This window comes from Ascaphus truei, chromosome 7, assembly GCF_040206685.1.
Source record: "Ascaphus truei isolate aAscTru1 chromosome 7, aAscTru1.hap1, whole genome shotgun sequence".
In the NCBI taxonomy this organism is placed as follows: Eukaryota; Metazoa; Chordata; class Amphibia; order Anura; family Ascaphidae; genus Ascaphus; species Ascaphus truei.
In genome coordinates this window covers 15,004,896-15,066,449 of record NC_134489.1, presented here as the reverse complement: position 1 = coordinate 15,066,449, position 61,554 = coordinate 15,004,896, and the positions used below count along the sequence as shown (strand labels likewise).

Below are 61,554 nucleotides of genomic sequence, written 5' to 3'. Positions count from 1 at the left end.
GTACTCACCATAGACTTTGCCAATTGGTTGGCGCCGAGCCCCTGCCACCAGTCCCGTATTCTTGATTATACACATAGTTGACATGTGACAGCGGACCTGCTACACCTGTAGTTGACAGCTGATGAAGCTGGAAATCTTTTTGGTACATGCAAGCTTGCTGGTATCTGTACGTTAAATCCTGCTCAGGCTGCAGGTATCCAGGCGGGGACAGATAGCAAGGGTTGCCGGTCACCAGGTTTTCACTGATGGTCGGAACGTTATTGTAAGCAGGTGCTGGCACTGGCGCCTGCGCTTGCGCTGTTCCATTGCTGGCCTGAGACAGACGATTCTTAGTTGGTTTTACCATGACCTTCCACCTTTTGAAGTCTCCATGATCAAAGATTCGGGAAAAATCTTGCGCATCACACCAATACCCTCCTCTAACTCCAGGTGCAGGATCAATACGAAAAAAACACGGATCGATACATAACTTTTTCCTTATTGCACGCTTCCACACACGAGCATCTGGTGAAAATTTTAAAAAGTCATAATTTTCGATAAAAAATTGATAAATTTGACCAACTGTGGCCATCTTGTCATCTGCTGCATTAATTGCAGACTGTCACGGTTGTGCTCGCCACAAACCTGGGTCGGACCGCGTGGCTGAGGTGGGGTTGTATAAGCACCGAGCTTAGACCGTGCAGGCTGATCCAGATTGCGCAGTTCGTAGTCGTACATAGCAGGGTTGGGACTGGAAAAGGCAGCATCATCAGTGGACAAGCCAGGGTCAGGATTGGAGACTTCAGGGTAAACGTTATCCAAGCGGAGTTTCGGCAACAGGGAGTCAACTAGGTCCCGCTTCAGCGTAATAGCTGCAGGGCGGGAGCGGGTTCTGCGCGTGCGGTGACCACGGCCCATGGTACTGGTCACAGGAAGAGATAGGCAGACCGAAGTGGGCACACCGCCTGGCAGCACTGGTAAAACAGTGCTTAAGCACAAGAGTCCAGAGCGGGTCTGTGCAAGGAGAGAGAGAGCTACATACCTCAGGACTCATAGACCGGCCTCTGCTAAGGGAAGGGCAGCAGGCCTCAGGACACAGGGAGCTGAAGTATACACTGGAGGTGCTCCGCTTCAGCACAGGAACCAGGACACGGCCTCTGCAATGGAGAGAGAGCAGCAGGTCCCAGGAACCGGTATACAGGCCTCTGCTATGGAAGGACAGCAGGCCTCAGGAAACAGGGAGCTGAAGTACACACTGGAGAGTCCTCCGCTTCAGCACAGGATCAGGAACAGGCCTCTGTATGAAACTAGCAGCAGGCCTCAGGAAAGCAGGCCTCTACGTAGAGAGTAATAGCTGGCCTAAAGATACTCAGGAAACACAGGCCCCTGTATGAACACTAGCAGCAGGCCTCAGGGACTAAGGAATAGAACTAGAGAGGTTAATACACAACGGAGCCAAGCCTAGGGCTTGTGGCAGAACACGTGTGACATGCAGGAAGGATTATGCTCGGCAGGGAAGCATTGTGGGAAGGCTGTATTTAAAGGTCAGTGAACCAATAGCATAAGGGGCGTGTGACAGAATTGCTTTAGTGAGTGAATCCCGGCTGCAGTAAATATCAGGGGAAGTGTTCCAGGACTGCACAGGTCTGTAAGGCAAGGTAAGCAGTAAACTAAGGTGCGGATCCGTTACACGGACCATGTTAAATAAGCGTACGTTATGTCGAGCTTTTTTAACACGTACTGTGGCGGTGTACTCTGAACTCTCTGAACAATACTGTAGAACACCAGACACTGTGCATTGTTTTTAATATGAAACGCCTAAATTGATACAGTATTGTAACTTCTTCAGTACCAAGGTCAATTCACAATGGACCACTGTGGTATTTTTTAAACACCTGCAAGTCGACACATTACTGTAGCACATGTACAGTACTGTAGTGTACACATTAGAATCCATTACAATTCATGAATATCTGCCACCTGGCAGATACGCGAAGAATTGCACCCAATTAAATCCGAACCATTATCATTAAACAGATCAACCGCGAGTGACGGCCGGCATGAATGCAGCCTGAATATGGCATGAATGTGGCATGAACGCAGTGAAGCGTGTGAAATTCTGAAAATGCAACCGCAAAATAACCGAGAAGTGTTAAAATAAAAGCTGACACGGCTGTATAATGACCCCTAACCCCTTAATCACCTTAGCAGTTAGTTACTGCTATAGTAATTAAGGGGTTAATCTACCATCCCCTGCTACCCACCTACCCATTGATTGGCACAATAATATATAATATGGGCATATTTTGCCACTATAGCAATAAATGGGGAAGCAAAAAAAAAAAAGGCTCAAAATGAAACACATTATATAGAAAAATAAACACATTACAAATGCCAATAACACAATTGATTGGCACAGTGGAACAACATGGCCATATAATATGGGCATGATTTAACACTATGGCAGTCAATGGTCAACCTAAAAAATAAACAACCACTAACAATATCCAATTGAATCAAAACAATTACCAAATAAACAAAAATAAACAAGTAAACACAACAAAATTACCAGCAATCAATAAAGCAAATACCAAATAAACACTAAAATAAAAAAAATAAAATAACAATAATTAAAAGAAAACTCCAAATTAACACCATTACTAACTCCCATGGGTCCCCCGGGCACCTGTGGGGACCACCTATGGACCCCCGGACACCCACGGGGACAACCTGGAGGCTCCCTGACACTCGCAGGGACCACGTGGAGACCCCTGCAGGCCTCAGGATGATGAGTGCTGAAAAAAAATACATGATTTTATGTATGTCTCAATATTTTTTTGCGCCAGCCTTTAGGTGCGCTTTTAGGGGCCATTAAACTTATTACAGCTTTGGGAATAGCTGTTACTGGCAAAAAATGGCGGTTTTGCCATTTTTTACCCTATCGGACGACTTTTTTTGTCTCTGACTGTATAGGGGTATAAAAAAGCCATTATAGCACGATACTGCACTGTTATCACTGCTTTGTGAATAGCAGATTAGGCAGTATCGCGCTATAAAGGCATTAATCGCCCATTAAACCACTTATCACTGCTATGTTAATAGGCCCCATTGTATCTGTTGAATGCCAGCTGTACCCATTGCAAATATTTGGATCAGCGCGCCCAGGGAAGACTTCAACTAAACTTTGTGGTCACTTTGGGTGTGTTTTTGGTCTTTTCGTATGTTCTCTCACCACAGGCCAAAACGGCTTGACTGATTCTGTTGAAAGTTTGAGGATACCTTTCTGCCTTCCTAACTTAGATCTCCCAGAAGTTTCAACCAAATCGGTAAAGCCGCCATATTGGATTAATTTGTAATATTTTTGAAGAGATAAAAAAAAATGAACTGCTACACGTGACCATGACTTTTAAACGCATAGGAGATACCGGCATCCCATACTGGGGCCTGTATCTCGGGAAGCAGGGGGTCCCCTGACCTGAAATCAACTCGGTTCTTCTCCGAAGACTCCCTGCTCCCACATACTGGTATTCAAATTTAAATAAAACCACTGCGAGAGCTGTGCAGGCAAAGGTGGCTCTCCCTGTTCAACTCAGATTGCAATAAAATCACAGGTGGGAGAACTTAGAAAAAAATATCTAATGAATTTGCTGCTACACCAAACTGTTTTTGGCATTTTCCTATTGCACAGCTTGAGAGTGGTTAAGATTCTTCCTGAATACCATGTTAACTCAAATTTCAAATCGTTCAGCAGGAACATGCCAAACCTTGCGAGACAGCAGCAAACTCATCGAAGCTACTAGAATGAAGCCCTATGAGATGCTCATACTAAAAATCACAAATCACAAATAAGTGTGAGTTCCATGATCAGCTAGCATATGTGAGTTAGAGGGAGTCTTATTGCTACATCTGTACCAGTACACAAACATAGAAAAAAGAGAGAGACCTGTCACTCAGTAGAATCCCCATACTCACGGTCGATTTAAAGTCAGGTGGTATAAACAATCATCTGATTGACTGATTCAATCATCACTTGTTCTCTGCCAGTGTCCTTCACACTACCATCTTCCAACTTAAACTCTAATATTCTCATGGTACTGTATATTCAGGGCTGCCGACAGATTTGCCGGGGCTCCGGACAAGAGTTACAACCGGGGCCCACACCCACCCCTTGTCAGTGTTCTTGCACCTTCTCTATTGTCCCTTCTTCCCAAGTATTTCTCTCCCCTTGTCTCACTCTTAACCCCACTCTTCCTCACTCCTCCCTCACTCCCCCTCTTACTCCCCCTCTCTCTTCTCACTCTCCCACCCTCCATCAATAACCCTTCTCTCACTCAATCCTGCTTCCTCAATCCCCCTTCTCACATGCATTCCCTCAAACCCTCCCCTGGCCACACACGCGCAATCCCAGTCATAATAATTACCCCACCCAAATACATACAAAATGCCCACCACCACTCCAAATACATACAAACCATACAATACAATAAATACAATCCCCCCCCCAAATATATGCAACCCACTCCCCCAAAATATATAGAAACCACCCACCAACCACATACATACAACTTCTCAAATACATATATTAAAAAAAAATAATACCAAACACCACACTCCCCAAATACATACAATCCCACCCCCAAAATACATACAAAATAAAACACCACCCAAATACATATGACCCCCCCCCCAATTACATAAAAAAACACCCCCAAATACATACACAAAAAGACCTATAGACTTACATCCCTTGGTGATGTTCTCAGCTCTCTAGCTGTGTGGGCCTCATAAAGAGGCCCTGCATGGGACAGTGAGGGAACCTCGCAGCTGGGAAGAGCGGGAGCCAGACAAAGCAGTTGGTCCCAACCTATAGCCGGGCTCAACTTCTTTGCCCGGCTACTGGTCCTCTCATTGCCATTGGGCCCCATATCACCCCCAGCTATGGGCCTTCCTCACTGATACTAACACTGTCCCACATGGAGCCCCTGATGCTGGTGCGCACCGGTCCTCTCTCTCGTGCCAGTGTTCGCCAGAAGCTGGGCCTGGCACATGTCGATGTCAGAGAGACCTGCCATGCGTTGACATTGGAGGCTCGGCGTGGGACTGTTTTAGTGTCAGTGAGGGAGGCTCGCATCTGGGGAGAGCTTGGGCCTGGCAGCAACAAGAACACCGGCAACCAGGCAATGAAGTTACAGCCACCCGGGCCTGGAACACTTGTCCGGCTCTCCCCTCCTGTTGGCGGCTCTGGGTGTATTATAGAGGTGTGCTAATTCTGTGCAGTAGTTCACGAATCAGTTTAAAGTTCGCAGATACAGTATCTAGGTGTATGATGCCATTTTACCAAAATTCTCTTCTAAATTAGTTTGTAAACATTGTGATCTGAGACATAGGAGAGGTTTCATTTTCTTTTGTTACTGCCATTTTACATAGGTAAAGTCCCCCTTTTTCCCTCCCCCCTCTCTTTATTGTCTCTCTAGTACTGTACTGTAGCTACAGAGTGAGATAAGGGTTAACTGGATTTACAATCACTCCCCAATTCTAATGCCCTTTAGAAGTACAATTTCTAATGGATTGGCAAAAGAAACCAAGGCAGCCAAACTTTTGCCTTGAACATGGTAAGATTAGTTTAAGGTTATTTTTTGACCAGCTAAGTGGGATTGCATCTTTAATTTAGGTGAGCTTTAGCCTGGTGACCTTAATGACCCCAGGATTTCTGTAAATGCTTACCCAATTGCAGTGATGCAATGCCCAGGTTTTATGAGTGTCACAGAGTTTCCTGGAAGCAGGGTACATAACCATAAAACCCACAGCTCTTCCAGCACTCAGGCTGTCTCCTGCTCCATCCCTGGTCACCATGGATCTCAGCAGTACCCTTTGCCTCCTCCTGATCTTTCTCATCACCTACATGCTGGTCCTGTCTAGGTGGAGAAGTAGGGGCAAAAATCTGCCCCCGGGACCCACCCCATTACCCTTCATCGGTAACATGCACCAGGTCAATATCAATGACCTTATCAAGTCCCTGGTTGGGGTAAGTCTTGGACGGAACATCTCACTCAATTTTGGCTGTACAACTACTGAGCACCAACCTCAGTCCAAGCCCTTAAAAATAAACATGCTGCAGTGTGCAATGATGTTGAATATCGACATTTATTCTCAGACCCTTGAAAATGTATAGGCTGCTGTGCACGATAATACTGAGTTTATTTATAGAGTACCACCCTTTAAAAAGAAATATGCTGCATAATGCTGAGAAATATCTATGCACTGTTCTACTATAATTCTGTTCAAATTAATATGCGGCCGAATGTTATACTATTGCATTTCTCTATGCAATGCTGTGCATGGTAGTGTACAGCATGTGTGTGTGGGGGTGTGGGGAGGCTGGCACTGGCACTACCCACACTATCTTCTCAGCAATGGGGAGCGCAGAATCAATGGATATGTGAAAAATTTAAATAACCTACATAGTGCAATAATGCAGATATAGCAGAAATAGGTGATGTTTGGAAAGCATGGGGTACTAAAACTCACATGGTGTGAGATTTAAACAGGCATGTGTATTACACTCAGGATCTATTAAAGATGGCAGGTCTCTCCTAGTGTGAAAGATAAGACACAGGAACAGGAACAGTAGTACTAAAAGAACAATTTTATAATAGCATGAAAAGTGCAATATCAAGACTTACAATTAAAATAGTAAGAACCAGCAAGGAGTCAAAAGGGGGCTCCCGCCTCGAATGCCGCCACTTTCCTCTGAGAATATCAGTTGTGCGATGCCGTCTTTTACTTGGCTCACTGTCGCAGCGCACTGGTAAGGCGTCAGACGTCTTACCTGTGAGCTGCGAGAGTATGTTCTTTTTATTTTTTCACAAATCCACTGCACTCCCCATTGCCGAGAAGACATACTTTGCAAGAACCATGAGGATGTTCTTTTTTGTTTTTTTTGACCAGCGTATTTCTGGTTTTGATACACCTGTATTCACTTTCTATGCATTAGTCATCGTAATCTCATCTTATCAATGTGCATTTTTGATATTTTTCAAGAGCGCCCGGTTTGTTCACGTTTTCACTTCACTACCCACATTGTACCTTTGTTGTATACAGTATACATGCCATGATGTCGAGTGTGTATGAAGGGGAGGAGGTGGCTCTGCTACCATCCACACAGTACTGGTACTATGTATACATGTCATGATGTAGTAGTGTGTGTGAAGGGGAGACTGGCACTGATGCTGCCCCTAAATGTAACAGAACAAGAACACAAAAATGAAAGATGTACAGCAGCTTTCATATCCTGACTGCTCATTACTTTTACCAGTTCAGTGAGAAGTATGGCCCCATATACACCTTCTATCTGGGTTCCCGCCCCACTGTGGTACTGTGCGGGTTCCAGATCCTGAAGGAGGCATTGATTGACCACGCCGAAGAGTTCAGTGGAAGGGGAGAATTCCCAGCCGTCCAGATGTACAGCAAAGGGAATGGTGAGAGCTTCAAATACGACTAAGAACCAGCAGAATTACAGTATCAAACTGAGATCCTACACACAATTCTAGTTATGTTACTGTATAATAGTGAGATCCATCAAACTTAACCAGGATTCACCTGTGTTATTGTATCATACAAACAAAAAGAATTTGATGGCAGAAAAGGACCATTTGTCCAACCTACCATGACCATTTTCCTCTCTATTGTAGATACCTCAGACTCTATTTGATCCTTGGCAATTTTTCATATTTAGGATAGCCTTATGTCTATACCAAGCAATTTTGGATTACCTTACTGTATTGGCCTCTACATCTACTGTATATTGTGAGGCTATCCACATCTTTGACTCTGGCCTTGCTTGAAAAGTGGCAGCAGGCATATATTTAAATGGATAAGGTGGATAAGAAGCATAAGGGATGCACTGTTAGTGCTAATTTGCATGTTAATACCCAGTATACCTAGCTGCATTGGAAGCACTGTATGCTGTGGTGTTATGAGGTAGGGCAGGTTTAGGGACCTGTCTGAGACATGTGAATGTGCTGTACTTTGTGTAATCACTAATGTATTTATGTCCTTCTGGAGACAGTCTCCACACATAAATACTTGCTGTGTTAGTGTACATAACCAGGATATAGGTGTGTTACTGTATCATAGGGAGACCCAACACACATAGCTAGGATATACTGTAGCTGTGTTACTGTATCATATTGAGACCTATCACACATAACCACAAGTCAATGTACTAGAACATTGGACTCTTCTATTTATTGCACAGGCTCAGTGGGCCATAAGACACTTTTATCTGTGTCACAATCACATTGCAATCAACCAAACTCTGACAGAGCAAATACGTGGGACCTAGCAGTCCCTGCTCTCTTTCTGTCACTTTGTCAAACCCAAGAAATTATGGGATCCTTCTGTCTGTGTCACCCTATGGTTGAAGACTGGTCTTATGAGACAAAGAGTAGTTGTGTTACTTTTACAACAAGGGAAACTTAAACTCAGATGTCATTAAATCCTCCTGGGGAAAAATTATACAGATTATACAATTCTCACATTACACCACAGTGACAGTGTGAGAAGCCGGACTATTCATATACAGCAGAGAAGAAAAGCATTAGAACAGCACCTGCATTTCGTGACTCCCAATATATCGTGTGTTGGTTAATGTTATCTGATATCTTATTACCCACTGTACATAGGTATTGTATATGGCACGGGAGAAAGATGGAGACAGCTCCGGCGCTTCGCCATCACCACGTTGAAGAATTTTGGCATGGGGAAAAGAAGCCTTGAGGAGAGAGTGAAGGAAGAAGCTCAGTACTTGATAGCAGAGTTCAGAAAAACTGAAGGTATCTATTGCCTGGTGGAATCAGTATCTATAGACTGGGAGGCTCAACTCCAGTGCTGACGCTCTCCACCCCAACAGGTCAGGTTTGCAGGATATCCCTGCCTCAGCACAGGTGGCTCAATCAGTCCCTACTTCAGCACAGGTGACTCAATCTTCGACTGAACCTCTGATTAAGCTACCTGTGCTGAAGCTATATCCTGAAATCCTGGGATATCCTGAAAACCTGGCCTGTTGGGGGATCTTGAGAATTGGAGTTGAGCTCCCCTGCAATAGCTGCTAAAAAAATAAGTCTATCTGCAGTGCAATATATATATATATATCACTGCAGATTTATTTATTTTTGTATTATATATATATATATATATATATATATATATATATATATATATATATATATATATATATATATATATATATATATATATATATATGGGACCATATAAATGAATATATACTGTAATAGGAAATATTCAAATTGAAAATCTATAACCTTTGACTTTAATCGTATAGTGACCTTGAATTTGCTCTCAACACCCCCTGGTTTCCCTCTGTCCAATGATAATGAGGCTCAGAAAGGGGTTAGTTAAAGAGTTTGGATAGAATAGTTAGTTAGATAGAAAGCCCAACTAAATATTCCATTTACATCTACAAGGGAAGCTTAGATAGAATTAAACTGTCTATAACAGGGATACTAAAATGAAGGGCTATGTACTGGGCAGAGTTAAAAGTTTAATGGTATTAGGGACTATGGTGTATTATTACTTTTATTATTTACAAGTCCAGTGTACAGTTACTTTTTATTTAAAAACCCAGAGTACTACTATTTTTTATGCATAGATTTTTAGTTCGACTTTATTTTTAAAGTTAAACAAGATTTGTTTTAGATGATCTCTTTCCTCCTTTTATACTGTAGCAAGTACTGTATAATGTTTGCTGCAATGAGATCCAGAGTGGGCTTTTTTTATGACCATTGCTTAACAGATTTAGCGCTATCTTTCTATTTTAGGCACAGTATAACTGCTTTACAGAGTGACTGGATGCAGACCTCAAGTATACATTGGCTGGATCACAACGGAGACAGCCCTAGAGGGAGAAGGGAGGGAAGGGGATAGAGACCATAAAGTCACAGATTAAGACCCGTCTCTTGGCAGGATCCCCCTTTGATCCAACTTTCGGGTTCAGCTCAGCCGGCTCTAACATAATCTGCTCGCTCGTATTTGGGGATCGCTTTGACTACAGAGATAAGGAATTCCTCACCTTGCTCCACCTGATCAATGATAGCTGGCACCTGATGAGCTCAACCTGGGGCCAGGTGAGAAGACACCAATTCTTCTACCTATGGCCCTAAATCTGACACACTCATTAAACAATGTACAATGCTTCACAACTTGTACCAGCTTCCGACATACAGTAATATCAGCATATAACCAAGACAGTGGGAGTGCATTTGTTAGAGTGCGTATAAGAGCATTCTGCAGTTTAGTGAGTAGGGGTCACCCATGACTAATTAAATGCTTAATTTAAAAAGGTGAGTTTTTAAATGGGTTTTGAATTTGGAGAGAGAAGGATATTGAGAGGTGAGAGAGTTTTAGAGGTAGGGTGCAACATGTGAGAAGGGTTATTGGCATGAGAGAGTTGTAGTGAGTTGTAGATAGACAGAACAGTAAAGCCAAGCCTGAGCAGAGTGTCGAGAATACAGTAAATAAGAATATAGCGAGAGATTAAAGTTGAGAAGAGGGGCAGAGAAGTGGAGAGCGTTCAAAGAGAGAAGAAGCACTTTGTATTTGGGGCCTATGCAGAGAGCAGCGCTAAAGTAAATCTCGCCATTTTTTTGAGAAATTCGCGCAGAAAACAGCAGAAAATGGCGTGTTACGGAAAACGCGCCATTTTTTTTTTCTATTTGAAAATCTCGCCGCGCGGCTGGCGAGAACATACATCTCGCCAGTTTTAAAAATATCCTAATTCAGAAAGGCGCGAACGTCATCTAGCGGCTGTTCGCGCCAATAAAATGGCACGATTTTCTACAATTTGCTCCGCCAAGAAAAGTTGGCAAGAAGCTGGAGCTCGCCGGCCATAGGAAAGGAAAAAAAAAATGCGCGATTTTTTTTTTAACACATTTCAGCAGCGCGCATCTCTCCATTTTAAACTCGCCACACGCATTCATGCTATAAATTGCAGATTTCGCACATTTCTGCATATGGAGAATAAAACTCACCAAAAAAGCTACTTATTATTACCCTCGCCAATTTTTAAATTCGCTGCTCTCTGCATAGGCCCCTTAGTTTTTTTTAAAATACTCTTTGAGTGGGATTAAAGGGTGCTAGAAGAGCCTCACGTGTCTCTCTGCAGCTGCTGTTCGTATTCCCGAAGATCATGCAGTATATACCTGGGCCACACAAACAGATATACAGGAATTACGTCAAACTGGGAGCTTTCGTGGCAAAGAGGCTAAGGATGAACAAAGAAACGCTAGACCCTAACAACCCCCGAGATTTCATTGACTGCTTCCTAATCAAAATTGAACAGGTACAGCACAGACATATCTAGAGCATTTTCAAGGGTAGCAGTACCATGCTTGATTTTAATAAGTCCTAAATGCTGTGGAAGAATTTGGTCTGGATGTAGTTTTTAGATATGTTTATACAATATGTCTGGTCTATGGGACAAAGCTTTTCCCTTTAAAAAAAGAAGGTGGAACTATAGGTTTATAAATAAAAAGTAGTGGGACTCCTATTTTGTAAATAAAAGGACAGTGGTACTCTGTGTTAAAAATATAGAAAAGTTGTGGTACTCTGAGTTGCCAATAGTGCATCCCACTTTGACCAACCAAAACAACAGGTTATTAATCCCGTCAGTGCCAAAGCAGCAAATAACTCTGCAGGAAAAGCCTAAAATGCTCACTATGTAAAGTAGCTACCGTATATTACAATCAAACCAGTACCTTTTCAAATTGATTAGGGAGACGACCTATTGCCCAACTGATAACTGTACAACATTTCCACTTTCTCCCTGACGAAATTTTCCACGCCCCAATGGAAGTCCATATAATATGCAGAAATAGTTTTTCTCTAGTAATACCCTACCTTGTAATTTCAAGGAAAGGAAAAATCCAGACACTCACTTTAACTACGAGACGATGCTCAAGACGACAGTCAATATTTTTTTTGCTGGCACAGAGACGGTGGGGTCTACGCTGAGATACGGGTTCCGAATCCTCTTGAGGCACCCAGAAGTGGAAGGTAATGTAATTTGATGGAGATATAACGTAGAAACAGTGCCCAACGAGAAGTAGTTCAATGCCATATATCAGATTTGTAAGAAGAGGACAATCACTTCCTTAAAGTATTTAAAACCCTGTCTGTCAGTATAATATATAATAAACATATTATATATATATATATATATATATATATTAAACATATTTTGCATATATTAAACATATATATATTGTCTTTCCTGGTTGTCTTAGTGTAGACCAGTGGTGAGCAAAGATTTTCCCCTGCACCCCACTGCCGGCTCTCCCCCTCCCTGCTCGTGCCCCCTCCCCCTCTTACCTTGTCTGGCATTTCTAAGATCACGATGCTGCGTTGCCATGGTGATGCATCGCCTGAAGCCGTCGGAGATACAGTAAGGGAACTTACCGCTTTGCCGTTCCCCCGGCATTTAATTTAAATGCCTTCAGGAAGAGCACGGGGCCTCTGTAAGCACTGCGTCCCTAGCAGAAAATATTGTGCCCCCCAGTTTGTGCACCCCTGATGTAGACCATGCACCATTTTTCTAGACCTCCTCTGAAAAATCTTTAAAGTTTGTCCTTCTTGACATATTGCCTCCAGAACTGCACACGTTACTCTAGGTGAGGGCTTAACCAATGGCTTATACAGTGACATCATTCAGCAGTACACATGTTAACACTAAGGCTTTATTTCCATTAGAGAGAGTACATGAGGAGATAGACCAAGTGATTGGGCGTGACAGAAGTGCGTGTATGGACGATCGAAGCAAGATGCCATACACTGAGGCAGTCATCTACGAGATCCAAAGGTTTGCAGACATTGTGCCCATGAGCGTACCCCATACTGTGACCAGGGACATCAAGTTCAGAGGATATGACCTCCCAGAGGTAACATTTTAAGGACGTGGAGAAAGAATATTGTACAAAATGTTCTGCAATGTTCAAAAAACATTTCTCTAATGTTTTATCATTTGAGAAACGTTGTAACTTTCAGAATATCTTGACATGAAGTGCAACTACTTTATTATTTTAATATTGTTTCTATGTAAATGTCACAGGCCATGTAAGTGCTACATATGCTTGTTATATAAATGAATACAAGACAACAGATTTTACACCGCTCACAAATAATTAACAATTGGAGCATGTCAATGCCATATTACTCAGAGTGGCAATGGGTGCAACCTCTGTATTTAAGTAATAAAACCTGAAGAACAGGGCCTTACTGGCCAATAATGCCCTGGCTGGAAGAGTTGAAGGCCGGAGTCGAAGCCAACAGACTTTAACCCAGTACCCAATACCTGAAATGTATCCAAGTCTGTAATACACACACAGAGCCTAAAGAAGGAATGAACCCCTCCACGGCCTGCTCCTAACAGGACTGACACCGGAAGGACTCAGGAAAAAGAAGTAGCGGCCGGGAGGCTATGCTATATTTACAAAATAGAGGGTTAGCTGATATTATAGCAGCAAGTCCTCTAGAGAAAGTACATTACCATGGTGCACTCCAGGCTAAATTTGTTATATATTTTTAAATACATATGTGATAATATGAAGTGAAAAAGTCATAAGTGAAATAAAAAGGTCATTATTAAAAATAACACGTGGTGCTGCTGGCTCTTTCGTAGCTTGCTATAAGAGATATATGCTTCTATTATAGTAAGAAGATGGTGGATTCCATACAACCTTTAATAAGGTATAGTGATAATTACAATACCATCTAATCTATATAACATAGATTCACAACTATCATATAAATGTTCCATATATAACCTTCAATTAGTTCAATCTTAATTATAACTAGAGTCTGCTATGAACTCATTAGGTCATGCAATGATCCAGTATCACACATATTTATCAAATTAGATGAGCCACATGATATTGTTTGTATTACATATCAGTAGGTCAAACTGATAAAACATGTGCATATTATCACATATGCATGTAAAATTATATAACACATTTAGCCTGGTGTGCACCATAGCAATGTACTTTCTGTAGGGGACTTGCTGCTTTAATTTCAGCTAACCCTCTAATTTGTAAACGTTATATAAATTAATGGCATAACAGGGTAGCTTGTTCTAGATGTAACAATGACACACCCACACTGGTATTATATTGGGCCACAATGGGAGAGTTCCCCTCATAACACACCTCTAATCACCTATTATCTTTGATTGATAATATAAAGCACTCAGCACGTAGCTAAAATAAGAGCAATCAATTATTTGTTTGGTAAAGTACTAAGCTGGGAAAGATGTACTTCATAGTACATTATTCATTTATATTACAATGTACCAATCCATCTCCCCTGTCCCTCTATTTTAGTAGGGAATACTGGTACTGTGTGCTCATTTGCATGTCATTTCCCAGAATCCCTAGCTACAGTGGAGCATTGTATTTGTAAGTTAGGAGATAATGGTGAAAAGCAGGGTAGTAGACCTGTTTGAGTGTCACGGGAGACCATGCTATTTACACCTTTTTACCGGGATCATTTATTGAGCAAAACAAATATATGGTGTGAAGAATGGTGCTCAAAATGATATGTGGTTCTGTACATGAATATTTTTCCTTTTTTAAAACAATATGTATCCGGGCACTGTTTGGATTGACCAATATTTAATATGTAGTACTGTAACTCAGCCAGAGAGGGATATGTGTCTAGCGGTGTCCACCTGAGCACCACAGCATAAGACACACTCACATCTGCCCAAACTGGTATAGCAAGATCCAGTTCAATACATAGCAAGGTACTGTAATATAAAGGACTCATAGCCCATAACCTTATAGCCGCAGAGACAGTCCAGAACATCCAGAGCGTGCAGGCCGTAGTAGAAGACGATTCGAAGGTGTAGATGAAAACGGAGCACTGCCAAAATTTTAGCCAACACTGGGCCAAAAAAGATGAAAAATCCAGGGCAACTCAGATATAAAGACCACTTTTATTGCATGCTCAGCAATAGATGGTTAGAAACGCACCTACGCGTTTCGTGCCTGAGCACTTTATCAATTGCTGAGCTTGCAATAAAATTGATCTTTATATCTGAGATGCCCTGCATTTTTCTTTTTTTTTGGCCCAGTTTTGCTATAATTTTGGCAGTGCTCCATTATCTACACCATTGAGCAAAACAAGGTAGTGAAATAAATTGTAATTTATCCGGCATACATTCGCTTACACACAATGAAACACAAAATACCGATGAAGACACACTTACTTTGGGATTGGGATTGAAAATTAGACTTTCCTAGGTGCAGGGAACTATTTGGGAGAGTTTTTTACCCTGACCGGGACTTAGCCAAGAATCACATAGAACCCAAATCGTCATAAAATTCCATACGCAACACAGCTACGCTCTCTTCTGAGGACTTGGTCCCTCCTGACCGCGAGTCAGCAGCCCAAATCTCCTGGAACTCAAATCGGCATAAAATCCCATCCGCGTAAGCTACGTTTGTTTCTGAGAACTTGGGCGCAAAACGGGGCTTAGTCTCTGGTGGGCAGGCATTTCAGGCTTGAAATCGATGCCGGTTGCTTTGCGATTACAAACAAAGCATCTTTGAAAAGCCCGCCCACGCTCTTTCAGCTCAGACTCATGGGGAACAAACCATCTGATGGCTCAGGGCTTCTTATAGTATTCTCTGCTTCATAAAATAGAGCAGAGCGGACAGCCAATCAATGTGTGGGAACTTTCTCAAGCAGCCAATCAGAGCCAAGCCGGGTAGAAAAGCCGGGTCAGCAGAAAATTTTAAATAGCCAAGAGAGATGCGCAAGTCTGCCACATCTACCCTCAGCTATCCCAATGCCACCCACTGGCAGAACATGTGGCATCCTGGAGGACTGCCATTGATCTCCGGAATTAGTACTCCACCTTTCCCCGCTGACCAAATGCTGTTCACACCTCTGGGAATCCTCTGGCTGCTTTGAACTCCGATGTCCAGCAGACGTACCAGCGCCTATGTGTTTGCACGGGCTGCCTGTTTGGACATCGGTTCCGAATGTTTAAACATATTAAAACTATATTTTAATACACACTGAGTCTAGGGGAACCCCATCAGCTATGTGGGACATTAGGGGAAGGTCTTGGGGATACAGGGAACAGAAAAGGAAACATTTTGTTGTTTTATTTCTGCCTGCCTTATTCCCCACACACTTTCACTCTGACTCAGTTTGGACTCTGTCTCCCCAGTCTTATATACAGTTGATCACCCACAAACCCTATATTGGTTGTGGGTCACCTTGGCACTTGCTAGGGTACCCCTTGAACCTAGGGATTCCCTCAGCTACAGGAATACATATATATCCCCGTGCCGCATTCTCCTTTCTGTGTTGTGCTGAAGCAGGGAACCCTAGTGGTGAGTTGTGCTTACGTTTTCAAGGGGATGTATTGCTGGGACAATGTGCCTACATGTATCCAAGAATCAGGCATGATTCCAGTATACCTTTATCGGGGATCCGGTAACTCTGGACCCCAACCTCCTAGGTACATTCTGTCAACGGTTCCTCTGCAAACCTCCCCCCCTTCCCCCCCACCTTGAAACGCATACACCAGCAATCCCTGCCTAATGGCATGCCCGGAAAGGGAAAAGCACAAAAAAAACGGTTTTATTACACAAAGAACAATGTGATCATACAATGTTACTGGATCCAAGAGATAACTCTCTGGGACCCTTATTCACGGAGCAGGGGTAACCAAACAAGCTTGATCTTTATTATAAAACCTGGTTACCCCCTTCCGTCATACTCAGACATGTGATTTTGAATACCAGTGAAATATTTATTTCCAGTACAGAATGTGGAATACTGTATATCTACAGTATCTTTTAATTATTACTTTCATGCATATCAGCTCCTCCTGTTTATCTGTTTGACTAACGATGGCCTCATACATATTTAGTAAACAAAGAACAGAGCAAATTGAACGATTTACCTGCAACTTAAAGAATTACAGTCTTAAAGCCTAAAGACATTAGATACATTTTTGTAAATCCCTCCAACCTTGTTAACTATGATTCAGAATGATTATATAGTTACAGTATCTGATTTTTTTGAGATTTTTTCTTTTAACCTATTAAACATTAACGTATCACTGTCCTTAGATCATTTTGGTCCAAGGAGGGACTGGCCCTTTCAAGAGCCTAAATTCTGATGATTGGCCATTTCCATACAGAGGAAACTATGTTAAAAGTCATAATATACTACATTGCAAATTAGATCCATATTTTAATTGATCTATTCTGACAATATATGTTGATAGACAAGTAAAACACAAGAAATACCCTTTTTGCCAGAGGCCAGCAACACATTGTGTGTTACAGTATATATTGTTTTGCGATGCATTGCGGGTCCCTCTGGCAGTGCAGGAGTTAAAGGTTAGGTGTACGTGAACTTTACTGGGTGTAGCAGAAAGAGCTTTTAATGGTTGTCATCCTGTACAAAAAAAAACTTCGCACTGGCATCAGACACCCTGTAACAAGTTATAAAATGGAAATATTTAACTTGCACAATAAGACCAATAAAATACAAACAAGAACAGAGAATTCAAAATTCTCTTTATGGCAGAATATTTAGTGTATTGCCAGCTGGGACAAAAATGAATACACAACCAGGGCTATATTCTGGAAGCCAGGGATCCTGTGTAAGGTGATTTAGCTCAGATAGTGTCAACTCGGCCCTCTTTTCCAAGCACGACAAGGTCTGTTTCTTTTCTTTACTTTATTTGGGGAAAGTAGCATAAAAGACAGTCACTTGTGAAGAGATGTTGATGTATGAATAGTGTCTCTCTGGGTGTGCCTGGTAGTTAAGAGCAGGTGAGAAGATAATCCTACCATACAGGGGTTACAGCAGTGCTCACTCATCCAAGGTAATGGTGGAAAAGGAAGTGAGGGTCAAGGGTCACACTAAAATGGAGTGAGACTGCACTAACTGTCAGCAAAAGACAGGGGGGGAAATGGGAAGGTCCATAACTGGTGGACTGGAAGTGTTGCCAGAGCAACCAGGGGTGTGACAGCTTGGAAGGAAAGACGCTACTTAATGTATCCATTCCATCTGCACTGGGAGTAAGCTGCAGGGAAAGTAAATCCATGTGCAGCTAGCTAGCAGAACTGCCAAGGGAGAGGGGGGCTGAACAGAAAAGGCAGACAGGGGTATTCCTGTTCCATGACACTCCCCGTCTGGTATCTGTAGATACCACTATATAACAAGTTATGTGGAACATATGTGCAATGCATACAACATAACAACATAATGCAAAGGTCCATATTTCCATAGCAAGGTGATACCGGCCGGTACCACTGGCGTCAAAGTCCTTTGGCCAAACCTTTCAGTAAGGGAAGCCAGGTGGATGCACAGCTCTTGTTTAGCTTGATGCACCACAATGTCTCTTAAAAGTCCACGGAACTGGTAATCAGTTTTTCCCTATCATAGTCCGATTTGGGCAATAGGAGGATAGTCTCTGTAATAGGTCTTAAAAAGGTTTTAACGATCCCATTCTGGGTCACTCGTACTTCCACTTTGCGAACCCTTTCGTCTTCGCTTGGGATAGTTCTGATTATAAGTCCCATGGGCCATTCGTTTCTTGCCACCTGTTTATCCTTCAACAGAACCACATCTCCCACTTGGATATCTGGATTTACCGTTTGCCATTTATGGCGTTCTTGGAGTGTCACCAGATACTCGCGTCTCCAGCGATCCCAAAATGTGTTGGCCAAGCGCTGCACCTGTCTCCACTGTCGTTTGTACATATCCTTAGAATGGAAGCCTTGGACTGGGGTGGGGATGTTCCCTACTTTCTGGGTTAGTAGCATTGCTGGTGTCAAAATACTTGGCGATTCTGGATCTGTTGACACTGGAATCAAGGGCCTAGCATTGATTATCGCTGATATTTCGGCCATGAATGTGGTTAACACTTCGTGAGTGAGTCGAGTCAGGTCGGTTTTTAGCATCATAGAGTCCAAGATACGCCGGACCACCCCGATCATGCGTTCCCATGCTCCGCCCATGTGAGAGGAGTGAGGAGGGTTGAATGTCCACGTGCACTCTTGGTTGCGCAAGTATCTTTGGATACTATTGTCTCTATTATCTTTAGTGTCCATTTGTAATTCCTTACATGCTCCAATGAAATTGGTGCCACAATCGGAGCGTATTTGTTTAACTGGTCCTCTGACTGCAAAGAATCTTCTGAGGGCATTTATGAAGCTTGAAGCATCCATAGATTCTATGATCTCGATGTGTATGGCTCGCGTACTCATGCAGGTGAAGAGTACCGCCCATCGTTTGCTGTTTGCTAGTCCGCCTCTAGTTCTACGTGAGATGACCATCCAGGGCCCAAATACATCGAGCCCTACATAGGTAAAGGGGGGTTCTGTATTGAGTCTGTTGATAGGTAGATCTGCCATCCTTTGGTCTTGGCTTTTGCCTCTCAGCATTCGGCACCTAACACATATGTGGAGATTACTGGCCACGCACCTTTTCATGTCAACGACCCAAATGCCCGCCGCCCTAATAGCGCCTTCGGTGAAGTGTCGTCCCTGATGCATGACTTGTTCGTGGTAGTAGCGCACCAACAAAGTAGCGATGTGATGCCGGCCAGGGATGATAAGAGGGTTGCTTTCCTCCCTGCTCAGTTGGGACTTATTGAGGTGGCCTCCTACTCTTATGAGGCCGTCGTTGTCGATGAAGGGATTCAACTTCCAAAGTGGGCTGTTTTTGGGAACACTCTTCCCTCCGCGAATGCACTTGATCTCTTCCGCATACGTTTCTCTCTGAACATGACTGAGAACAGCTTCCTTAGCCCTTGTGATTTCCTCTACGGTGCGCAGCTCTTTGCAGATGTGCCAGCCGTGGCAGCCGGTAGTTTTACCATCTGGTGTCTGGCGGAAGGAGGAGGCTATATGCCTGAGATGGGCTACTGCTCGCAGAAGGACTGTCCACCTTGAGAAGCGATGGAATCGATGTGATCCGAATGCGTTTTTGTGCGATACATTGGTGAGTACCACGGATACTTGTGGGGGCCTTATCTCCGTGTCCTTCTCGGGATCCACGAGTTCAAAGTCGCTAACTGGGGTTGGTGGCGTTTCCGCGGGCTGCGCAAGAAACGTTGGTCCTGTAAGCCACGACGTGTTCTGCAGTTGAGATGCGGGTACTGATCTGGTGGCGTGATCTGCGGGATTTTGATCTGTGGGCACATGGTGCCATTGTTCTGGTTGAGTTGTACGCCCTAGGTCATCAGAGTATTCTTCTGTCACAAGCGCGTCTTCATAGTTCCTTTTGGTCTCGAGCTTCTCGTGGACCTGGAAGTGGTTCGGACTGGGTTTGGAGTGGGATGCACAACCGTTCTCCAACAAGTTCGTTCGTAGGGCGTCTACGTTGTCAGGTCCTCGTATCCTGTCTATGCATACTTCTCCCACTACCACCCATCCTAGATCGAGTCTTTGAGCGGTTGGGCCGTTGTGGTCCCCGTTTCGCTGTTCGCGGATCTTGTGTGCTCTCGTGATGTCCCTGCCAAGTAGCAGCATGATCTGGGTGCCTTCGTCTAGTGGTGGGATACGATCGGCAATAGCTTTTAGATGGGGATGGTGTCGTGCCACGTCTGGTGTGGGGATCTCACTCCTATCTTCTGCCATGTGATTGCACTCGATGAGTGTGGGAAGAGGCATGTTCACTTTGCCGTCTATTGAGCATATGGTGTAGCCATTCACTCTTCTCCCTGTGGTCTCCATTCGCCCTGCGCATGTTCTGAGAGTGTAAGGAGAAGCACGGTCTTGAATATTGAACATGTCGAAGAATTCTGACCTGACCAGTGATCGGTTGCTCTGGTCGTCGATGATTGCATACATCCTTTTAGCTCTTTGGGTTTGTCCCTCTGGGTGCACTGCTACCAGACATATTTTAGAGCAAGATCTACCGTCGTTTCCTTCTCCACATACTTCTGTGCATTTGGACGCTACAGACGTCGTGGGGGGTATATCTCCCACTTCTTCCTCCCCGCCCTGCTTTGTCGAAGGGTTAGGGGCTTCACTTGATTTGGGCTTCATAGCTTCCAGGTGTAAAGCGGCTATGTGCCTGTCGCTATCGCACTCTGTGCATTTTATAGCTTCCTTGCAGTCCTTGAATAAATGAGTTGTGGAAGCACAATATTTGAAACAAGCTCCCCATTCCCTGAGTAAGTTCTTTCGCTCCTTTATGGGTTTCATTCTGAATCCGACACACTTGTTAAGCGGATGCGGCCTTTTGTCTATAGGGCATTCTTTGTTAAGGTCCCTTGGTTTCTTGTCCCTGTCGGCCGCCTGGCTGGGACTCGCGTGGGTCGTAGGGGGTACGTCCGTCCTGTGGACTGAGATGGGTGTTCTGGTGTCCTTGTATCTCGTTGTTGACCTTTCGTTCCTCGGGTGGCTGGCACTGGATGTAGTCTGCGCCCCTAAGATGAAGCTGGGGTCGTTCCTCGTCCTTGCTGCTTCACGAATGAAGCTCAAGAAAACTGAGAATGGGGGGAAGACGACTTGCTTCTCCCTTTTGTATTTGGAGCCTTGTGAAATCCATCTTTCTTGGAGGTTGAAGGGTAGCTTCTCCAGGATGGGTCTCACTCCACGAGCTGAGTCTAGGGCGTTGAGACCTATTAAGGAATGGTCTTTCCTTGCGAACTCCAGTTCTTGCAGCAGGTCCCCGAACTCTCGTAACTTCGAGTAGTCTTTATTTGTGATCTTGGGGAAGCTGTCGATCCTTTTGAAGAGCGAATCCTCGACTGCTTCGGGGCTGCCGTAGGACTCTTCTAGCCTTTCCCACACTAGGTCAAGACCTACTTGGGGTTGGTGCGCGTTTGCTGCCCGAAGTCTCTTCGAGTGCTCCCTGGATTCGTTCCCCAGGAACTTGACTAACAGGTTGAGCTCTTCCCTTGCTGAGAAGTCCAAGCTGTTGATTGCATCTTTGAACGTGAACTTCCACATCCGGTAGTTCCCAGGGCGGTCGTCGAAGCTGATGAGTCCTGCGTGCACCAGGTCACGCCGGATCATGTACTTGGCTATGTCTGTCAGGCCTGAGGCATCGGCGTGTTTGTCCCTTTCTGTGGCAGTTGCTGGGAGGGTCCTTGCGGTCGCCTCTTCCTTGGCGTGGACGCGTGATGACTGCTGATCAGCGTGAGGGGCTGTGTTTTCCCGTGTGGGTGTACCTGGATGGCGAGCCCGTTGTAGTGCTTCCGTGTACGCGCTGGCGTGTGGATCACTGTTGCGGCTGTGGCTATCCCAGGCAGCATGTACCATTGAAGGAACAGCGTCTTCTCCTCGTGGGCCTAGCAAGTCTTCGGTGTCTGTGGAGTCGCTGCCTCCGTGTAGAGATGGAGCGCTGGTGTTTGCACTGAAGAGGCTCCTTACGTAGTCTTTGGTGCGTTGGGCTGGGTCTTCTGAGGCTATCCGTCTGTATGGTAGCTCCCCGCCGTCCTGTTGTGCGGCTGGTTCTAGGACTTCAGCTTGGGCTATGGCGGCGGCGGCTTCCTTCTCTTGATTAAGTGCCTCTAGATCCGCGTCCAATTCGGCCTTTCTGCGCGCAGCGGCGGCATTGGCAGCGGCGGCGGTAGCAGCGGCGGCGGCATTTGCAGCGGTGGCGGTAGCAGCGGCAGCAGCATTGGCAGCGGCGGCGGTAGCAGCGGCATTCTTCTCCTCCTCTTCTATGCGCGCTTTTTCTGCCCTTACGGCTGCCTCTCTGCGACTATATTCGGCCCTGGAACGTGTGGCCTCTGCGGCGGCTCGCGCCTTGGTAGCGTTTGTGCTTGCGCTGGACGCGTTAGATTGCGCTGATCTTGCTGACCTTGATGAGTGTCTGGATGTGCTTGAGCGCTGCGATGCGGTTTCCAGCAAAAGGTCTTTTCTCCTACTCTCGGCTTCCGTGATGGCGGTTTGCGTGATGCCATCACGTTCCAGGTAAATCGCCTTTTGTAGGTCGCGCTCTCGTATGCTATCTTCCGTGTTAGCTCTTGTTAGATAGGTGAAATATGTCTGTGACAGCGCATGGTAGCCGGAGCGGTCTCCCTTCAATTGAGTTATCCCCTGCTGGAGCTGTTGTACATAATTGCCAGCGCCGGCGACATTGCGTACCCCAAGTGTGGTTGTTTCCCAGGCCAACTCTAATTTAGCGGGGTGCGCTTCAATGTCAGTCTCATATTTGTCACGGGCCTTTTGTGTCAGTGTGACTGTCCGTTTAGGCCTGGCGTCTGTCTGCGCCTGTTGCAGTTGCGCAGCGGTCTCTGTGTCTGAGTGATCGCTTTCCTGCGTGATATCTGGTGAGGCTCTGAGTTCTGCCATGCTGTAGGTGTGTGTAAGCCTTTTGCCAGTGCGTGTGGCATGTGGTCTTTTACCTTAGTCAACGATGGGCATCTGTCTCAGATGATGCCAAGCGGTGTTCTGCGGCGTGCAGCGTAGGGGTAGCTGTACTCACAGGTGTCCGTGGCTCTGACCCGTGTCCTGGCGGGTGTCCGGTAGCGTGGCCCTTGATGGCGCTAGCCGTGGGGACGTGCGCAGGGGTAGGTGAGATGGTGGCTCCTCACTATGGGGCTGTGCAGGGGGTGACCTCAGACAGAAAGGCAGTTAGGTTTGTGTAAGAGGCACTGTTTGTTTGCAAAGCTGCTGTGCAGTGGGCTGCTGCTTGTCTGTTAAGGCTGCAGGCTGTGTGCAGTTTGACCTACTTGGTGTTTCCTTTGTCTGCAGAGACTGCTCTGTTTTATCATGGAGTCTGGAGTAGCAGCTCCTGTAAGTGTCTGTAAGGCACACAATATCTTCTCACTATTCTGGAAGCCAGGGATCCTGTGTAAGGTGATTTAGCTCAGATAGTGTCAACTCGGCCCTCTTTTCCAAGCACGACAAGGTCTGTTTCTTTTCTTTACTTTATTTGGGGAAAGTAGCATAAAAGACAGTCACTTGTGAAGAGATGTTGATGTATGAATAGTGTCTCTCTGGGTGTGCCTGGTAGTTAAGAGCAGGTGAGAAGATAATCCTACCATACAGGGGTTACAGCAGTGCTCACTCATCCAAGGTAATGGTGGAAAAGGAAGTGAGGGGCAAGGGTCACACTAAAATGGAGTGAGACCGCACTACTGTCAGCAAAAAGACAGGGGAGAAAATGGGAAGGTCCATAACTGGAGGACTGGAGGTGTTGCCAGAGCAACCAGGGGTGTGACAGCTTGGAAGGAAATACGCTACTTAATGTATCCATTCCATCTGCACTGGGAGTAAGCTGCAGGGAAAGTAAATCCATGTGCAGCTAGCTAGCAGAACTGCCAAGGGAGAGGGGGGCTGAACAGAAAAGGCAGACAGGGGTATTCCTGTTCCATGACAAGCTATATACAGGAAAAAGCTCGAAACCTCTCTCTCTCTCTCTCTCTCTCTCTCTCTCTCTCTCTCTCTCTCTCTCTCTCTCTGTATCTCTCTCTGTATCTCTCTCTCACTGTCTCGTACCCCACAAGATACTATATCATAGGGTCAATCAGGTCCCGCCGCTGCCACCAGTAAATAAGCGTGTCACTGGAGACCAGTGCTTACCTTATGAAAATATACCTGGATCCTTTGATTGACAAAATGTGAGATAAAATAAATTGTATTTATTCACACGAGAAACATACACAGCTTACTTGAAAAGATAACATGAAATAACACTTACTGGAATGGGGTTAAACGAAATAATTGGTTTCCAGAACAAAAGTCCATGAAATGCAGCCTTTAGGTATCAATCCCCAGGAGCGGGGTTAATACGCGAACAAGAGATGCAAATCTGTCTTTGGCTTTGGGCACCGCTTGCAACCCCTATTTCTCCGCCGAAAGAAGCAAGTTCGTTCTGCGCTTGCAGAATTCGTTCTGAGCACAGCACCAATTGCAGAATTCGTTCTGAGCACAGCACCAATGCCAAAATCGGAAGCAACAGTCTGCACCAAAAACTTTTTGTCATAGTCCGGTGCAGCTAAAATAGGGGCACTAGCCAGTGCGGCCTTTAGAGCCTAAAACACCTTTTCACAGGTAAGAGACCAGACAACCAAGACTGGGAGTCGCTTCTGGGTCAAGTTAGTCAGAGGTTTAGCCACGGTGCTGTACTGTGGAACCAACTTCCTATAGTAGCCAGCGGTGCCTAGGAAAACCATTACCTGCTTCTTCGTTTTGTGGATGTGTCACTTCACTATTGCCTCAACCTTAGTTGGTTCAGGCTTCAGATGCCCTTCCCCCACCCGGTGCCCTAGGTACAACACTTCTGCCATCCCTGTTAAGCCCTTGGTGGGTTTTAACGTAAGCCCTGCTTCCCTGATCCTTGCTAGTGCTACATGTACCAGGTTAGAGTCCCAGGAACCACTACACACTGCAATGTCATCTAGGTATGCCCTGGCATAACTCTGCATTCCCTCTAACAATCGATTGACCAGGCGTTAGAAGGTAGCCTGGGCATTTTTCATCCCAAATGGCATCACCACAAACTCATAGAGGCCACTTGGAGTGATGAATGCTGACTTCTCCTTAGCTTCGGGGGTAAGCGGGATTTGCCAATACTCCTTGCTCAAATCCGTGGTAGTGAGATAACTTGCCCCCACAAGTTCACCGAGAAGCTCGTCCATGGCATGGGGTAGGAATCTGAGACCGCCCCTGCATTGAGTTGCGGGTAGTCCAAACCTTCTTAGGTACAAGGATTACCGGGCAAGCCCAAGGGCTCTGGGACGGTTTAATTACCCCTAGGGCCATCATCTCCTTCACTTCCTTCTCTATACTGCCTTTCACCTCTGCAGATACCCGGTAGGCATGCTTATGCAGTGGACGCAGATCACCTGTGAGCACAGGATGATTTGTGATATGCGTTCTGCCCGGCTTGTCCGAGGACAGAACCCTGTATTGCTCTAACACTTTCCTAGCCTCCGCTCTCTGCTGCTCACTAAACTGGGACCCTATCTCTACCTGCTCTACTGTACTCCCCCCCTGTCTAGCTTCCCCTAGGAGGTCGGGCAGAGCATTGCTCGCCGGGTCCCCCAACGGTGTGCTACAGATAGCCAACACTGATGCCTCACTCTGTGCAAAGTACTCCCTGAGCATATTGATATAATAGGTCCTAGTTCTACCTGTTTCTCTATCTAGCTGTACAACATAGTTACACTCATTCATTTTCCTGTGCACCGTGTACGGTCCGGACCAGGCAGCCATTATTTTGTTCTCCAGAGTGGGCTTCAGAATAAGCACCTGATGACCTGGAATGAATGATCTGCTACGGGCATTCTGATCATACCAAGCTTTCTGCTTGGTCTGAGCATCCCTGATGTTGTCCTGTGCCAACTCCATGAGTGTCTCTAGCCGGTCTCTGATATCTACCACGTACTGAAGCACAGAGGCATCAGTATTGGTAGTCTCCCACTCCCATCCCTCATGGAATAGGTCGAGAGGTCCCCGTACCCTGCGACCATATAGCATGCCATTTCATATCTGCTTGTTTCAACGTTTCAAATTGTAAGTGCGCACTTGTGAAGGACTTTTATATTAAATTGGTTTATATACAGTCTACGCTGTGGTGTCTCTCCGCCTTCTGCCCTAGTACACCCACATCCATCTTCTACATATAGAGAGTCCACTACGCGGAGTCTCAACTTCCATACACCACTGAGTGTGACATGCTGACTTGTCTCACACGTATGTGAGTATAACATCTGCAGATTACTGTTTCTACTGGTTATTTATTCCAAACTGTGCTTTACTATTTTGCAATTTTTCTCTTTATATGCATGTGTGATCCCGCTCCCTCATTCCATTGCGCACTGTTCATCAAGGATCAAAAAGACATTTTCCTCATATGAAGGTTGAATGGGCTTCCTATATTGTATATTTTCATTATCTCTCACTATTTCTCACCATGTTACTGTATTTTTGGGGTTAAATTCTGGTACCCTGTTCCTTCACTGGGGGGTCACTGCACACTTTGTCTCTAATATTACTAGAGCACTTCCCTTAGCACCAGTCCTGTTGTATTTTGTGTTTGCTTACCCGGGGTACTGACTGTTCTCCGTTAACCAGGGGCGCATGAGGGGTCACATGTCCGTGAATCGCTGTCAGCATGTGAATCCGCTGATCAGCTGTAGCGTTTGCCCCCATGAGGCAAGAAGTGCTGTTAGTCCAGAATTAGGGGTCTCCGCAAGTACAGGAACAACTGGCACTGCTGGCACAATAATGTCCCCCACAACCCGCAAACACAGTTTTTCACCAATATCCCGGTGAGCACCTACTCCTTCCCCTTGTTCATCTTCCTCCAGGGGTGGCATCATTTCGCCCACCCTGTGCTGTAGGAACTCCACTGCGGCTGCAGTCTCCGGAGCCGTGTTGGAAAGTACAAAAAGACTTGTTTCATGCTGCTCCAATTCCTCTTCTAGCTGTGTCTTTGCCTGACCAGCCGTCAGTAACCCATACTCCTCACACTGGGCAACGAGCCTGGCACGATCCCAGGACCGGAACCGTCCTGCTCATCTGTCCATGATTCACCCGCAGGCAACAAGAGAGGGCGCAAAGTGGAACTGTGCTTTTCGCTTCTCTTGCAAATCGTGTGTGTGCTACTGTATCTCACGCTTTGGGAGTTCTTAACCGAGAGCCTCCCCGCTATGCTATAGTACCCCACAAGATACTATATCACTATGCACGTAAGAATCAATTCTAAGGGGTTCACATGGTTATCTAAGAAACCTGTCAACATGTTGCAATTCACTCTAAAGGCATTTTGTGTATGCTGGTGGTTGCATTAAATTGTGTTATATATATTAAAATATACACATCATCTGGAGCAAGCTATCATTTTAAATTGTAACCATTTCTCAATAAACCCTGTAATGGGAATATAAGTCCTATGGAAGTGCTATGATAATTACTCCTAATACCTAATATACTTATTTTCCCTATTAGGGTTTTTCTTAGACAAGAGAGCTTCTGATTAGGGATAGGTAAATTGATATGCCTTAGACGTGGCATTTATAGAGCAAGTTTGTCATGTTTAAACTCCGAATTAACCTCTGTTTGTGATGATATTAGGAGCTAATAGCACTATTAAAAAACTAGATGAGGACTAATGATTAACCATTTTTGGGTTCTTGAAGGTTGCAATATAACAACAAGGCAGTCTTGAATGGTGATATTAAATTTACATCATTATAAGCACAATATATGCAGCAATACTATTATCCTTAAGTGTAATTATCAATGTCTGATTAAAACTCTCCACAATAGATGGTGACTAATATGAGATGATCAGGCATAATTATTTGTGTTTCACTTTTAGAAAATACCTAAAATAGGCTTTCCCAGTTTAGAGGATACACCCAAAAGGCAGGGTTTTATTACTAGACAGGTTTATTTATATTCCATACCTAATACAAGTTCTAAGTTGCACATTTTGTTTAGGTGCCTTTTCTCTTAAGATGTATATTATTAAAAGTTAAGTTTTAAATATAATTCATAACACATTGAGTCTATATTGCACCATATAGGGATTCTTTTTCAATACTTCTAGGTACTTAATGTTTTCTACGTATGCATTTCCCAGGCAGCACATACTGCACCGACACACTTTATTCGAGCAAATACCCAGTATGTACCTGGCAGATACCTGGAATGCGCCGCTCCTCACCTCTGACAAGCCCCGTTGCGTTTGCCTTCCCAGCCTGGGTTCATGCCTGGCTGACGGGCGGCTGATCTGTTAAATGATAATGATTAGGATTTAATAGGCTGCAATGCTTCGCGTGTCTACCAGATGGCATAAATTCATGAATTGTAATGCAGTATATATATATATATACTGTGCAGTATTGCAGCCAGCGGGAATAAAATGCTTCAATCCCTGCCTGGAAAATACCTCAATGCACTCGGGCAGAAAACAGTCACAAACCTCAATACACCCGGGTATACCCGAATTCGTGGGACTAGCCGAGCTCAAATAAAGTGTGTCGCCAGTGTAGTTTAAAAGGTAGGCTTAAGCAGGGCCATAATTTCTTCTGGATTCCAAATACCCCATGAAGAGGTTTGCATAGCTGGGGGCAAACATGGTACCCATGGCTGTACCACAGGTCTGGAGATGGAAGCTCTCCCTGAACGGAAAATAATTGTGATTTAATATGAAGCCGACAAGGGAGAGAATTAAATTGCACTGCGATTCGTGTAAACGCCCACCACCTCCCAAAAAGTGCCCAATTGCCTCGAGACCCATGTCATCATGTATACAAGTATATAAAGATTGAACATCACAGGTGGCCCATTGGTAAGTGGATTTCCACTGAATGGAAGAGAGGGAATCTATGACGTGGAGTGTATCCCTAATATATGACCGAAGTTGGACCACGTGTGGCTGTAAAAAGTGGTCCACGTATTTCGACACACTTGACGTCATAGACTCCACCCCTGAAACAATGGGCATACCTGGTGGGTTTACAAGGCTCTTGTGCACCTTCGGGAGGTGAGAGAAGATAGGGATAAGTGGGTTAGCTATGTATAGATACTTGAACTCCTCCCTGTGATTGACCCCCAACAGAAATTTCTCTCCAATGAATGTTTGTTTTTTAATCCTGTAAGTGCAAATCCTTGGGGCTGCTGATTTTAATAAATGTACCAATTTGTTATACAGTTACATGCTATGGAGCCTGCGCTTCTCTTTTTTTGTTTATATATATATATTATAGGTTCTCTTTATCAAACTCTCCTAGGTGAAAAACAGATGCAAAAACTCCAGATTTGTAACAGTAAAATCCTCACCACTTTTGTTGCTTGCATAGACCTGCTGCTACAGTATATTACCATCGAGTTTCCCAGAGATGATTTGCTTTTCACTCTCGTTTTAAGGGTCTGAACATCATGCCCCTCATCTGCACGTCCCAATACGATGCCACAAAGTTTAAGAACCCTAAGTCATTTGATCCCACACACTTCCTGGACAAGAACGGGGTCTTTAAGAAGAACGAGGCCTTCATGGCGTTTTCAGCAGGTATGATGCTGTGCTCAACACAACACAACATACTGCAACAATGATGATATTGATCCAGGCAAGCAATATATAGCAGAGCAACAAATGTGATCAAAAGCAGAAAAATTGTCTTTATCCAAAAAACCCTGACAAATCGATATATGAAGGTCATTCCAATTAGAATATACTAACAAACAAAGAGTAGAGAATAATTCACAGGTTGGTTTCTACTGCATTAGACTGTCAACGTTTCTGTACACAAAAGGTACTTTCATCAGGGCTGCACTGTACAATGTAATGCAGCCAAAAATATCTTATAATTATTATTTGATACTTCAAATGTTACTTTTTAAAATATAGCAATAACACATCCAATCTGTGTGCTTTTAAAGCATGGATACTTAGCTCAAATCATTGCTATATATATAGTATATGTACAGTATGAAGGTTTTTTTTGTTGTTGTAATATAATAGGTACCAGTAGCCGGCCTCTTACTTTCTCCTGCTCCTCATCACCATTGCATTGTCATGACAAATAACACCACGTTGTCGTGGAGATGCGTTGTCAGAAGAAGATCCCATCAGAGATGAGGAGCAGGAGGAGAAGGTAAGGGAAAAAGGTAGGTACCGGCACAAAAAAAGCCATGTATGTATGTACGTGTATGTGTATGTATGTATGTATATGTGTATGTGTATATATATATATACACACACACAAACACAGTTATGTATACAGTCCAAATCTTAGTACCCCATTTAAACTCAATTTTCAGAACACTGATATATCGCCTTCTTTGTTTCTGCAGGGAAGCGTATATGCATTGGCGAGGGTCTGGCTCAGATGGAGCTGTTCATCTTTTTCACTACAATCCTCCAGAACTTCAACCTCAAGCCTCTCATGGACCCTAAGGATATTGATATTACCCCTGAGAGCAGCGGGTTAGGGAATATCCCGCGGCCCTATAAAATGTGCCTTATCCCACGGTGAGACCACATGCTAGAAAATATAGTCACTATAGAATTTCTGTTAGTCAATATTGTGTTATGGACAGGGGGTGGGTTAAATAACCTATTAGTAAAATCAGCTTCCATAGTAAGATTTAGTCATCCTTAAAGGGAAATTTGTACTTGCTTCCTTTGAAAAATGAAACAATTTTTCTTTTGTTTAGGGTCCTATGTAATTCATTCTTATCAGATACCTATTTTTCTGATTATCAGATACTTATTTTTCTGCCCTCTTATCTGCTCGACTAATGATTGCATCAGAATCACTTTACAAAGAACAAAAAACGTTTGAATTGAAAATATACCTATACATGCAAACAGTCTTATCACACCAGATGTACAAAAAAAAATAGGAACTTTAAAAAAGAACTAATTAAAGATCATTCTAATTGACTGATTTTTTTTCATCACAAACATGTCCTCGTACTGACTCTTCAACTTATTAAGCAATATAATTAGGTCACTTAGGTCCTACAGAACATGGGACTGACATTTAACCCATTTAACATGTTACTGTAATTAGCTCAAGTTGGTCTGAAGAGAGACTGACCCATTTTAAAATACAAAAACATACACAATGCAACTGTGCTCAACTATACTGATTTCTATATAAATAAGGGCTTATAAACAGCGTGCTCAGTCTGTAAGGGCTTAGGTGAAAAAGTCAAAAGTCCAGAGTTCTCCTGGAGGGGGGTACCTTGGGTAATAAAAACGAAAGAAAACAAACAAGCACAGCTTGTATAAGAAAAAATGTATTACAATATAAAAAAGGTAATAAAGCTTACTTACACGTGAGGAAACACCGGCGGGCGTGTGGTAGAATGGCGCAAGGATCGTGGAGTGTTAAGATCTCTCAGCTGGTCCCAGCTGGGGGATGCACAGCGAATCTTCCAGTCTCTGCGTCGTGCACCGAATACCGGAAGTGATGTCATGCACTCACGCTAATTTTTGCCTCCGCTTTCTCGTCTGCTAGCAAAAGCTTCCGAAAATGAGGCTGCCACTCTCTTGACCCGCCCCTCCTCTTTGGTGCTGGCGTACGCCAACAAACAGAGACTGGCCAAACAGCGTCTGGCTCCGTACTAACACCAGGGTGTCTATCTCATAGCCCTACGCGTTTTGCAAACTCGGCTTCATCAGGGGTTCCACTTTCTCGTGAGAGTGCAGGACGCTGAGACCGGAGGATTCGCCGTGCATCCCCCAGCTGGGACCACCTGAGAGATCTTTATACTCCACGATCCTTCCACCCGTGCTAACACATGCTCGCCAGTGTTTTCTCATGTAAATGAGCTTTATTACCTTTTTTATATTGTAATACATTTTATATTATATAGCTGTGCTTGCTTGTTTTCTCCCATTTAAAAATAGGTTGCTCTTAAAGGGGCACAAAATATTTAGGAATATCACTTTTCTGTGTACATTGTGTTTAGTAATTGCTCTGTGTGATTTTATTGCCGGTTCTCTAAACTCACAAAACTAAAGTAAACAGCTGGGAAAAAAAATTGAATTAATAAGGGATCAACTAATTTCCCTCTCTCATGACGGGATCTTCAACCAGAAATCAGCTTTCTCTCCCTCTCTCAATATATTTATAGATAGATATATAACTATTTTTCCCCCCCTTTTGCTTTGTGTTCGACTATTGCTCAAGCCAAAACTTTGACCTTTGCACCAAGGAGGCCATTTATTAAAGTTCACTGGCAGCAAAACCAGTGGAAAAAACAGCACCAGATTTAACCTTCATAAACCTGGTGCAGTTTTATTCACTGTAAAATTTTCTGGTGGAAGATTTTAAAAATTGGACCCCCAAGACTTCTAGAAACGCTTATTTTTCAAATATAGTTGCCCTAAAAAAACAGGGCGGACCTGAGAATGTTAACAATAAATGTATAATGTTGATATAGAATGGACTGCTGAGAAACTAGCTTTATTTCCATTTTTAAAGTGGATTGTGTTTAGCGGTAAAGCACAGTACCAATGCTTTTTATTATAACACATGGAGCAGATACGGGATCGTCAGGGAACAGATGAATGGGAGTCAGTTGACTGGTGTGGAAGGTAGCCAGGTAGACACATAGGACATCTGACTTTACAATGTGCCCTTTAATAACACAAAAGGCCTTTTTATTTGTCCTATGTATTAAAAGTAAATAGAAACAATGCCAACATAAAGTTTATTATGTGACAATGAACCGATTTTGTTGGTATCACAAACATTTTATATTTCATTATTGTAGTTTTAGTAGCTGTATAAGTCTTGGAAAAGGGTAGATGGGGCTTTTTGTGCAATAGCGCAGATTACTGAATTAGTCCCAAAGGTTGATTATATGGTGATTTTCTGTTCTTCAAAATCAAATTATTAAAAGCAGTGTGTCAATGAGGTTCAGGACGTTTCTCTGACATTAACCCAGTGCTGGTAAAATATTACCAAGACTTACTGCACACTGCCAAAACCAACATGGCACCCAGTCATCAGACGCAAAGAACAAATCAAACGTTTAAAAGTCCACGGGTGCATAGAAGGGGAAAATTAAGAGTAGAGAATAAAATATGTATAGTATAGTAAGGTTAGAAAAATAAGTAAAATATTCAGGAAAGGTGAGATATGTGCTTACAATGTTAATACTTGTTAGCAGCATCTAACAGATGGAGCAAAGCTTAGTGTCCTATGCTGCCATGCACGGTCACGTGGCAGTCGTGACACCAAAGGATTCATTCTGCAGTGGGTCCCTTTAAGATGCATGGAGCCCCCACAGCTCCATTGCGGCAGACACTGTCCCCGGCCCTGCTGATTTTTGCTTGTTCGTCTACAGCACTGGGGCAGCAAAGTAAGTACATTTTCTCCTGTGAGTATAAGTCACCTCTGGTGATCACTCTGCCTTTTTCTCCAAGAAAATAAAGTATATGTAGTGTAATCTCATTGTTGAAGGTAATACAAACCGAAGGGTAAAGCACCAATTACAAAGGAGGCATGTATTATGGACATAACATGCTTAGGTTGAGTAGGTGTCACAATGTGCTCACCACAAACAAGGCGGACCCGCGTTGCTGGTGGGAAATGGATATAATGCTACCCACAGCCACGAGGGCGCGTCTGGATTGGGGTTGGAGTTAGGAGAGTTGTCGTGGTCCGGGTGCCAAGGTCGGGGTTGGAGAAGAGCGGATGTTCGAGGAAAGTTGGGTTGGTACACAGAGCAAGGGTCAGGAATGCAAGGAAAGACAATGCAGGCAAGGATAGGTAAACACAATGCAACTGGTACTATGCTCAACCGATTTGCCAGTGCGGCAGCTGAGCATAAGTAGGAGAGGAGGTCCAATGAGGAACCTGCAGCATTGGGGTGTGTGTCTAGCAAGGGTTGTGGTAGGGCGAGTGCAGGTGCAAGGAGAACCTCTGAGAGTAGGGAGGTGGACCATAAGTGAGAGCGTGCGCCCGTGTGCGCGTCCGGATTGGCGTGGGCACGAGTGGTTACCAGGCGCGGCAGGAGGTGGAAGTGGAGGCCACGGAGGAGCCTGTGCTGATAGGGGTGATTGGGGAGCACACCGATGGCGGCATGGCTCCCTGAGCCTCACAGTAGGGTGGTTTCAGTCAGACCCATGTGATTGGGCTATGACAGGCATCTTTCCCAATCACCTGCTTGGTCCCTAAGATGCTCTTGTGACATCACTGCTAATCATCCTACATAGTTGCCTAGTTCTCAGTCAGCGCATTGAACTCCTACCCACCTGACTCCTCTCAACGCATTTTACAGATCAGTTGAAAGCCGCTTCCTTGGGATGAATGCATGGAGTCCATATGCATCTACAGTACATATACTCCTAATTTAAACCTATCATTACTGTCCAAATCACAGTTAAGTATTACATATAGATGTAGCAAGACTTTCGCTTTCCATGACCATGAGGAAAAATGAGGCTGAATGTGGCCCAGACGCGGCCACATGAGCAGTGAGTCTTGCTACCCTGAATGGATAACGTTGCAGGGGTCCATGTTTTTGAATGGGACCCTGCAGCATTAATCCTTCACTTGAGCTATACAGTAAATTGGGAGAAAATTCAGCTGCTTTACACCTTTCAGATGAGAAGCGCAATCTCGCTTTGGCCCGGGACATTTCAACAGTGGCGAGATAAAATAACCCCTATGGAGGTCTGGACCTCAGGAAGCAGGGGGTCCCCAGAGAGAAGTGTGCAGATGTATATTTAATGGAGACCGATTAGGGTTAAATTAAGTCACGGTTTTATTGTGTCTGTTCCTTTAACAAGGCTAAACATGGAAAATAAACAAAATAAGGGCCTACTCTGCTCTGGAGAATATCTAAACCTTTACTCCAGCCCTCTCTTACCCTCTCTCAGCCCTCTCTCACTGGGTTCCTACTGAGGAAGTGACGTATTGTCATGAAACGCGTAGGGAGGAGGAGCCTAGTACAGTGCACGTCATCCGTCACCTGCTGTGAACCTTGTGGAGTTGGGGAATACAACGGGCGCTGCGCTACTGACGTCATCAGTTGGCGCGTGACCTCGTGGACCCTATCCCCACTGTGTAGGATACAAGCTGCGGACGGCATCCTTAAGTGGCACGTTTGCCCTTACAAATTGTAAGTGTTACCATTGCTGCTTTTAATCATTGTTTAATAAAGTTTTATGCGGAGTACACTAGGCTGTCTTCATTTTTCTCCACATACGGCTGCTGCGGTGCATGCTGCCCCTGCAAAGACGCCGATCGGGGTGAAGAGAGCCATCTTGGGAACCACGTGGGGTCCGTGGACATCAGGGTGAAGAAGAAAAGAGCCTGGAACAGATTCTCTCCCCTGAATCAACAAGAGTCTATCTTGTAAGTAGGGATATTCTTCTCCTGGTTAGGGCATTAGAGTTTTTATACTGCGCAATGGTGTGTTTCTGTGTTTATTTGTAATTGCAGACATCATCTGGTAAACTACACCTGGAAGAAAATCTTCCTCATTACAAGTGTTGGTGTATCACTCCACCATCAGGACTGTCACTTCATCCAGGACTGTTTTTTTGTCATGGTACTGTGATCATCATCTTTTTTGCGCCGGGGACATTATCTTTGTATTTGTATTATAAATTATAAACTTATGTTTATTATTACAAATATTTTAAAATTCAACATAATTCAAACAAAATAATTAATGGCTAATTAAAATTAATTCATAGAAACCACCATTAGAAATGTAGCGGCATAAACATGACTGTTTCAACAAATTCAAATAATACAATAAAATAACCATAAGCAAAACTTAGAAAATCTTATTAAGCAATTCAAAATTATATTAAATTTAAAGAAAATCTTTGAAAAGCTTCTAGTGTAGGCAATGAAATCAGTCAATAGAAAAAAATGAAAATGGCAAAATAGCAAAATAGTAAATGAGATGGAGACAAGTTGTAATAAAAACAGGATAAAAGAAAATTATATTATTATATAAATTATTTATAATAATACTCTCACTTACAAATATAATCCCAGGAAAGAAGTCAATGTCTATAATTGAGCCGGTTGTGCGGAGGGTTTTGAGGTTGTAAATTGATGTAACCATATTTCCTCCACTCCAATTACAGTAGAGTCCAACTCGGGGCTCATAATTACCATAACTACTTTCGCTTTAGTGAGTATGTGCTGTTAGGGTAATGTCTCATTTGCATATCATTTGTTTATCTTTATCACTACTGGTTAGTATAGTTAATGCAATGCACGTTACAGTAGAAAACATGACTTAAAGTTACAGTATTGGGATGGTAAGTTAAGTAAATGTCAGGTTAAGTCTATTAACAGGGCTTTGTGGATCTTTTTGTTAGTCCTTTCTCTATGTTCCTGAAGTGTTCTTGAATCCTTGTGTAGCCACTTTACCCCCACCCCAAGAGAGATTTGGTCTGCTACTCTATATTTACTACGGTGTGGTGCGTACCTGTGAGGTAACGGGAGGGCTGTGTGCTCCGCGTGTGTGTGAGGAGAACAGGACAGGGTTTACAGGATACCTTATTCGTGGTTGCAGCGCCTCCAGTCAGCATGGATCCTCCGGATAGAAGGATGGCCCAGACTGACACCTTTCTTTAGCCCAAGACAGTGAATCACTCTGATAGATGTTTCCATGGTATTTTTTGCAATGTTCAGGATCTTACATAGCAGGTTCATATTGTGGTGAACATGGGGTTAATCAGGCCTTAATAAAGGTGTTATAGCCGGCTGATTAACCCAAACTCGCATTGGGAGTGAAGGGGTTAAATGTATATGCCCAACACTGATGTATTTGCCCCTGTCCCAACCTTCTTTGCCCCCGTTTGCAGGCTATTCCCTGCCTGCTGTAATAGAAATACATGCAAACTGTGCTATAAGGTTTTCAGGCACAAGATGGCATGGTGAGCGCTGAAGCCAGTGCTGACTGAAGAAGCGTGGCTGAGAATGGGAGCTTTGTTTGAAGTATAGGTATCCATTTTCAAGCAATCTACCCCGTAACCGCAAGTTCAATTGAATAAGTGGCTTGCGGTTAGATTTGAAGTGGTATTCCGATAAAATGTATCCGTACCTTGTTAGCTCGCGTAACTTGAATGGCTGCCACTCTATTGCCGTGGAAAGTCGGTCAATTGACGTGAGAAGTAGATGAACTTGGCTTCCCACTAGCAAGCCTTTCAATTAAGCAGGCTAACTCATGAACGGGGACAGCTAGCACCCTGATTTTTGGTGTTCAAGTCCCAGTAAATAAACCACTCACGCACATATAAAAATGAAAGTTGTGACACCACCAGTACATACCGTAAGTTTTAAAATGTACATGCAAGAACAGTTTTTTCTGTGAGCCCGGGAAAAATCCTTTGGCATGTAAATATGCCAGGGGTGAATGAGCTGAGGGTATTTTCCTTCCTACACTTCAAAGACCCCCTGTTCAGTGGGAGACTGTAAGTCTAGTGAAGGGCAGAGATGAAAAGCCTCAGAGATCCAAAGTGTGAAACTGGCCGGAATGTTGCTGAGTGCCAGATCCCGGTACTCAGCATGAGCCATTCACACCTTGGGGCCAAACCCCAGACTAAGGGTCGCCAGTAAAGGGGTGTACTCCAGGTATGCTAAGTCACATGGGTGTCAAGCTAACACATGCACGGTGCAAACAGGAAAGCCTTTTTGCCCGGTTTTGCAAACTACGGTCAAATCGGAGATTGGTGGGTTAAATGTTCCCAAGGGGGGGATTGGGCATGCATGTTATAGATAGGTCTGTGAACCCTATAAAACTGCCCATCGAGCTATCCCCTGGGTGATGTATGACGTAACCAAGCTTTGCACAGGATTCTGTTCGCGTACAGCGGTAGAGGTTCCAGGACGCAAGGGGTTAATAACAACGCAGCCAAGGATTTACCCCAAACTCCGGAATTCGTTAGCCCTGGTGACTCCCAAATGAATACCTATGAACTACTATGAACTTTTTTCATTTGGATGAGATATTAGACCGGTAACTTGCGATCTAGCCAAACGGACTTGAAATCAGAGACTGCATTTCTTGCGCTTTCTTGCAAAGGAAAATTTATTTTGTTTCCACCTCCCAGTAAGTGTTGCATTAACTGTTATCTGAAGCTGTCGTGTGTTTGTCTATCAAGGAAATAAATGACAAATTATTTTTCCTCCTTGTCGTGTTCAATTGAGAATCCCAAAAATATTAAAAGTGTTGATAACTTCTGGTCCACCATGACACATATCTTTCCTTGCTTCCCCTAAGAAGGTTACTTCAAGGCTTGAGGCCCATCCAAGTTTCTTCCGTCATGGTGCTCCTCCTGAGTCCCTTTGTGGGACATGGGAAGTTGTTGTTCACTCCACAGAAGGAGGAAATAGACACACCCACTTTTGGGAAAGTGCCAGTATTTATACCCTTGAGTTGTGCTTGTAACCCTGCCCTATAACAGAGCAGGTCTGGATACTGACAGGCCATCACATCCAGCATGTGACCCAACCAGTATCCACCCTTCAGGCTGACACTTTCTGGCTGTTGCCAGGCCCACCCTTGGATACAGTATATCAAATGTATCTAAGGCAGCAATAGCACACAAGGCCATTCTTAAGGAATTAAACCATTCACTGCCCTCACCTAAAATAACTTACACTGGTAGGACCCAGGAAATAAGCAGCAGCTGGAGTCTAGGCTACACTTTTTTAACCACTCTGGTAGTGCGACTGACATACAGTTTGCCACACAGACATTGATGCAGTGCTGTTACAAGTCATAAGAGATTTCATTTCAAATACTTCCCATATAAACTTATTGTTTGTTTTATATTTTGAGGATTCACATTTACAGTCATTGCCAGTAAAAAAAAACCTTTGACTCTATTTTGAAACCAACAGTTATTTACTTCTTCATCTCTTAAAAAGCTTGGCCCGAATTAGCTTTTCAGATTTGGAGATTTCTTTTTAAGACAACTGTAGGAAGATCCAATAACAATTTCTTCAGAATTGGATCTTTGCCAATAAATTGAATAAAATATTTTTGCTTTCTCGTGCCTTTGAATTATAATGTCTAATAAAAGGGTAAGATATCATCTTTTAAAGAATTGTCATTGCACCAGTCTAGGTCTTTTGTCTTATTAAATGCTTCATCTACTGTGCCATAATCATATTTTCCCTCTAGAAATGTCAATTTTTATATGAGATTGTTCTCGACAGTTTAATTTACTGAGAACAATTCCTCTTAAGACATCTAAACTGTCCAATAGAGATGTTGGTTTATATACAGGTTTCAAATCGGTCTTTCATTTTACAATTTTTAATAAATAATCTTTAAGCTAAAAAAAGTTATGGCTTCTTTATTACACTTGTATGTCAAAAAAGGTCTGGTGAGGTTTAGGGAGCACTGCATATGTGAAGAAGAGACATGCAGGCCGCCAACAGAAATCGTGGGGACCGGGACAAACATTTTAAGCTGCGCCCCACCCAGCCTACCATTTCCCACCTCACGAGCCCCCTATCTTTCTCCCCCCTTCCCATGTATTTCTCTCCCTTCTGTCTCACCCCATCTCACTCTCCCGCCTCACATGTATTTCTCTCCTCTGCTTCTCACTAGGCTGCGGCCCCGCTGCCACTGAGCGCGCGTATGCTTGGAAAGCGAGAAAGCAAGAAAGCGAGAGAGAGAGAGAGAGCGAGAGAGAGATCTTACTGGGAATGTGTGTGTGTAATATATACATATACACATATACACAGTATATATACACAGTATACACACAGTACATATATATATATATATATATACACAGACAGTATATATACACACATATACACACAGTATATATACACACATATACACACAGTATATACAATACACACACATATACACACAGTATATATAAACAAACATATACACACAGTAAATATACACACACATATACACACAGTATATATACACACACATATACACACAGTATATATACACACACATATACACACAGTATATATACACACAGTATATATACACACATATACACACAGTATATATACACACAGTATATATACACACACTATATATACACACATATACACACAGTATATATACACATACTGTACACACAGTATATATACACATACTATACACACAGTATATATACACACACATACTGTACACACAGTATATATACTGTGAAAAGTGTGAATAAAGAAACCACATCTGAGGATTATTGCAGAATAACAAATGAGTTTATTTTGTGAACATGTGCACACATAGAAGGAAGTTTCAAAATATAACTTCCCCAACAACATATTGGCCTACAAGCCATATTTATACCAAAATACTAAGCCTGCGCCCCCTCTATGAGGTTGCGTGAGCGTCATTACATAAGCATATAAGATAAACAAAATATGAATATGAACATTGAGTTAATAACATAACTGTAAGATTCATACTATTATTCAAGCCAGTGACCTTTTCTCTATATATGTGATTTCTGGGAAAGGGTGTATTTGACCATGAGGGCCTCCCTCTGGCTGTGAGAAGTGTCTGTTATCTCTGTTTAGTTTTCATAACAGTGGCGCATTTCTCCCCTCTCCAAGGTCTTGTGGTTAGCTGAAAATTATTACCAATTACATGGTCATTAATTCGTTCCTTTGGACTACTGATAGTCATAAGTCATCCCATAAGTGTCTCATAGGGAGATAATTTATACCTAGGAATAAATTCTTGTATCAATGTGTTTACTCCTGTCTTAGCATCCGCATATAGACAGAGGTATTCCCTATTAATGTTCCTCAAATTAAAACTAAGTAGCCAATGGGAACCTGACTTTGCTACAATCTAAGTTCATAAGACTTGATGCCCCAGCCATTGCCAAACTAATTGTTTCCATAGTTGATTCTATCCTGTCTGCAGGCCATATCCCTAAGACCTGGAAAACTGCCAGAGTTGTCCCAATATTCAAAAGTGGGGACAAAAAACACTGTCTCAAACTACAGGCCAATCTCTCTTATCCCAATACAATCCACAGTCATGGAAAAAATATTCACTCCCAATTAAGCAATTATTTTACCAATACAAACTTCCCTAGCCAATTCCAATCTGGCTTTTACCCAAACACTCCACTGTAACTATTCTGCTAGAAATTTGAAATGCCTTGTATATAATGAATACCTTGTTCACTTATGTAACTGCTTTTGCAACTATGTATCCCCTGTATTTAACCCTATGCACAAGACACACCCACAAATGAGAGGCGACTCCCAATTCACCACTTCCTGGCAAACCATTCTAGATTACACAGCAATTTTGACAATAACTTCTGCTTATGGACACCTTTGGGAAAAAAAATGATTTAAAGTATCACATATTCAGTTAATAGACAAATAATTTTGTATAAGACTTCACACTAATGTCTTGCAATATATAATCTCTTTGCACAGTGCTGAGTACACGGTCAGCTTTATATTTTTAAAGACACTCCGCATTTGACTAAAAAAAAAAAAAATTTCAAAGCTTATTCCCGGGCAAAAAGCCAATTGTTTCTAGGCGTTTCGCCAAATGACCCTGAACAGATAAGATAACGGCACAACGGCTTCTTCATAAACTAAATAATAATTATTGGCTTGGAACTTTTCTTAAATTAGATAAATGGAGCTCTATCCAGAGCCCTAAGAACGACATTTTTTATGGACTCTCAAAAATTAAATAATGGGACTTTTATATAGATGAGGTTATATCACTTCTTAACACAAAAATAGCTCCCACCCGCTCATGCTATCTCCCTCCACTCGTTCCTTTTAATGCCTTCTGTTTGAACTCTCATCATTTCACAGACTTCCTTCACTACAAATTTATGCTATTCTGTTTCAATTCTGCCCTTTCTCAAGCTACTGATGCAGCGGCCATTATTCGAACGGCTCACGATATAATCCCCTAATTCTCCGCGGTTTTGGCGCGTTATTTTTCTGAACTGACCACGGCGCATTAGCTTCCCAAAGCAGGGACCCCTGCTGTGTGAATGCTACCGGCATCTGCCTTTGTGTAATAGACGCGCAGAAAGAGAGTTTGAATCAGTCCCTCTAACTGCGCACCTCTCACAGGCGATCGCGGGGGGTTTATTAAAATTCTAAAAATACAGTTTTGTAGAAGGGGGTCTCCTGAGCTGAACAAAGTTTATTTCAGCCTTGGAGACCCCCTACTTCCCGAGTTACAGGCCCAGTTATGGGGTGCCTGTATCCCCGCCATGTTAAAATTGTGGGTCACGTGACCGCGGGACTAGAGGGATACGGGCACCCCATAACTGGGCCTGTAACTCGGGAAATAGGGGGTCTCCAAGGCTGAAATAAACTTTGTTCAGCTCAGGAGACCCCCTGCTCACGCACACAATAAATAAAAATGTAAGCAGCTTCATTACCTTAGCAATGCTCGCTAAGGTAATGAAGGGGTTAAGGCACAGGTGCCAACCCTGTGTGTGAAAAACCTAAAACATGGCCTACACAGTACAGTACATTTAAATAAATCACCCCCCTCCCCGTACCACCAAACACACATACTGTACAGTACATTACATTAATGGGCCAAATAACTATTATCCAGATATGGATAATAGATTATTTGGCCCATTATTAAACACATTAACTACAGTAGCATACCAGTAATAAAATAAATGCAGTTCTACTGTACTTACTACCACCGCAATACAGTACTAGTACATTCTGACACATACAACACTACAGTACTGTATGCAAACCAAGCAATGCTCTAAATAAAATAAAATAAATAAATTACCATAAATCAATCCATTCACAAATCGATAACAATACATTCCAAATCAATTACTGTACACAATTCACTATTAAAATCCTAGAAACAAAACAAGGAATCAGAAATAAATTACCATCAATCAACTAAATCTAACCAACAATAAGCCACTATTAAAAAGCAAGCCCCCCCCTGAAATAAACCATAGCAAACACATTTGCACCAAGCTGCAAAATACAGTTAAAAATGCATTAAAAAAAGCAAGTAAACATGAGCAATACAAGCTTTTATTTGCTCTGTATTATGTATATCCATAGGGACATACATAAATACAGAGGCAATAAATGGACATAAAAAAAAATCAATCACATTAAAAAAAAAAAAATCAAAACCTGTAAAAGCTAAATAAAATACATTTCTTTGGTAAACTTACAATTACTTGTCCCACTCAACCACTCCCGTTGATACTGCTTACTCTCGAACCAATCCACGCACAGGAACCCATAAAATAATAAACTATAAAATAATAAACCATAAAAAAATAAACCATAACAATCCAGGGGTCTGTGAATTCTATTTGTAATCCATTCCGTCTGTGGAGTCTTCATCTGTATTCTTTATCCGCTCTTCTTCTGTTCCTGCATCCACACCCCGGCCTTCTTCTTTGAGGGGAAGTCCTCCCTCCACGCCGTCTGGCTCTAAAATGAGACGACATAGGCTTTTAAAGGCATTTTCGTCATATGGTTCACACGGCCCAAATTGGGCCGTGAAAACCATGTGCTTTGGCCGATAAAAACAAAATGATGACGTCATTTAAAGGCAATCAGAATGGCTGTGCTTCAATTGCCTTTAAGATGACATCATGAAAAGAAAGATGGCCGGCCTCACATGGTACGGTAACCAATCAGAGCGTGGGAACTCCATTCCAACTCTGATTGGCTCTAGTTGACCATGTGACAGAGGCTTGGGGGAGAACGGATGTGACGTCATTGAAAGCCTGTCACATGGTACTAGAGCCAATCAGAGTTGGGATGTATTTCCCACGTTCTGATTGGCTACCATACCATGTGAGGCCCACCATCTTTCTTTTCATGACGTCATCTTAAAGGCAATTAAATCTCACCTCAGGACTTTGCTGACTATTTTAAGGAAGAGGTTGAATCCATACATCAGAACATACCCTCTGTTTCCTCCTATCCTGCACCGCTTATTAACTCTCTTCCTGCTTTCCTTAACTCTTTTTCCACTGTCATAGAGGAGAATGTGACCCCATCACTGTTGATCTCCTCTTCTCCCTCTACTCTGATACCTTTCCATTCTCCTTCAAACAGCCAACTGTTATACCATGATTCAAAAATAGCAAGCTGGACCCAACTGTCTTTCTAACTACTGACTTGTCTTCTATTCTCTTGCTTGCTCCATTTTCTCAACACCAACTCTCCTTAACCCTGTACAATCTGACTTCTGCACTGCTCCCTCCACAGATACAATTCTCACTAAAATAACTGATGACCTATATACTGCCAAAGACAGAGGTCATTACACTCTGCTCATATTACTCAACCTCTCTGAAGCATTTGCCTCTGTGGACCACACTATTCTCTTTCCTCTGTACACACTCTCTCTAGGTGACCTAATAACATATTTTGGGTGTAAATATCACCTCTATGCTGACGACACACACATTTACTTTTCAACCCCTGACCTTACACCTGCTGTAACAACCAAAGTTTCTGAATGTCTTTCTGTTATCTCATCCTGGACGGCCCTCCTTCGCCTTAAACTTAACATGGCAAAAACAGAGTTCCTTATACTTTCTCCCAAACCTGGCCCTACTATCTCCTTCCACATTACTCTTGAAGTACAATATTTCATCCAGTAGCCCAAGCACGCTGCTTAGGGGTCACACTCAACTCCTCTCTCATATTCTCCTCTCTCATTCAAAACATTTCTATAACCTGTCGCTTTTTCCTCCACAATATCACAAAAATACACCTGTTCCTCTGTTGCTCAACTGTTAAAACTCTGATTCAGGCCCTCATTCTCTCTCATCTTGATTACTGTAATCCCCTCCTATCCTGCCTTCCTGCCTCTCAACTGTCTTCCCTACTATCTATCCTAAACACTGCTGCCAGAATCACTCTACTCTTTAAACTCTGATGCTGTGTCTCCCCTCCTAAAATTCGTCTATTGGCTTCTAATCAAATCCTACTGTCTCTGTATGCTCTCCCTACCTACCAATTAGATTGTAAGCTCCTCAGTGCAGGGACTTCTCTTCCTTAATGTTACTTTTATGTCTGGATCACTAATTCCATGACCTATTACCTTTACCATTTGATACCTATATGATTACGACGTGCACCACTCCTGTGAAGCGCTATGCACACTAATGGCGTTATATACATAAAGACATACAATACAATATATAATTCAAACAATGATTGTGAGCTTTTACCAACATTTTTAAACAAAAAATATTCCCGAACATATCCTAATCCTATAGAAATAAAATTGAAATGTGTTTTTACTGGTTACACACAATACAGAACACACAATACAAAAACTTCTCTCATACACAGCCAAACAACATCACAAAAATAACGAACAAATAAAAGAAAAACATTTCTCACCTATTTACAAAACAATTTCATCCTGCAACTAAATTATTAAAAGTTCCCTTATTTTTCTTTATTCTCATAAATAACCTGAATTTAAAACTACTTTGATGCTCCGGAGCTTTTGAGTTAACTTTCTTATCTTTTGTACATTCCTTGAGCTGGAGAAAAAGGTGGGGGCACGATCTGTGCTGCTGTTGTTCGGATTCTCTTTCTTGCAGACATTGGAGCAGAAAGAAAAAAGAATACTGTTTCTCCTGGTTTTAAAAACCTTATCCGCCTGGCCAAAACAAATAAACCATTTAAACTATCACCAGTGACAGAGCTGAATATATGCCATTTCTTTCCCGCATTCTTTAATCCTTCTATACTTGATGTACAGTAGCGACATTGCTTATTGAAGCAAAAGCCGCCGGCTCCATGCGGCTGGGAAGCGGGTAGCCGCGGCGCGTGGCGGCGCACTGTGACGTCACAGTAACATGCGCGCCCGGCTTCCCCGTCTTCCCCGGCTTCCCCTGGCTTCCCCGACACCCCTGGAGATCAAATGAAGGTAAGCGGGTGTGCGGGGAAGCAGAGGGGCAGAGCAGGAGCCGGGTACGGGGTCGGGAAGGGATTTAAATTGCGCGCGAAGTGGAGGGGGGGTGCGTGGGGGAAACGCGGCGGCGCGCGGTTGTTACTGGCGGCAGCTGGGGTAGATCTCGGCGTGCCGTCGTGATTTAGTGCAATAAACAATGTCGGTGCTGTACACCTTTTAAAACCTTTTAAAAATTTAGACTTCATTGTGAGCAAATAATATTCGTGTTTTTGTAAGTACTTGCAAGTTCTTGGATGGTGATTTGTGTACACGTGATAATTAGCATGGTTTATCTTTCACACAGGTAATCATTCAGGAAAAAATCATTAGGGTATCAAATCCATCTGGCAACTCTCCATTAAGGGCACAACAATTTTACTTGCCAGCACCGAAACTTGAGTTTATATCAGGAAATGATTTATAACCACTTATTGCTTGTGGGGAAATGGAAGGAAAAGCTGATACGTGCACACCTGATTTCTACTGCTTCCGTCAGCCGGTCATGCCATGCACGACTCTAGCCACAAAAACCTCATAAAATTCAAAGATTTATACTGCCACAGACACAGGGATTACTGAAAGTTAGAAGGTTCCACTATGAGCCCTTGCGTTCGCATTCTTACGAATAAGAAAACCGGTGCGGCTGCCCATAGGTTCACGCTTCTTTCCATAGTAATTTATTGCAAACAAACTTTTTTCCTTGGGGTGGCGTGTTTTTCACTGGAACTTGCATGTGTTTTTTTTTTCCACTTGAACTTGCAAGTATATATATATTTTTCCCTTGGGCAACAAAATATATTTATATTGTCTCTTTTTGTTCTCTGTATCCATTCTTTAATATTTTTGTCTGCAGACACAACCTCTAACGGCAAATTTTGAGAACTTTGGTCCCCCATAATTCTCCTGCTACAGTAACCAGCACAAGCTGATTGCGTACAACTCCTGTTACAATAACCAAATTTAATTGATAATGTACAATTCTCCTGATACAATAACCAAATTTAATTAATCATGTACAATTCATTTGGTATGTTATTGATAAAACAGAGTAAACATACAATCAAGGAGAAGTCATGATAATCTTAAAAACAATCCCTTAAGCATACAAACACTCACCTTCATCAACAAAACACCAAAACTTTTAACGGGACTCTCACCTTAGTCCCTAACAAAACATTACAACTCTTACACTTTAAAATGGATACAGGAGCAGAGATTAATAAACTCATTTGAAACTGCTAGGTAACCCGTCAACCCAGATTGAGACAGTCCTCCAAAACACATCTCCCTACACATCCCTCAAAACAATTTTTAAACTCAGGTTTTCCTCAAAAAGGTGCCTTTTACCTTGATTCTTATGAGCGCTCAGGTTTGAGTGACCGAGGAGTGTTTTTTTCAGGTGCTCAGCTTCTGGTATATTTGGGTTCCTATTCGGAGCTCCATCTGTAAAAAGCGTGAATAAAGAAACACATCTGAGGATTATTGCAGAATAACAAATGAGTTTATTTTGTGAATATGTGCACACATAGAAGGAAGTTTCAAAATAAAACTTCCCCAACGACATATTGGCCTACAAGCCATATTTATACCAAAATACTAAGTCCACGCCCCCTCAATGAGGTTGCGTGTGCATCATTACATAAGCGTATAAGATAAACAAAATATGAATATGAACATTGAGTTAATAACATACAGTAACTGTAAGATTCATACTATTATTCAAGCCAGTGACCTTTTCTCTATATACGTAATTTCTGGGAAAGGGTGTATTTGACCATGAGGCCCTCCCTCTGACTGCGAGAAGTGTCTGTAATCTCTGTTTTAGTTTTCATAACAGTGGCGCATTTCTGCCCTCTCTAAGGTCTTGTGGTTAGCTGAAAAGCTTATTATCACTTAAAACTTAAGAGCAGAAAGAAAAAACTAGTCCCTTTCATACAGTACTTCCATTCTCATTCCACATTCATGCAGACAATAAACAAAATGGATGACAATATCAGGCACCTAAGATGGATGCTGACTTAAAATGGCTGCTCAGATCCCAGTGCTGTTAACGTCAGACACCCCCCCATAATGTACTTTTTTCTCAACTTTGTCAATACACACAGACTGTACACACAGTATATATACACATACTGTACACACAGTATATATACACATACAGTATGTATACACATACAGTATATATATACATACATACACAAACATATATATAGCGGGTGTACTCCTAGGATACTATGACTACTGGTACTGCTGTCACTTGTGAGGCTAACAAGAGGCCTAAGCCTCCGCCACTGGGAGCCTGGGGTGTACTTACACTCGGTGCAGCGCCTCCACTGATGAGGGATCCCAACGTGGTGGGAGTGTGCCCTCACCAGAACAACCCTACAGTAAATACACACATGGCTGTATGAAACAGTATTTACTGAGCATATACTTTCGCTTAAGCAAACTTATCAATGCATAACATTGTCACATCAAACGCATCAGGATATTACCCCGCATATCAATCTTGGCAATACATCACATGTCATTCATTGCATCACCCTTGTGTCCTTGGTGTACCAATGTGCCAGGGCACTTAACCTCTGAGTGTCCACCAGCTATAGAGTTAATGTGAATGTGGGGATAGCTCTTCCCTGTGTTGGGGCCTGTTGGTGCACTTAAGATACTACCTTCCTGGTTATTGTCCTAACCAGGATAATCCTTGATCGATCAACCGATCCGCAACGTGATCCCACGATGAGCTATGCTGCTCTCTGCAGAACTGGATACACACGCTGACTCCCCAGGGGAGGAATCCCCAGCCGGAGGATCCCTTGTCCAGTAGTCTCTGCTATGGAGTCAGATCCTCTTTCAGCTACACGCTGTACTGACAGTCAGAACCTGTCTTGCCTCATCTATCTCTATGAGCAAGTGAAGGAGTCCCTGTCTTAAGGCAGTTCCCTACACCAAACAGTCACTTATCTACAGTGTCTCAGGGGACTAACTGGGCCCTGGGGGTATACCGCTGGCCTATCCCCTGGAGCACTGCTCTGTGGGCCTAACCTGCTCCTTCAGGTTCCTGGTCTTGAGTCTTCACTTCCTGTCCCAGCAGGAAGTAGTCTTTCCTTCCTTAGAAGCAGTCCAGCCATCCCATTGGCTCTCGTGTGTCACCAGGCAGCTTCCTCCCTGATCATCATGGGGGCGAGAACTACCGGCAATTCTATTTGGCTACATATACACACACACACACACACACACACACACACACACACACACACACACACACACACACACACACACACACACACACACACACACACACACACACACACACACACACACACACACACATATCAAATAGATTTTAAAAAAAACTCCCCATACATATAAAAGTTCCCCCAAGCACCCCAATACATATAAAATTTCCCCCAAGCCCCCCAATACATATAAAATTTCCCCCAAGCCCCTCAATACATATAAAAATTCCCCCAAGCTCCCCAATACATATTAAAAAAAAGACTTACCTTGTAGATGATCATGCCGGGTGCAGTAGATGCCGGTAGGGGTGGGAGGGGGGAGTGAGGAGCCGGCTGCATGAGGCTGTGGAGGGCCGCTGCTGCAGGGAGTGGCCTGGTGCTGCAGGGGGGGGGCATGTTGCAGGGGGTGGCACGGTCCTGCAGGGTAGGTGGGGGGGCAATGCTGGAGCCTGCTGGGGGTGGCCCAATGCTGCAGGGGGGGGGATGCCCAGGGGGTATCCCGGTGGTGGGGGCGATGCTGCAGGGGGGGCGATGTGCAGTGGGGTGTCTGGCGGCAGGCACCTGTCCCACGAGGCTGCTCCTGCACCCTCCGAGCCTCCCTCTCATGCTGGCGCCCCGGAAGCTTACCCAGCAGCTGACTTCCGGCGCTGCCAATAGGGACACCCGGCACTTTTTTTTTTTTTTTAAGTTTCGTTTAACTGACGCACGGCCGGGCAGGGGGCACGGGCGGCTGGGCCCGCCTGACTCACGGGGCCCAGGACGCCAGTATCCTTTGTCCCCCCTCTTGGCGGCCCTGGAGACATGGTAGGCTCTGTACATACAAAGAAGAGACCTATGAGGTCTTCAAAGCTCTACAGACGTGAAGAAGAGGCCTGTGAGGCTTGGATAGCTTTGTACATCTGAAAAAGCAACTTGTGATGTATAAGGTATCACCTCTGCACCGATGGCTTTTTTAAAGCATTGAAGACAAAGATCAATGTAATGTGGCACACTTAAACAAATTGTTGAAAGGAGAAACATGTACAATGTATATATTGCAGGGATCTATAAAGGAAGCAGGTCCTTTCATTCTAAACACGTTATAAAAGTAATCACTAAAGATCATGCACATCGCAGACTAATATCTCTCATTTTGTTACTTTCACGATACATACAGTATGAGAAAAAAATAATGCAACATAAGAATCGCACTATTCAAAAAAAGAAGAAGAATTAGAACAAGTGATGCAGGTCAGTCTTCCTAACTATGTTCAATATGAATCCTTTGTTATATGATCGTTCAGTGGTTGACCAACAAAAAGGAAAAAAGTTTTATGTCAAAGATGTGACACTTCATCAGCAAGACGCAGGAGTCATACCTTTTAACCTCAACATCAACATTTCTCTTTATCATTTTTCTTTTTTGTGAAGTGTGATTCTTCTTTTTTTTCCCTTTGGACTATGAAATTAATTAATAAATCAAACTGAAAGATGCTAGACTGATGCGGACATGATCGTTTGCGGTTTTTATGAAAGTATCACACACACATAAATATCCATCTACAAAAACTACATTGCAGCATTAATTCTAATTAATCCCTATTATTACACATTGGTTGATGCATTGTGTTTTCAGCTTCATACAGTATCTGCTTAATCCCATAAAACACCCCCCAAAACCACCTCCCCCGTTGCCATTAACACAGTTAAATAGATATCACTGTGAAAATATATTTGCTTATCTTTATTAGAGGCAGTGGAGAGTTAATATGATAAAGGGGAGTACTGAGCATTAATGCTACAGTGTACAGTCATTGCAGGGATTCTTGACTATGTGTAAACAGGTAGCGTAGCTTCAAAGGATAAACGTGTTTTTCCTCCTGTGGCTTAAAATTTTAATTAAGTAATGATGATAAGCGCTGGCATTATCAATTCGATACGCATGGGATAGACTGCAGGGAATCAACATCGAATTAAATTAACTCTGTGTTTTTTTAACAGTAGTAAAAATTCTCAGGCTTTTCTGCTGTGCAACCAGTAGTCAAACTGTACCAGTACTTTGAAATATTTTCACACCCAGAGTACCGCTACTCTTTTTTTCCACACCCAGAGTACCTATACTTGGTTAATTCCAAACATTAAAGCCCGCTTTCTTTTTTTTGAAAATATGGGATTTATGCAACTACACTGCATTGTCCCTTCCACATTATCTTTTAATCTAATGATGCTGCCATCATTCGCCAAACAGCACAAAACAAAGGGAAAGATTCTGGATAAGCAATTTACAAACATCTTATAACAAAAGAGGCTAGGTAAGGCATGTGGTTACTTTTAAAAGTTATTATTGAAAAATACCTATACTTAACCGATTTGTTTAAAAATGGCGTCACCTACATCGAAAGGTGCAATCCCATGAAGCCAGCCAGAAAACACAGTATTGTAAAGAAAAAGAAAGTAAATAAATCTAACAATGCTACAGTATATGAAAAATATGACTGTTTTGGAATAAAATAAGTTACACATTGAATTTCTTTGGGGCCTCTGACGGGGGAATGCTTATCAAATGTTTTCTTAATTTTATTCCACACTATCCTTATCAGAAAGCTTATAAAGATATGAGGAGAGGTAGGGAGGCTTTTCCTGTGTAAACTCTTGCTGAGCACACATGGACATAACATAGGATGAATAATACAAATATTGGTCTCTTTCTTATTTCCTATTGTTTGCTCTCCTGGTTTTATCAAGTGGTAAATTGTCACCAATTCTTAGATATAAAGGAAAACATTTGTTATTAAGGTTTTTAAGGTGGAAATCCTACAAAAAGAACTGTTTACTATGCAGACTAAAAAGGTCTCATCAGAAAAAATGTCTTGTCGTAATCTTCTCCCCTCCACCTCGGTGCTGACGGGAACAGCGCAGAGGATAAGGTTCAAGGAAAGAATTTAATCAACAGAAAGGGGAGAGGGATAAAAGAGCAGTCAACTAAGGTGGCCAACAGAATATTGATGACTTCCCACCCAAACCCATAATAAGAAAGCAAACTAGAAAAAATATTTAGTCGGGGGAAAAGGGGGGAATTATGAAACGTATGCTATAAAATAATAATAGTGGTGGGAAAAGGATCATACCAGTATGTAGTTATTTATTGATTTTGTACTGTATTTATACTTCAGGTTATCAATCATCATAGCAAACAGCTTGTCCAATAGGTCAGTTTTATCCTTTGCAGCCACTTGTCCAGTCATCACCCCTGCACGCATTATAATACATCATTCACTCAGAATATCAGAACAGACAAAATGTCTGCGATGGTCAAAATGGTGACTTATGATCCTTTCCTTGTGGCTGACACACGCCCCTGGGTGACCCCCTCCTTTCGGTGTAGGTGCAACACACTTCTGGATCAAAGTTTTGATGCACATGACACATACATAGAGAGTGATGAGTACTGCCAAAACACATACAAGAGCTTTCACAAGCCACGCTTCCAGGAAAGCAATCCTCCCATCAAGGCCCAATTGTACATATACATCCTAAAATTTCTAACTTAAACACGCTCTAAAAATAAAAATATTGAGTCTTTGAAAAAAGAAAAGTGAAAATGTCATTGGTCTTTGGTGGAGCTGGAATGAGCTTTACGTGCTTTGGGTCCAGGAAAAGAACTCTGCCACTTTAATTGCTGTATTGGTGGTTAGTATGGGCCTTTTCATCTGGGATGAAGAACATTCTTGCGTAGGAAATATTTGACTATTAACATCGTCTCGAGAAGGTGCACTTTCAACTTTGTCTAGAGAGACTCAAAAAATGTATTAGTTGCATACAATACTTACTAATTGTTTTATTACCAATAACATGGTCCTTAATTCGTTCCTTTGGACTACTGATAGTCATAAGTCATCCCATAAGTGTCTCATAGGGAGATAATTTATACCTAGGAATAAATTCTTGTATCAATGTGTTTACTCCTGTCTTAGCATCCGCATATAGACAGAGGTATTCCCTATTAATGTTCCTCAAATTAAAACTAAGTAGCCAATGGGAACCTGACTTTGCTACAATCTAAGTTCATAAGACTTGATGCCCCAGCCATTGCCAAACTAATTGTTTCCATAGTTGATTCTATCCTGTCTGCAGGCCATGTCCCTGGAAAACTGCCAGAGTTGTCCCAATCTTCAAAAGTGGGGACAAAAAACACTGTCTCAAACTACAGGCCAATCTCTTTTCTCCCAATACTATCTACAGTCATGGAAAAAATATTCACTCCCAATTAAGCAATTATTTTACCAATACAAACTTCCCTAGCCAATTCCAATCTGACTTTTACCCAAACACTCCACTGCAACTATTCTGCTAGAAATTTGAAATGCCTTGTATATAATGAATACCTTGTTCACTTATGTAACTGCTTTTGCAACTATGTATCCCCTGTATTTAACCCTATGCACAAGAAACACCCACAAATGAGAGGCGACTCCCAATTCACCACTTCCTGGCAAACCATTCTAGATTACACAGCAATTTTGACAATAACTTCTGCTTATGGACACCTTTGGAAAAAAATAAATGATTTAAAGTATCACATATTCAGTTAATAAACAAATGATTTTGTATAAGACTTCACACTAATTTCTTGTAATATAATCTATTTGCACAGTGCCGAGTACACGGTCAGCTTTATATTTTTAAAGACACTCCGCATTTGACTAAAAAAAAAAAATGTTCAAAGCTTGTTCCCGGGCAAAAAGCCAACTTGTTTCTAGGCGTTTCGCCAAATGACCCTGAACAGATAAGATAACGGCACAACGGCTTCTTCATAAACTAAATAATAATTATTGGATTGGAACTTTGCTTAAATTAGATAAATGGAGCTCTATCCAGAGCCCTAAGAACGACATTTTTTATGGACTCTCAAAAATTAAATAATGGGACTTTTATATAGATGAGGTTATATCACTTCTTAACACAAAAATAGTTCCCACCCGCTCATGCTATCTCCCTCCACTCGTTCCTTTTAATGCATTCTGTTTGAACTCTCATCATTTCACAGACTTCCTTCACTACAAATTTATGCTATCCTGTTTCAATTCTGCCCTTTCTCAAGCTACTGATGCAGCGGCCATTATTCGAACGGCTCACGATATAATCCCCTAATTCTCCGCGGTTTTGGCGCGTTATTTTTCTGAACTGACCACGGCGCATTAGCTTCCCAAAGCAGGGACCCCTGCTGTGTGAATGCTACCGGCGTCTGCCTTTGTGTAATAGACGCGCAGAAAGAGAGTTTGAATCAGTCCCTCTAACTGCGCGCCTCTCACAGGCGATCGCGGGGGGTTTATTAAAATTCTAAAAATACAGTTTTGTAGAAGGGGGTCTCCTGAGCTGAACAAAGTTTATTTCAGCCTTGGAGACCCCCTACTTCCCGAGTTACAGGCCCAGTTATGGGGTGCTTGTATCCCCGCCATGTTAAAATTGTGGGTCACGTGACCGCGGGACTAGAGGGATACGGGCACCCCATAACTGGGCCTGTAACTCGGGAAATAGGGGGTCTCCAAGGCTGAAATAAACTTTGTTCAGCTCAGGAGACCCCCTGCTCACGCACACAATAAATAAAAATTAAAAATGTAAGCAGCTTCATTACCTTAGCAATGTTCGCTAAGGTAATGAAGGGGTTAAGGCTTAGGTGCCAACCCTGTGTGTGAAAAACCTAAAACATGGCCTACACAGTACAGTACATTTAAATAAATCACCTCCCTCCCCGTACCACCAAACACACATACTGTACAGTACATTACATTAATGGGCCAAATAACTATTATCCAGATATGGATAATAGATTATTTGGCCCATTATTAAACACATTAACTACAGTAGCATACCAGTAATAAAATAAATGCAGTTCTACTGTACTTACTACCACCGCAATACAGTACTTGTACATTCTGACACATACAACACTACAGTACTGTATGCAAACCAAGCAATGCTCTAAATAAAATAAAATAAATAAATTACCATAAATCAATCCATTCACAAATTGATAACAATACAATCCAAATCAATTACTGTACACAATTCACTATTAAAATCCTAGAAACAAAACAAGGAATCAGAAATAAATTACCATCAATCAACTAAATCTAACCAACAATAAGCCACTATTAAAAAGCAAGCCCCCCCCTGAAATAAACCATAGCAAACACATTTGCACACCAAGCTGCAAAATACAGTTAAAAATGCATCAAAAAAAAGCAAGTAAACATGAGCAATACAAGCTTTTATTTGCTCTGTATTATGCATATCCATAGGGACATACATAAATACGGAGGCAATAAAAGACATAAAAAAAAATCAATCACATTAAAAAAAAAATCAAAACCTGTAAAAGCTAAATAAAATACATTTCTTTCGTAAACTTACCATTACTTGTCCCACTCAACCACTCCCGTTGATACTGCTTACTCTCGAAGCAATCCACGCACAGGAACCCATAAAATAATAAACTATAAAATAATAAACCATAAAAAAATAAACCATAACAATCAAGGGGTCTGTGTCTTCTATTTGTAATCCATTCAGTCTGTGGAGTCTTCATCTGTATTCTTTATCCGCTCGTCTTCTGTTCCGCGGCCATGCCCCGGCCTTCTTCTTTGAGGGGAGGTCCTCCCTCCACGCCGTCTGGCTCTAAAATTAGATGACATAGGCTTTTAAAGGCATTTTCGTCATATGGTTCACACGGCCCTGATTGGGCCGTGAAAACCATGTGCTTTGGCCGATAAAAACAAAATGATGACGTCATTTAAAGGCAATCAGAATGGCTGTGCTTCAATTGCCTTTAAGATGACATCATGAAAAGAAAGATGGCCGGCCTCACATGGTACGGTAGCCAATCAGAGCGTGGGAACTCCATCCCAACTCTGATTGGCTCTAGTTGACCATGTGACAGAGGCTTGGGGGAGAACGGATGTGACGTCATTGAAAGCCTGTCACATGGTACTAGAGCCCATCAGAGTTGGGATGTATTTCCCACGTTCTGATTAGCTACCGTACCTTGTGAGGCCGGCCATCTTCCTTTTCATGACGTCATCTTAAAGGCAATTAAATCTCACCTCAGGACTTTGCTGACTATTTTAAGGAAGAGGTTGAATCCATACATCAGAACATACCCTCTGTTTCCTCCTATCCTACACCGCTTATTAACTCTCTTCCTGCTTTCCTTAACTCTTTTTCCACTGTCATAGAGGAGAATGTGTCCCCATCACTGTTGATCTCCTCTTCTCCCTCTACTCTGATACCTTTCCATTCTCCTTCAAACATGCAACTGTTATTCCATGATTCAAAAATAGCAATCTGGACCCAACTGTCTTTCTAACTACTGACTTGTCTTGTGTTCTCTTGCTTGCTCCATTTTCTCAACACCAACTCTCCTTAACCCTGTACAATCTGACTTCTGCACTGCTCCCTCCACAGAGACAATTCTCACTAAAATAACTGATGACCTATATACTGTCGAAGACAGAGGTCATTACACTCTGCTCATATTACTCAACCTCTCTGAAGCATTTGCCTCTGTGGACCACTCTCTTCTCTTTTCTCTGTACACACTCTCTCTAGGTGACCTAATAACATATTTTGGGTGTAAATATCACCTCTATGCTGACGACACACACATTTACTTTTCAACCCCTGACCTTACACCTGATGTACCAACCAAAGTTTCTGAATGTCTTTCTGTTAACTCATCCTGGACGGCCCTCCTTCGCCTTAAACTTAACATGGCAAAAACAGGGTTCCTTATACTTTCTCCCAAACCTGGCCCTACTATCTCCTTCCACATTACTCTTGAAGTACAATATTTCATCCAGTAGCCCAAGCACGCTGCTTAGGGGTTACACTCAACTCCTCTCTCATATTCTCCTCTCTCATTCAAAACATTTCTATAACCTTTCGTTTTTTCCTCCAAAATATCACAAAAATACACCTGTTCCTCTGTTGCTCAACTATTAAAACTCTGATTCAGGCCCTCATTCTCTCTCATCTTGATTACTGTAATCCCCTGCTATCCCGCCTTCCTGCCTCTCACCTGTCTTCCCTACAATCTATCCTAAACCCTGCTTCCAGAATCACTCTACTCTTTAAACTCTGATGCTGCGTCTCCCCTCCTAAAATTCCTCTATTGGCTTCTAATCAAATCCTACTGTCTCTGTATGCTCTCCCTACCTACAATTAGATTGTAAGCTCCTCAGTGCAGGGACTTCTCTTCCTTAATGTTACTTTTATTATTACACATTGGTTGATGCATTGTGTTTTCAGCTTCATACAGTATCTGCTTAATCCCATAAAACAGCCCCCAAAACCACCTCCCCCGTTGCCATTAACACAGTTAAATAGATATCACTGTGAAAATATATTTGCTTATCTTTATTAGAGGCAGTGGAGAGTTAATATGATAAAGGGGAGTACTGAGCATTAATGCTACAGTGTACAGTCATTGCAGGGATTCTTGACTATGTGTAAACAGGTAGCGTAGCTTCAAAGGATAAACGTGTTTTTCCTCCTGTGGCTTAAAATTTTAATTAAGTAATGATGATAAGCGCTGGCATTATCAATTCGATACGCATGGGATAGACTGCAGGGAATCAACATCAAATTAAATTAACTCTGTGTTTCCTTAACAGTAGTAAAAATTCTCAGGCTTTTCTGCTGTGCTACCAGTAGTCGAACTGTACCAGTACTTTGAAATATTTTCACACCCAGAGTACCGCTACTCTTTTTTTCCACACCCAGAGTACCTATACTTGGTTAATTCCAAACATTAAAGCCCACTTTCTTTTTTTTTTTAAATATGGGATTTATGCAACTACACTGCATTGTCCCTTCCACATTATCTATTAATCTAATGATGCTGCCATCATTCGCCAAACAGCACAAAACAAAGGGAAAGATTCTGGATAAGCAATTTACAAACATCTTATAACAAAAGAGGCTAGGTAAGGCATGTTACTTTTAAAAGTTATTATTGAAAAATACCTATACTTAACCGATTTGTTTAAAAATGGCGTCACCTACATCGAAAGGTGCAATCCCATGAAGCCAGCCAGAAAACACAGTATTGTAAAGAAAAAGAAAGTAAATAAATCTAACAATGCTACAGTATATGAAAAATATGGCTGTTTTGGAATAAAATAAGTTACACATTGAATTTCTTTGGGGCCTCTGACGGGGGAATGCTTATCAAATGTTTTCTTAATTTTATTCCACACTATCCTTATCAGAAAGCTTATAAAGATATGAGGAGAGGTAGGGAGGCTTTTCCTGTGTAAACTCTTGCTGAGCACACATGGACATCACATAGGCTGAATAATACAAATATTGGTCTCTTTCTTATTTCCTATTGTTTGCTCTCCTAGTTTTATCAAGTGGTAAATTGTCACCAATTCTTAGATATAAAGGAAAACATTTGTTATTAAGGTTTTTAAGGTGGAAATCCTACAAAAAGAACTGTTTACTATGCAGACTAAAAAGGTCTCATCAGAAAAAATGTCTTGTCGTAATCTTCTCCCCTCCACCTCGGTGCTGACGGGAACAGCGCAGAGGATAAGGTTCAAGGAAAGAATTTAATCAACAGAAAGGGGAGAGGGATAAAAGAGCAGTCAACTAAGGTGGCCAACAGAATATTGATGACTTCCCACCCAAACCCATAATAAGAAAGCAAACTAGAAAAAATATTTAGTCGGGGGAAAAGGGGGGAATTATGAAACGTATGCTATAAAATAATAATAGTGGTGGGAAAAGGATCATACCAGTATGTAGTTATTTATTGATTTTGTACTGTATTTATACTTCAGGTTATCAATCATCATAGCAAACAGCTTGTCCAATAGGTCAGTTTTATCCTTTGCAGCCACTTGTCCAGTCATCCATTGCAGTACCCAGGAATGGGGCAAGTCGCAAATGCTGCTTGGGTGGTGCATGGGAGAAGCAGCATGATAGGGAGTAGCCATGCAGTCACCTCTCAAAAATTGTTGTATGCTAAATTGTTGGGTTGGGCTTTGGATAAAGGGGGTACAAGTAGGACCTTAATGGCCGGAACAGCAGGGAAGGCAAGGATTGTTGGGGTCACAGGCTGAGATCGGTGGCAGGCGGTAAGCAGGATCGTCGGGGTCAAAGGCATATCAAAATACCAAACAGGGTTTTCAAAAACAAAAACCAAAGTACTAATCTTCCTCCAATACAAGCGGATGGAGTCTGCTGAAGCAGAAAAGAGAATCTGTTCCGGCAAAGTCCAGAGATGGCCTCTGTTTTCTGTCACGGGGACTACAGAAGCAGGGAGGACCTTGATGGCTGGAACAGTAGGGAAGGCAAGAATTGTTGGTGTCATGGGCTGAGGTTGGTGGCAAGCGGCAAGCATGATCGTCGGTGTCACAGCCAGGGTTCGTGGCAGGCAGAAAGCAGGATCGTCGGGGTCCAGGCAGAGGTTGGTGGCAGGCAGCAAGCAAGGATCATCAGTGTCCAGGTAGGGAGCAGGAACTGAGACCAGGGACTCACGAGCTGGAAACAAATGGGGACAAGCCAGAATACCAGCAAGGGCCTTTAATATGGACAGGACAAAACAGGAACAGAAGCAAATCGTGGTATGGCACAACGAGTCTGGACACAAAACAAAGGCAAGGGAGGAACAGGAAACTATAAGGACAGAGGACAGGAGCACCAAGAGGAAACAGACTGACAGAGGAACCCCGGAGCAGACAGAAAACAGCAGCACATATGGTGGACAGATAGGGAACAGAATGGGAGAGGAACCTCTTCAACATTGCTCTACAATAACATGACATTAAGCTGTATTATTTTTGCATATAATTAGCTTTTGTGGATATGCTATGACTTAAACAACAGCACATTTATATCCTGGCATTAACCTTAATAGAGCTTAGTAAATATGGGCTGAACATCTTTAAAATAATGAGATAATTGAATGAGATAATTGCATATAATTTAGAATAATGACCGTTATAACTAATGTTGCACTTTTTACAGGAATACATCCTGGTTAATATCAGAGTATTTGCTTCAGTGCCCTTATGACATAACCCCTATGAAATGGAACCATGCCAAGGAAGATCTGGCTGAATGCTCCAACAGAACAGCCAGACTGATCAAAATGGAAGCTGAGCTCCTTCCATTTCTGTTGCAAAAGAGATTTTTCAATGTGCCTGAGGCGTTAATTAGTGGGCTAGTAGTCATGGAGAAGGGCTAACATTGTATTTGTAATGTGTAATTTGTATGTGTAACATTTAAAATTAGGCAATTGTAGGCATTAGCATGCTGCACATTTTACCACACCCCCTCCCTATATGGTTGGCTACGGTTGTTGGACAGTCATGTATATTTGGGCATGGGAGGTCTGTGGAAATTGTGAATGAGGAAGTTAATTCATTTATTTGGTATATATATATATATATATATATATATATATATATATATATGTGTGTGTACGTGTGTTTTAAGTGATGTTATTTTATATACAAAATAATAACATGGTTAATATGCAATATTTAAAGATGTATTTTGAGCATTGATCTTTTACAAGTTAAATACAGGGTTTTCAATCATTTAAAAATTGGGGCTGTCTTAAATGGCTGATGATGAGGATTTGACCTTCTCATGTACCATGTAACGGGAAAAAAATATTTAACAAAAAATAACCATGCGGGGGGAATTACCATTTCAACAGCATGCGGGGGGAATTACCATTTCAACAGCGAAATATTTGCTTCCTTCCACTCCCAAGAGTACAGACAAAGGGCCTCATTCAGAAAGCCTCGATAAGGCCCTTATCGAGCACTTATCGACCAAAATGGCTACTCATATTCAGTAAGCCTCGATAAGTGCTCGATATGGCCTGTATCGACGCAAAATTTTATGATCCAAAGAAAATCACCAATTGAGCGGCGATCAGCCGCTTA

At 42.6% G+C, this 61,554-nt stretch overlaps 1 protein-coding gene across 2 annotated transcripts; it reads left to right on the top strand.

The window, feature by feature from the left end:
- The first annotated feature begins 5,770 nt into the window (after positions 1 to 5,770).
- On the top strand, positions 5,771 to 38,625 carry LOC142498729 (cytochrome P450 2F2-like). Of its 2 annotated transcripts, XM_075607062.1 has the most exons (11): positions 5,771 to 6,004; positions 7,295 to 7,457; positions 8,664 to 8,813; positions 9,964 to 10,124; positions 11,162 to 11,338; positions 11,910 to 12,051; positions 12,745 to 12,932; positions 29,865 to 30,006; positions 30,792 to 30,969; positions 33,624 to 33,815; positions 35,338 to 38,625. In XM_075607062.1, the coding sequence occupies exons 1-10, from the start codon at positions 5,831 to 5,833 to the stop codon at positions 33,628 to 33,630; spliced, it is 1,482 nt and encodes a 493-aa protein (XP_075463177.1). In that variant the 5' UTR covers positions 5,771 to 5,830; the 3' UTR covers positions 33,631 to 33,815; positions 35,338 to 38,625. The 2 variants fall into 2 exon arrangements, with proteins under 2 accessions (XP_075463177.1, XP_075463178.1); XM_075607063.1 differs by lacking the exons at positions 33,624 to 33,815; positions 35,338 to 38,625 and having other exon boundaries at positions 5,772 to 6,004; positions 30,792 to 31,383.
- Positions 38,626 to 61,554: the final 22,929 nt, after the last annotated feature.

Bases quoted from the DNA above. Each gene is read 5' to 3' on its own strand.
- LOC142498729 (XM_075607062.1), top strand. From the start codon at position 5,831: ATGGATCTCAGCAGTACCCTTTGCCTCCTCCTGATCTTTCTCATCACC. The intron at 6,005-7,294 runs GTAAGTCTTGGA...TACTTTTACCAG, and splicing joins TTATCAAGTCCCTGGTTGGG to TTCAGTGAGAAGTATGGCCC. The intron at 12,933-29,864 runs GTAACATTTTAA...TCTCGTTTTAAG, and splicing joins GAGGATATGACCTCCCAGAG to GGTCTGAACATCATGCCCCT.